General features: G+C 38.8%; 4 protein-coding genes across 4 annotated transcripts; 2 read left to right on the forward strand and 2 right to left on the reverse strand.

Annotated features, from left to right (window-relative positions):
- Positions 1 to 33,729: 33,729 nt before the first annotated feature.
- Positions 33,730 to 36,146, forward strand: LOC131609552 (E3 ubiquitin-protein ligase At1g63170-like). The gene is made up of 5 exons (XM_058881267.1): positions 33,730 to 34,346; positions 34,908 to 35,027; positions 35,148 to 35,280; positions 35,352 to 35,513; positions 35,642 to 36,146. The coding sequence occupies exons 1-5, from the start codon at positions 33,823 to 33,825 to the stop codon at positions 35,807 to 35,809; spliced, it is 1,107 nt and encodes a 368-aa protein (XP_058737250.1). The 5' UTR covers positions 33,730 to 33,822; the 3' UTR covers positions 35,810 to 36,146.
- Positions 36,147 to 36,222: 76 nt separating this feature from the next.
- On the reverse strand, positions 36,223 to 37,058 carry LOC131609553 (BON1-associated protein 1-like). The gene has a single exon (XM_058881268.1). The coding sequence runs from the start codon at positions 36,868 to 36,870 to the stop codon at positions 36,361 to 36,363; it is 510 nt and encodes a 169-aa protein (XP_058737251.1). The 5' UTR covers positions 36,871 to 37,058; the 3' UTR covers positions 36,223 to 36,360.
- A 1,512-nt stretch (positions 37,059 to 38,570) lies between these two features.
- LOC131609550 (pentatricopeptide repeat-containing protein At2g03880, mitochondrial-like) lies at positions 38,571 to 41,641 on the forward strand. Its single transcript, XM_058881265.1, has one exon. It carries the CDS (start codon positions 38,990 to 38,992, stop codon positions 41,423 to 41,425), a length of 2,436 nt encoding a protein of 811 aa, XP_058737248.1. The 5' UTR covers positions 38,571 to 38,989; the 3' UTR covers positions 41,426 to 41,641.
- A 542-nt stretch (positions 41,642 to 42,183) lies between these two features.
- Positions 42,184 to 46,173, reverse strand: LOC131609551 (shaggy-related protein kinase alpha-like). Its single transcript, XM_058881266.1, has 13 exons — positions 45,814 to 46,173; positions 44,665 to 44,922; positions 44,457 to 44,549; positions 44,308 to 44,367; positions 43,949 to 44,221; positions 43,769 to 43,843; positions 43,621 to 43,677; positions 43,402 to 43,542; positions 43,247 to 43,297; positions 43,053 to 43,148; positions 42,896 to 42,979; positions 42,701 to 42,803; positions 42,184 to 42,615 (listed from the first exon to the last, which is right to left on the reverse strand). The coding sequence occupies exons 1-13, from the start codon at positions 45,874 to 45,876 to the stop codon at positions 42,554 to 42,556; spliced, it is 1,416 nt and encodes a 471-aa protein (XP_058737249.1). The 5' UTR covers positions 45,877 to 46,173; the 3' UTR covers positions 42,184 to 42,553.
- Between the last annotated feature and the right edge of the window lie 19,822 nt (positions 46,174 to 65,995).

The following is a 65,995-nucleotide window of genomic DNA, read 5'->3' on the forward strand; positions in this document are numbered from 1 at the left end:
TTGTTGCTGATGACGTTTTTTCTCTTTTGAATTTCTTATATAAAATTAATTACAACATATCAATCTCACATAGATTTTTAGGCTTTTTAATTTATATCTTTTTAGTTTATAAAATTATTAAAATAATAAATACAAAATTATCTTTAGAATAATTAAATTTTTCCTTTTATTTATTGAAAATTCAAAAGTTATTTTATTGTTAGATTTATTAGTTTTATTTTATTTCTCATATAAAAATTCAAAAAAAATGTTTAATCACTTCTTATAATTTAATTGTTAGATTTCTTTTCGACAGTATTTGTTCATGCATCCGTACCTGCCCATTTTTCTTGTTTATTGCGAGGTACTACCATCATGAGCTCGAATATTCATAGCTTGCGCGTGTATGCATGGATTAATCAAGATACCTCCGACTGCCAACCATACCAGATCAAATTCGAAGCTAAGTATCTATTGTTTATATATTTATTTTTTAATTCTTTTATCTTTTTATTTTTTAGGGTTAATTTCGTTTGCCTCCGAACCGATAATGCACTCACCCATTTTTCTGTTTATTCTTCCTTTTTCAAATCTTCAGGGTTTGTCAATTGACAAAGCTACGAACATTGGTAACCCTAAACCCTGTCCTCAATTATTACTTGTGTCAAACCTTTTGCTTTATTTTATCCCGCTGGTTTCAATTCCCCTCTCCTCCGCTGGTTGCAATTTCCCTTTCCCATATTGCTTTACTTATACTGTTTATATTATTGTGTGGTTAGTAATCTTAGGGAGTGCAAGTCTTGTTAATTGAATTAGAATCACCTAATGACAAGATAATTTTCTGAATATAATCACATGATTGTTGCACCCACGCACACTTTTGGGGTAACCTCTTTGCTGCCTGTTGCCTGTTGCCTTGTGTTTTTGCAGAATAGCCATGTCCCTCGAATACGAGGATACCTCAGCCATGCTGCCTCGATACAAATAAAAGTCATAAGTCCCTATCCCTCGAATACGAGGATACCTCAGCCATGCTGCCTCGATACAAATAAAAGTCATAAGTCCCTAAAATGATGCTGCTGTCGGTACACGAATATGACTTCGACCCTCGAAAGTTGCCTACGGAAAAGGCTGAGGTATCTTCTGGCTGCCTACGAAAAGGCTATTCTGATCCTTCCCTTAGACTACCTGCCTCTCTATGGCATGGGTCAGTCTTATGGCGAACGATAATGCGATGACCCTTCAATCTCCAAATGAAAGGCTTCCTGCCCTCTTATGGCAAGGATAAACCCTTTCACCCTGAAAGGCTAAAAGAACCTCATTTTCAAAACTATAAGGTAATTGCCCCTAATTGCTTTGCCTTGCTCTAAAACCTTTTTCTATATTCTTTCTCATAATTCTTCAAAATGGCTACGCTCATTTACGAGCTAAATTCTACATCTTTTTTCTTCTACATTTCTGAAAACAAAGAGCAAAGCAATTAAGAGCCCATGGAAAACCATGGATGCAAAGGGTGCTTTACACCTTCCCTTTGCATAAATTACCCCCCGAACCCTGTTTTCTTTAAAAAGGTTTTTTCTGTTCTTTTAGCCTTTCTGATATTTGGATAAAATAAAAGTCGGTGGCGACTCATGCTTAACCGTACATTTCGATTATAAAAGTCAGTTCACCGTATTACAGACAGGATACACGTTTTTCATTAATTGACAGTCTAAAAATATTTTACACTATCGGTACAAAAAACAATTATATATATATAGGGAGCATATCAAGTGAGAGCATTTTATAATGAGAGATGAGAGGAACAAATATCAACCATTTGATTCATCAAGAGAGAGAAATTAATAATCATATATATATATATATATATACAGAGAGAGAGAGATGTTATAATGATTAAAAAATTCATAAGACCCCAAACCAAACAAAACACGGTGATATCTGATCTGAGGTAGTGTGGATGTATGCATCATGTGGTGTATAAACATATTTAAAAATAGAAAAACAGTATCATAAAGTATCGAACAAAAAACATGGCATCTAGAAAAAGTTTATTACCGCTACACCACTTGATATTATGGCTAGCATTTAGGTCATTTATAAATTATTTAAAAACTGAGGCCTAGTTTTTAGCATTTGAGGCCTAAATAAAGGCCCAAAATTATGAGGCCTAAAGCAGTTGCCTTACTGACCTTATGCTTGGGCCGGGCCTATGTTATAGTATTAGTTTGATCTCATGAACAACAATTATTCGATCATCAAAATTTATTTTAGGATAAAACTAAAATTAATAGATAAGAAGTTTCATCGTAAGTGGGTGGATAGACTGATGTCTCATCCCAAAAGAGATTTCTTTTTTGGAAAGACAAAAGGTATACAATATTGATCGTACCTGATCAGAAGGGTCGTCAAGGCCTGTTCGGATGCTGGGTCTTCGTGAAGTGAGAGGGGGGGTGTACCTGCAAGGTACTCCGATGCCAAAGTGACTAGAAGAGCAAAGGAGAGCAAGTACTAGCTAAGGTTAGAAGAGAATTGAATACCTGACCCTCTACTGAGAGAGGGTATTTATAGCCCCCAGCGCTGGGCCATGATCACGCTAGTGGACTGGATTTCCAGGCCCAACTAGGAGACTGCCAGGTTTCCTAGGCGGAAATATCGGAGGTGCGTGATGCCCTCTGTCCTGGTTAACCGCTCCGGAATCCAAGGGAGACGCGGTCTTTTAGGGGCCACGTGTACTCCGTAGTATTCGGAGGATTGAGTATGGAGGAGTCCCACGAGGAGCAGGGTCCTTGGCGAGGAGGGCGCTCGCGGGGAGCATGGCCCTCGATAGGGATGTCAGCGAGGAGCACCTTTGCCGAGCAAGGGGGTGACGAGCACCATTTCACGTGATGGAGGGTGCAACCTGGTTTGGGCCTCGAAGGTCCAGTGGGCCAAAATTGGATTGGGCCAAGTCTTGGCCCAGTCCAGAATAGGAGCCCCCCAAGTCGGAGTTCCGAGGAAGGAGCTTCGAGTTCTATTGTGGGTACTCGGCGCGGTGGTGGTCCTCGTCCGCCGTTGACTATCTGAGCGTCATCATCTCGAGGAGGGGTCGATAAGTCGCGCGTGGGTGACACTCGCTGACGTGGCAGGGTAATGATTGCCTAGGGGTAGGAGGCGGCGCCTAGGGAATCTGTGTCAGCCGAGGTGACGTTTCGTATTCCGGGCAAAACCCCCTATAAAAGGGAGTAAAATCCCTCATTTGGGAATTTTTCTGCTCCCCGTTGTATGCTCGGCATCTAGGTCAATCTGCAAACCCAGCTTCTGCCAGCGTTTCTTCAGCAATCGAGTTTCTCCGAGATCATGTCTCAATCAGGTGCGTTTGAGTTTTCTTTCTGGTTTAGAATGTCTTTTGTTTAATTTTATTGAGGATCTACGTAGTGATTCTACTGTTTTTGCCGTCTAAGTCGGCAAACAGATGCAAGAACCTGACTTTCTCCTCGGGTTATTCATGCGATGCCCGGGGGATGTCAACGTAGACGTTGTACTTTTACTGATTCTGTTCGACCTCTTTACGCCCTAGCCCGTCGAATTCATATACTGGCCGGTAACGTTGAGTTGTTGGTCGGCTTATTCATAACTATGCCCGATGTACTCTAGGGTTCTTCGTGCCTTGCCGGGCTAGGTCCGAGCATTCGTGTTTCATTCGATAAGTTAATCTTTTCTCGGGCGATGACCTTGGCCGAGGATCAACGAATTCTTCGAGGGGGTTTGGTCGGTGGCTTTATCGCTCGCCGTTTCACCCTTTCACTTGCATCGCGGTGGAAGGGTGGATTTGATGATCATCGAATTCACTATTTCCTTCTGCGTGCAGGTGAATCAGGCCCGGGGTCCAGCTCGGGGTCCAGTTCTAGTTCTAGCTCGTGGGGTGGTTTGCATACCACGACCGCGAGCAGCTCTGAAGTTGAGGTAGTGGAGGTTGAGAGCTCGCACCTCACCGGGATAGAAGAGGGCGACGAGGAAGGGGTGCCCTCGGGATCTGATGAGGAGAGTCATTTAACTCCGCTTTTTGAATATGACTTCGAGGTGGACCTAGATAGGGTGGCCGAGGAGCCTCAGCTCGAGGTGTCCCGATATACTGAATCACTGGTCGGTGCTTTCCGTGAGGTCGAAGATCGAGGGCCCAGTGACGAGTTGAATTTCCAGGTGATCTGCCCGAGGGCCGAGGAGCGTATTTGTTCCCACTTCCCTGGGGATAGCTTTGCTATGTACGAGTATGTTTTCAGGGAGCTAGGGTTTCGCTTGCCTTTCACCAGTTTCCAAATTTCGCTATTGGCCCGTCTTGCGTTGGCTCCGTCCCAATTGCATCCGAACGCCTTTGCTTTCATGCGGGCTTTCGAGATTGTCTGCGACTACCTGGGTATCGGAGCTACGACCGACTTGTTCTGGCGTTGCTTCCGGGTCCAACGGAAGATGGCGGACGGGCGCTTTAGCTGGGTTTCCTTTAGGAACGCTGATCGGAAGCTTTTCAAAATGTATGTCGATTCGGTCAAGGACTTCAAAGACCGTTATTACATTATCCGCTTGCATAGTCGGGCAGCGTATACTTCGCTGTCGAAGATGATGACAGTGTGCGGCGAGAATGGTATCCCGGAAAGGGACGAGGAAGGGAAAGTCAGGACTAGGCTTTGCAGTGTGTTCCCTTTTGTCTGGTGGAAAGGCCACTTCAACTTCCCCCCTAAGTACTATGCTCGGGATGACGGGGATCTAGACGAGCAAGACACGGCGTCGTATCTCCGTCTCTGTCAGTGGGTGGGCAGCTTTAGTCTTAGCCAGTGGGTGACGAGGACGGGGGAGCCCATTTATGACGAGGAGGGCGTGCCTAAGACTGAGGTCCGGGCCATTAACACTAAGGCTCTCCTGACATGTAGGACGCCGGCGGAAACCAAGGCGTTGTTAGGTGGATGTTTCGTCCTTTATTTTGATTTTTCAGTTAATGTTCTTCGCTAACTGTTTGTTTTGTATTTCAGATGCTATGCCAGTGAAGGAGGACAAGGTCCTGAAGGCGGCCCAGGATGGAAGGAGGATCCGGGCGTTGAAAAACAAGAATCGGGGGGTGGGTTCAGGTGAACATTCCGGCTCTGCTGGTTCTCCTCTGGTGATCCCGGAAGGGGGGACGCCGAAGAGGCAGCGTCGGTCGGAGATGTCCCGGGAAGATCCACCAGTCACGGGAGCTGAGCGCGGATTTGTACTCCCTCCTTGCTTCAAAGAGGGTCAGTTTTTCGAGAAGTTTCCTCTATCCTTCTCTCCGGATGAGACTCGCCGAGTTGAGGAGATGTCTTCCTCGGCCCGGCTAAAGCAGTTGGCCAGCGACAGCGCTGATGTAATGAGGGTTGTCGGAATGGCTCAAATGTTTGCCCAAGGGGGTGCTGCTTCTGCTGAGGTCCTGCAGAAGGCGGAGGACGACAAGAAGGCCGCCGAGGAGGAAGCTGCCCGGCAAAAATCTCTTCGGGAGAAGATAAAGAAAAAGATGGAGGATCTTTTGAAGCAGAAAAATGAGGAGGTAGAGGAAGAGAAGAAGAAGGTTGCTGAACTCGAACAGGCTTGGGAGCCGACTGCCGAAGAATCCTCGGATGTGGCGGCCTTGAGTTCGAGGGCCGAGTTTGTCGAGAAGATTGACGACTTGAAGATCGAGCTTGCCGACATGGCCGAGGAGGGGTTCAAATGTGCCGTTCAGCAGTTGAAACTTCTGAATCCGGGTCTGAAGACAAACAACGTTGGAATTTCGACTAGGATCGTGGACGGCCATCTGGTGCCCGGGACACCCGATGACGAGTAAGCTTGTTTGGGGCCTGCGTGCCTTCTGTCTTCTTGGCCTGCGCGCCGTTTTTTGATTTTTAAGATTTTTGGGGCTTATGCCCGGTATATTTGGGGCCTGCGTGCCCGACATTTTGCTGTAACATTTGGACATCACCGGCCAGTCTGGTCGGCTTTTATTAATATGCCTTTTATGTTTGATTATCGTCTTGTTCATTTAGTGTTTTACTTTGTTGCTTGTTTGTGGACCCGGGTTATGTTTGTCCCTGGGAGATATTTCAGTACTTAGGAATTTTCGTAATTATTTATTGCTTCTGCTCGGACCAAGGTTGATTGCCCGGGCGTGTGGTGTACGGACCGGGGTGCGCAGAGCGGGTGTGCGCCATTAGCGGGCACGAGACCGCGGTCGGGGCCAAGTGCTCGCGGCGTGAACGATCCCATCGCGAGCTGGGGTTCTGCCGTGCAGGTACTTCCGCGGAGAACCTAGGTGTAGAATCCGCCGTGTAGTCGGTTTTTCCATTTGACTGAGAAATCCGACCGTTGCTGTCGTGGAGCCTCGCGCTCGTACCAATGACGCGGGTCCGTGCCCGGCTACCGCCTGTGTTCGGTGTGGCTATCCGGGAAGTGTTAGGTCGTGTTCTAACTATAGTAGCGTCTGAGTTTTTCAGCGTTCCAAGGTCGAGCAAGTTTTTCTCCGAGGAGATTCTCGAGGTAATACGCGCCATTCTCGGTTTTATCATAAACTCTGTATGGGCCTTCCCAATTGGGGGCTAGTTTGCCCTCGCGCGAGTCTTTCATGTTTCTGCGGAGCACTAGGGCGCCGACTTCGAATTTGCGCTTGACAACTTTGGCGTTGTGGCGGAGAGCTATGTGTTGTTTTAATTTGGCTTCTCGGAGGGAAGACGCTGCTCGGATCTCTTCGACCAGGTCGAGTTCTTCCCTCATGGCTTCGTCGTTGAGCTCTTCCTCGAGGGGGAATTCCGTCCGCCGAGAGGGTTCGCGGACTTCTACGGGGATCACGGCTTCGGTGCCGTAAGTTAGCCTGAATGGAGTCTCGCCCGTGCTCGAGTGGGGCGTCGTCCTATATGCCCATAGTACACTGTGTAGTTCTTCGACCCAGGCTTTTTTAGCTTCGCCGAGTCTCCTCTTCAGTCCTCGGAGGATGACTCGGTTGGCCGCCTCGGCTTGCCCGTTCGTCTGTGGATGCTCGACTGAAGTGAAATGTTGCTTCGTGCCGAGCTTGGCCACAAACTCTTGGAACTTTTTGTCAGTGAACTGGGTGCCATTGTCGGTGACTATGGCCTGAGGCACCCCGAACCGGGCGAGTATGTTTCGCTTGTAGAAACGGAGCACGTTTTGAGATGTGATCTTGGCGAGCGCCTCGGCTTCTATCCATTTCGTGAAGTAATCGACGGCGACCACGAGATATTTATTTTGGTACGAGCCGACCGGGAATGGTCCGAGGAGGTCCATTCCCCAGGTGGAGAAAGGCCAAGGTGATGATAGAGATTTAAGTTCGTTGGGAGGAGCCAAGTGCATGTCGGCATGACGCTGGCATTTGTCGCATTTACGGACATGTTCTTTGGCGTCTTGTTGCATGGTCGGCCAATAGTAGCCGGCCCTGAGGGCCTTCCTCGCTAGTGATCGGCCGCCGAGGTGTTGACCGTTGATCCCTTCGTGAAGCTCTTGGAGTATTTCGAGCGCTTGGGAGGCGTCGACACATTTAAGGAGAGGAATGGAGAAGCCTCGTCGGTATAATTTGTTTTCGATGATAGTGTACGAGCAGGCTCGCCTTTTAATGGCTGAAGCTTCCTTTGGGTCGGCGGGAAGTTCGTCTTTCGTGAGGAAGTTGTATACTGGGGTCATCCAGCAGCGGTCGTCCCCGATAGCGAATACTTGTGGAGTTTGGGCGCTTTTGTCTATGCTCGGCTTGGATAGGATTTCCTGGATCACCGACTTGTTTCCACCCTTCTTCCTTGTGCTCGCGAGTTTGGATAATATGTCGGCGCGTGAGTTATGTTCCCGGGGAATATGCTCGACCTCCGCTTTGGCGAATCTTTTCATTTTTTCTTTGACGAGCATGAGGTATTCGACTAGTGTGTCGTTTTTGGCTTGGTAATCGCCGCTGACTTGGGATGCGACGAGCTGGGAGTCAGTGTAGATCATGACTTCGCGAGCACCTACGTCCTCGGCGAGGCGTAGGCCTGCCAGGAGAGCCTCGTATTCGGCCTGGTTGTTTGACGTGGTGAAAGATAGGACCAGGGATACTTCGACGACGAGCCCCTCGTCGTTTTCTAGGATTATTCCGGCTCCGCTTCCCGAGTTGCTCGAGGCTCCATCTACGTAGATGATCCATTTGTTTTTGGCGGGAGCCGGGCAGCTAGAAATTGAGGTCATCTCGGCAATGAAATCGGCGAGCGCCTGAGCTTTAAGCGCCTTTCTTCCCTCGTATTGGATATCGAATTCGGATAGTTCGAGGGACCATCTTAGCATCCTCCCGGCCATGTCTGGTCGGCTGAGGAGTTGCTTGATGGGTTGGTCTGTCCGGACGACAATGGTGTGGGCGAGGAAATAGTATCTCAGCCTCCTGGCGGCCGTTATTAGGGCCAACGCGACTTTCTCTATCTGCTGATATCGCACCTCGGGCCCTTGTAGGGCTTTGTTCGTGAAGTAGACGGGCCTCTGTCCGTCTTCCGTTTCTCGGATTAAGGCCGCGCTGGCCGCCTCGTTTGAGATAGCCAGGTAGAGATATAGGATCTCGTTGCCATCTGATCGGGATAGGACGGGCGGTTTGGAAAGTACCTGTTTGAGATGAGATAATGCCCGTTCGCACTCCTCGGACCATTCGAAGGTCGCTTCTTTCCGAAGCAACTTGAAAAATGGGAGGGCATGCTGGGCGGATTTTGCGACGAAGCGGGATAGTGCTGTGAGCATTCCGTTTAGTACTTGGATAGATTTTTTATTGTTAGGGGTAGGAAGTTCCGAGAATGCTTGGCATTTATCCGGGTTGGCTTCTATTCCTCGCTCGGTTAGGTAGAATCCGAGGAACTTGCCCGCCCGTACTCCGAAGGTGCACTTCTCTGGGTTAAAACGCATCTTGCAGGATCTGGCCTGCTCGAACACCCGTTCAAGATGTGCCGTGTGATCGGCATCTTCTCGAGATTTGACGATCATGTCGTCCATGTATACCTCGAGGGTGTCGCCGATCTCTCCTCGGAAAACCTTGTTCATCATTCGTTGGTATGTGGCTCCGGCGTTCTTGAGTCCGAAGGGCATTACGTTGTAGTAATAATTACCCGACTCGGTCATGAACACCGTGCACTGCTTGTCGCATCTCGCCATGGGGATTTGATTGTATCCTGAATAAGCATCCATAAACGACAATAATTTATAGCCGGCCGAGTTGTCGACCAGCCTATCAATATTAGGTAATGGGTATGCATCTTTGGGGCATGCCCGGTTAACATCAGTATAATCAACACACATTCTCCATTTTCCATTAGATTTTTTGACTAGTACAACGTTTGAGAGCCAAGTTGAATACTTGGCCTCGGAAATAAAATTTGCCTCTAGGAGGTCTTTTACAGCTTTCTCGGCAGCCTCCGCTTTCTCGGGAGACTGCCGACGCCTACGTTGAACTACTGCTTTTGTGGTCGGGTTGATGGAGAGCGTGTGGCAGGCGACCTCAGGGTCGAGTCCGGGCATCTCTGCAGCGCTCCAGGCGAACAAGTCGGCGTTGTTCCTCAGGCAAGCTATGAGCTGCTTCCTCGGTGTATCCGGGATGTTCTTGCCGATCTTCACAGCCTTGTCGGGGTTGTCACCCAGAGGAATGAGCTCGAAATCCCCGTCTGGAACGGGCCGGATAGGGTGAGCTGTCTTCGGCTGTGGCTCTTCGCCATTCTTTAGCTCTTCTTCTGTGAACCGAGCGTCGAGGTCGACTGAGCTGACGTCTGTGGTCGTCTGCCGATCTTCAGGAGGGGATTTATCTTCAGCTCTTGGTTTTTTGTTGGAGCTGGAGGGTGGGGAGATTAGCTCCAGTCCCTTTACTGATGCGTCGAATATCCTCCTAGCAGCTTCGATGTCGGCATTGACAGTGACTACTCGTCCCCTCTTTGTATAGAACTTCATCTTCAGATGAACGGTTGAGGGAACGGCAGTGAGTTCGGCCAAAGTGGGGCGCCCGATGATGCAGTTGTAGAGGGTCTTGCAGTTTATCACCAAGAACCGTGTCTTGACTTGCCTGGAAACTTCCCCCTCCCCGAAGGAGACGAGTAGTTCGACGTAACCCCACGGCTTTGTGGTTGTTCCGTTGAATCCTTGGAGGTCGGATCCCACGTAAGGAGTGAGATGTGAGTCGTCCAGCTGTAGGGTTTGGAAGAGGTGGGAGTACATGATGTCGACCGAGCTTCCCTCGTCGACCAGGACTCGTCGGACGTCGAAGTTCACCATCCTCGCTCGCACGAGCAGTGGGATTGTGGCGTTCGGGGCGCCGCCGGGTAGCTCCTCCAAGTAGAAAGTGATCGGTTCTGACCTCCCTTTGAACCTCCTCAGGGTCGGGGTCAGGTCCGTGGTGGCGCTGATCAACTCGTCGAACTTCCTTTTCACGGAGCCGATTGTGAGGGAGCCAGGGTCCCCGCCGTTGGATATCAGCATTGCTGTCGGGAACCCTTCCCAGACGCTGAGGGCAGATGTCACTCCGACCGAGGGTATGAAGTCTTCTGGTCGGGTGACGGATAACGCCACCTGCAGCGGCCTGGCATTCGGTGAGTTGCCCTCGTCGGAGCTCCGACGGTCATTCCTTCTGGGAGGGTCTCCTCTCTTTGTGTACTTAGAAAGGTGACCCTCTTTGATCAGTGTCTCGATGGCGTCCTTCAGGTGTATGCACTCGTCCGTCAGGTGCCCGTGGCTCTTGTGATACTTGCAGTATTTGGACTTGTCGGTCCCCGGCCGGGAGGGATTCGGCTTCGGGGGCCTGATGTTGGAGTTTCTGAACTCGGCGTTTATGCACTCAGCCAGGATCTTCTCCCGTGAAACTTTCAGGGGGGTATAGTCGTTGAAGCGCCCTGCTGGCCCTCTGCGCTCCTTTGTGTCGCGGGACCTGTCGTCCCTCTTTCTCTCATTTGCTCGGGGCGCGGCGGACGGGTCTTGGCTCGAGCTCCGAGTAACGCCATTTCCCCTTGATGCTTTGACTGCGGCTGCTTCGCCCTCCTCGAAGGAGATGAAAGCCTGTGCCCTTTTCAAGATGGCGTTCATAGATCGCATTTTTTCGATCTTTATCGCTTTCCTGAATTCGCTGCCAGGGAGGAGCCCTCGCTCGAGGAGATACCTTTTCATGTAGTCGGTCGTCTCCACTTGGACGGCCTCCTTGTTGAATCTGTCGAGGTAGTCTCGGAGAGGATCGTTGGTCCCTTGGACTACAGCTTCGAGGTTTGCCTCTGATTTCGGTTGACGGCGGGAAGCAGTGAAGTGACTCAGAAAGAGTTCCTTGAGCTCGGCCCAAGACGTGATGGAGTTAGGAGGGAGATTCCTGTACCAGGTCATTGCCCCCTTCCGGAGCGTGGTCGGGAAGATCCGACATTTGATGGAGCCGTCGACGACGTGATACTCCATGACGGCCTCCAGGTTCCTGATGTGATCGTCGGGATCTGTAGTCCCGTCGTACGCATCCAAAGTCGGGGGTTTTTCCATTCCTCGGGGAAGGCGGGCCCTTCTGATGCTTTCGGATAAGGGGCTGCGGAATTCCTCCTCGTCGCTGGCACTCGGAGAGATCGAGCGTGTGTTACGCCGGGCGGGTTCCTCCTTGCGAGGTTTCCTCCCTTTCCTGGCGAGCCTTCTTTCCTCTCTGTCGGGAGAAGGGCTCTCCTCCTCTGCGGGCTCAGGCCTCCGATTTTTCTTGCTCTTTCGCAGAGGGGAGCGCGAGTAAGACCTCTGGCGGCGGGATCTTTTCAGTGGAGATCGAGAGGAGGATGGTGAGCGTCGGCGAGTCCTCCTAGGCAGGGAGCGCGAAGAGGAGGAACGCGATCGACGGTGCCTCCGCGGGGGAGAGCGGTGGCGATGCCTCTTCTCCAGTTTCTCAATCCGTTCGCCCTGGAGTCAGATGAGGCAGTTGGTCCGCTGCAGCTCTTTGAGGATGACGAGGGTTGAGGGGTCGGTTTCCCCACGGGCATCTGTAGCATCCCGAGTTTGCCGATGGTGAGTTATCGGTCTCTCAAGGGAACGGGTGGAGGAGGAGGCAGTCTGCCCGTCCCTGTGGTCAGTCTCGTGTTGGACGCGAGTCAGCGGTTGTTCAGGCTGGGTTGGGATCAACTCGGCGTTCCGATCGTTCCGAGCTGTTTCCTCTCCGTTGTTCTGAGGTTGGAGCTGCTCGGCCTCGTCATTCTGAGCCTGCTCGACGTGCTGAGGCGGTGGTCTTCTGATGGATTGGGGGGTCTCATGACCTGACCTCCCCTTCCCTTCAGCAGAGCGCCGTCGTCCTCCCCGTCGATGCAGAGCCGGGTTGGATTCCTCGATCATTTCCGTGAGACGGAAAGGATCGGGGGTCGGGACGAGGACGGTGTTGTTGTTGTTGCCGGCCATGAGATCGAAGGATGGATTAGCTTTGATCTTTGTTTCTTTAAAGAAGGGGGGGCTTGTTTCCCACAGACGGCGCCACTGATCGTACCTGATCAGAAGGGTCGTCAAGGCATGTTCGGATGCTGGGTCTTCGTGAAGTGAGAGGGGGGGTGTACCTGCAAGGTACTCCGATGCCAAAGTGAGTAGAAGAGCAAAGGAGAGCAAGTACTAGCTAAGGTTAGAAGAGAATTGAATACCTGACCCTCTACTGAGAGAGGGTATTTATAGCCCCCAGCGCTGGGCCATGATCACGCTAGTGGACTGGATTTCCAGGCCCAACTAGGAGACTGCCAGGTTTCCTAGGCGGAAATATCGGAGGTGCGTGATGCCCTCTGTCCTGGTTAACCGCTCCGGAATCCAAGGGAGACGCGGTCTTTTAGGGGCCACGTGTACTCCGTAGTATTCGGAGGATTGACTATGGAGGAGTCCCACGAGGAGCAGGGTCCTTGGCGAGGAGGGCGCTCGCGGGGAGCATGGCCCTCGATAGGGATGTCAGCGAGGAGCACCTTTGCCGAGCAAGGGGGTGACGAGCACCATTTCACGTGATGGAGGGTGCAACCTGGTTTGGGCCTCGAAGGTCCAGTGGGCCGAAATTGGATTGGGCCAAGTCTTGGCCCAGTCCAGAACACATATAGTTTTTATAATGTTTTTGTTTTGTTTTTTTTTAAAAAGGAATAACTACAATAACTACATTTTTTTGTTATTTTACAAAGCAATTTTGTCAACTATTAAGTCGTGGCTAAATTAAAAATTTTAAATTAAAATCATAAAAGTTGATTAAGACGACACTTTACCAACTTAAAAGATACGGATAAAAATATGTTAAATCGTCTCTTATTAAGTCAAACATAGTCGACTTCAGAAATTATTTTTAACTAACTTACCAAATATTTAATGACTAATTGCATGGTGTCGTGATGGGATCATGATGAATTTCACAAATTAGTTAGTTAAGATACTAATAAATTTAGGGTAATGCTAACTTGTACTCCAAGGACACAAGTTAAGAGATAAATATAGTAAAAAAAATTAAAAATTATGTAATAAATTTAATACAAATTTATAATTAATGATTTTATCATTATTTTTAATATAAAATTTCTATTTATAGATTTATTAACCTTGCCATACATTTTAAAATGAACAACTTACATTAATGACGCGAGTCACATACATCAAGTGAATGTACAATAAAAATGTCATTGTGCATTTTGGCTATGTTGTCAATTATCAACATTATACAAGTTTTTAAAAAATGAAACTATGAAAGTGGTCCAGAAACTTTAATCAATAGACCTAAATAAAAGTGAAATGCTACAGAAATATAATAACAAAATAAATGCGTCTAAAAACTAAACTGGACTTATTATAGAGAAATTTCTTCTTGGGCGGCATACAGATCGTAAGAAAAAGAGAGTGAAGGCAAAAAAAAATGGACATTATGGTTTACTGCAATACGGGGCATTTGGAATGTGAAGAATTTACTTTATTTTTAATAGTGGAGTTTTTACCGTTTCATATCTCTTTTGGAATATCAAAAAATGAAGGTGTGTAAGTGTTTCTTCATTGAAGAAATTAATGCAATATCCGTGCGTCCGTATAAATTTGGTCCGCGTATTTATCACTAGTTTATTATGGAATTTCAAACAAATTATAAAATTTCAAAATATTAATTAATAAAAAAAAATAGAAATGGATGATGAATGTTTATGTTTTTAAAAACAAATATTCATAACAAAAACTATTAAACACAAATATTATAAAAAAGTTAAAAATCTAAAAGAATTAAGTTTGAGTAGTACATTTTTCCGTATATACAAATAATATTGTATATAAAAATATTTAGATTAAACATATATTATTTTCTCATATTTTGACATCGTTTATAAAAATATTTAAATTAATAATACGCTTTTTCCATAAAATAAGAAAATTTCTTTATCCACCTCCCTATGGGGTCACCTCCAGCGAAAACCTCAACTTACCCCTGCTTCGGAGATGCATCTCCGAAGTATTTTTTTTTCCTAAATTTTTCAAGACTTCGGAAGTGCATCTCCGAAAACACCAAATTGGGGGTGTTTTCGGAGATGCACTTCCGAAAACACCAAATTGGGGGTGTTTTCGGAGATGCACTTCCAAAAACACATTTTTTCACATTTTGGGGGTTTCGGAAATGCATTTCCGAATTATGCAGAAGTCTCTTTTTTTATATTTTTTTTAATAGTCCCGTACAAAATATATACAAAACGAGTAATATATACAAAACGAAAACGCCGAACAAAACAAACGACATATCAACGTAAAATACTAATATAATAAATAAAATCCAAATAATATATACAGACCGAGTCATAGTGTGCGAAATATACAATCCGAATACAAGAAAAATAAACTCGAACCTCTACTGGGTATGCCTAACCCTCTCTCCCTGGGACCTCCTCTGCCTCCTGTAGGCCGCCGTGTAACGCCCGTATAATTTTAATATTAATTTAATTTTATTATTGAATTAATAATTAGAATTATTAAAGAAATTGTGGAAATAATAAATAAATGAGGTTTTGGCTTTTGGGCCATATGTGGAAATAGAGGAAGAAGGGGGGGTGATTCTGTAAAACCTTTTTCTAATTTTATTATTTCATAAACATTGGATTTGGGAACCAAGAAAGAGCGTGAAAGAAAGAAGTCTGAAGAACGAGGAACGCGAAGGAGAACGATAGAGGGAGAGACCAAGAATCCAGAATTATCTAAGGTAAGGGGGGACTTGTCTTGATTACCATCTATTATCGGGTTAGGGGTTGATAATGCTGAATAGATGTAGAATTCGGATCAATTGAGTCATATGATAGGTTTAGGGATTGTGTCAATTGTGTGATATTTGTCCCTGTGTTTTGAATCTATGATGTATGTGTTGTTATAATCTCAATTGATGAATATTTGGTGCATTATGAGACGTAATTTGTGTTGTTTGTGCATTATAATTCTCCATGTTCGCACTGGTATGTGTTGGGGTGTTTGGGATACATGGAATGCTGTTTTTCTGCAGATTGGGGTTTCCAGAATCGCGGTTCGCGCCGCGTACAGAGGGGAGGCGCCGCGAACCTGAAGGCAAAAGGTCAGGAAGTTTTGTTGCGTTCAGTGCGCGCCGCGAACAGGTGTCCGCGCCGCGAAGGCGTTGTTCCAAATCGTTCCGCGCCGCGAACATGTGTACGCGCCGCGAAGGCGTTGTTTCGATTCGTTCCGCGCCGCGAACTTGTGATGGCGCCGCGTGCTGTTGATGTTTTGTGATATTTTTAAGAAAGTTCAAAGAGGCGTAACTTTCTAACCGTTGGTTCATTTGATGCGCCGTTTTGGGCTAAATGAACTTTATTAAACTATCTATGTGATGATGATTTGACTGGTTTTAGAATGATGATAATATATGTTGCTATTTCTTGATGATGACGATGATTGTAGCAAATATGTACATGTTTCGACATGATGATGATAGAATTGTGGTTGAATGATGTTAATATATATGAACATACTTGAATGATGATGATGATGATTTGAGGATGATGTTGATAATGATATAAGTATGTTATATATGTTGCATTCATTCATGTGCATTGTTGATACTGTATCCATAAGGGATGTGTTGGATCAGTGAAGGGCATGATTCCCATTGTGTGGAATCTGTGCTGGCAGGGCCGTATCTGGATGATGATAGATCGGTCATGGGTTATTCCCATTGGATGACGTTGGTACCACATGCATAGTGTCAGTTCATTCATATGCATGATTTATGACATGATTTGGAGGTATTCCAGTGTTGTAAATGCTGATGATGTGTTGGTTGTTACTTGTTTTGTTTTGATTGTCTGTTTATGAAACAATTGGGTGAATGATGCAACTGTGACGTGTTATTGCTTTATAACCTTATAACATTTGTTAATTATGACGAGACTCACCCTTACATGTTGTCATTTTCAGATTGAGGATAGCGGCTGATCGACTCGATGAGGATTAGCTCATGAGTCAGTGTCTTTAGTTAGCGTCAGGTGTCATGCTCTGGTAGTTGTAACACTGGGAACGTTTGTTTGTAGTTTGATTGTAACTCTATATTTATCTGTTTTGGTTGAAGTCTGATACATTTAGTAATAATGTAGACTTGATGATGTATTTTTCCGCTGCGTAGAACATGGTTTGGATAATGAGTTATGATTTTCAGGTGTTCCAATGATGCATGACCTATGAGACGTGTGTTTTTCGGTATTTATGAATTGTGATACCTCTCTACGTGTTACTCTGATTTAAATAATTTGTTTAATTGCCGCGGGTTATTTAGAGGGGTGTTACAAAAGTGGTATCAGAGCATAGTCGGTCGTTGTGACCAGAGTCTTAGTGTCAGTGTCAGTTTTCCTGTGTATACGACTAATACGAGTTGTTTGTCGATACTTGTTCTGACTGGATTGTTGTATTTAAGCAGAACAAATGGCTGGAAGAGGAGGAAGAAACGATGATGCTCTTGCTGAGGCTCTGGGCATGATTGCTGGTGTGCTTGGAGGAGGGACTGTAGGAACAGGGATTGGTGCTGATAGGCAACTGGGGAATTTTCAGAGGAACAATCCTCCATTGTTCAAAGGCACGCACGATCCTGAGGGTGCTCAGAAATGGCTCAAAGAGATCGAGAGGATTTTCCGAGTCATAGATTGTGCTGAGAATCTCAAGGTGAGGTTTGGTACCCACATGTTGTCTGAGGAGGCTGATGACTGGTGGTTAACAACAAAAACTGAACTGGATGCCGGCGGTACAGCGGTTACTTGGGCTATATTCAAAAGGGAGTTTCTGAGGAGGTATTTTCCTGAGGATGTCAGGGGCAGAAAAGAAGTGGAATTTTTGGAGTTGGTTCAAGGTAACATGACTGTACCAGAGTATGCTGCCAAGTTTGTGGAACTGGCAAAGTACTATGTGCACTACAACAACGACGAAGCCAGTGAATTCTCGAAATGTGTCAAGTTTGAGAATGGCCTCCGTGATGAGATTAAACAGGGTATCAGGTACCAGAGGATCCGGAGATTTGTTGATCTGGTGGATTATAGCAGGATTTTTGAGGAAGATAGCATCAAGCTGAAGTCATCTCACTCTCGCGAGTTGATTGACAGAAAGGGGAAGAAGCCTATGGACAGAGGTAAACCATATGGTAGAGGTAAACCTGTTGATTGGAAGAAACCCAGTGGGGGAGATTCCAGTGCTCGTATCAGATGCTACAATTGTGGTGAGATGGGACATCGTAGGAATGAGTGTAAGCTGAACCAGAAGAAGTGCTTCAAGTGTGAGGAAGTGGGTCATGTCGCGGCTGATTGTAAGAAGAGGGTTGTGACTTGTTACAACTGTGGTGAAGAGGGTCACATCAGTCCTAATTGTCCTAAGCCAAAGAAGAACCAATCGGGAGGAAAAGTTTTTGCTTTGACCGGGTCAGAGACTACTCCAGAGGACAGATTGATTAAAGGTACGTGTTTCATCCATGGCACACCTTTAGTTGCGATTATTGATACTGGAGCAACTCATTCTTTTATTTCTTTGGACTGTGCTACGAGGTTAAATCTTGAGATATCTGACATAAATGGGAGTATGATTATTGACACTCCTGCGTCGGGTTCAGTAACTACTTCGTCTGCATGCTTGAATTGTCCGGTTGACATTTTTGGTAGAGAATTCGGAATGGACTTAGTGTGCCTTCCGTTGAAAGAACTTGATGTAATCCTGGGAATGAACTGGTTGGAGTTCAACCGTGTTCATATCAACTGTTTTGAGAAGACGGTAACTTTTCCTGAAGAGGGTTGTGCTGATGATCTGGAAATGACAGCTAGGCAGGTGAATGAGGCTATCGGAGATGGTGCAACAGTATTTATGTTGTTCGCAATGATGAATGTGAAAGAAAAGGTGGCTAGTAGTGAATTACCTGTGGTGTGTGAATTTCCAGAAGTTTTTCCTGAAGATGTAAATGAATTACCACCGGAAAGAGAAGTGGAGTTTTCTATTGATTTGATTCCGGGAACCAGTCCAGTGTCGATGGCACCGTACCGTATGTCGCCGTCTGAGCTAGCCGAACTGAAGAAGCAGTTAGAAGAATTACTGGAGAAGAAATTTATTCGTCCTAGTGTTTCTCCATGGGGTGCGCCTGTGCTGCTAGTAAAGAAGAAAGAGGGTTCGATGAGGCTGTGCGTAGATTACAGACAATTGACCAAGGTTACTATCAAGAATCGGTATCCATTGCCGAGGATTGATGATTTGATGGATCAGTTGGTTGGAGCACGGGTATTTAGTAAAATTGATTTGAGGTCTGGGTATCACCAGATACGTGTGAAAGATGATGATATTCAGAAGACTGCTTTTAGAACGAGGTATGGACATTACGAGTATTCGGTAATGCCGTTTGGAGTTACTAATGCACCTGGTGTTTTTATGGAGTATATGAACAGAATATTTCATCCTTATCTCGACAAGTTTGTGGTGGTATTTATCGACGATATCCTGATATATTCTAAGAATGAGGAAGAACATGCCGAACACCTCAGAACTGTGCTAGAACTGTTGAAGGAGAAGCAACTTTATGCCAAACTGTCGAAGTGTGAATTCTGGTTAGAAGAAGTTAGTTTTCTTGGACATGTGATTTCTAAGAATGGTATTGCTGTTGATCCTACAAAGATAGAGGTCGTGTCCCAGTGGGAAGCTCCGAAGTCAGTATCAGAGATTCGTAGTTTTCTTGGCCTTGCAGGTTATTACAGGAAGTTTATTGAAGGATTTGCAAAGTTAGCGTTGCCGTTAACTAAACTAACCAGGAAGGGACAAGCTTTTATTTGGGATGCAAAGTGTGAAGAGGGATTCCAAGAGCTGAAGAGAAGGTTGACTAGTGCTCCTATCTTGATTTTGCCGAATCCGACAGAATCATTTGTGATTTACTGTGATGCGTCGCTAATGGGTTTAGGTGGTGTGTTAATGCAAAATCAGCAAGTAGTTGCTTATGCGTCGAGACAACTTAAAGTACATGAGAGGAATTATCCGACTCATGATTTGGAGTTGGCAGCTGTAGTGTTCGTTTTGAAGTTGTGGCGACACTATTTGTATGGTTCGAGATTTGAGGTATTCAGTGATCATAAGAGCCTGAAGTATCTCTTTGACCAGAAAGAGTTGAATATGAGGCAGAGAAGGTGGTTAGAATTCCTGAAAGATTATGATTTTGGTTTGAATTACCATCCGGGTAAGGCAAACGTTGTTGCTGATGCATTGAGTAGGAAAACCTTGCATATGTCTATGTTAATGGTGAAGGAATTGGATTTGATTGAACAATTCAGAGACTTGAGTTTGGTATGTGAAGGTACTCCTACTAGTGTCAAATTGGGTATGTTGAAGTTGACTAGTGGCATTCTTGAAGAGATCAGAGAGGGTCAGAAAGATGATGTTGAGTTAATAGATAAGTTGACTTTGATTAATCAAGGCAAGGGTGGTGAATTCAGAATTGATGAAAATGGTATACTGATGTTTGGTGATCGAGTGTGTGTCCCTGATATTGTTGAACTCCGGAAACGTATTTTAGAAGAAGGACACCGTAGTGGGTTGAGTATTCATCCTGGTGCTACCAAGATGTATCATGATTTGAAAAAGTTGTTTTGGTGGCCGAGAATGAAGAAAGAAATTGCCGAGTTTGTGTACTCTTGTTTAATTTGCCAGAAGTCAAAGATTGAGCATCAGAAACCGTCTGGGTTTATGCAACCGATGTTTATTCCTGAGTGGAAGTGGGATAGCATATCAATGGATTTTGTGTCGGGTTTGCCGAGGACTGGCAAGAATTGTGAAGCTATCTGGGTCGTGGTAGACAGGTTGACGAAATCTGCACATTTTATACCGGTGAGGATGGATTATCCGATGGAGAAGCTAGCTCAGTTGTATATCGAGAAGATAGTTAGTCTTCACGGTATTCCTTCAAGTATCGTGTCAGACAGAGATCCGAGGTTTACGTCTAAGTTCTGGGAAGGTTTGCAGAAGGCTTTAGGTATTAACTGAGGTTGAGTTCTGCTTATCATCCGCAGACGGATGGACAGACGGAGAGGACAATACAGTCGTTAGAAGATTTGTTACGTGCTTGTGTGCTGGAAAAAGGAGGTACTTGGGATAGTTATCTGCCTTTGATCGAGTTTACTTACAACAATAGTTATCATTCGAGTATTGGTATGGCTCCGTTTGAGGCTTTGTATGGTAGGAGATGTAGGACGCCGTTGTGTTGGTATGAATCTGGTGAGAGTGCTGTGATTGGGCCAGAAATTGTACAACAGACTACGGAGAAGATTAAGATGATTCAAGAGAAGATGAGAGCTTCTCAGAGTCGTCAGAAGAGTTACTATGATAAAAGAAGGAAGACACTTGAGTTTCAAGAGGGAGATCATGTGTTTATGAGAGTTACTCCTATGACAGGAATTGGTCGGGCATTGAAGTCAAGGAAGTTGACTCCGCGTTTTATTGGACCGTTCCAAATTTCTGAAAAAGTGGGAGAATTGGCATATCGTGTCGCTTTGCCGCCGATGCTTGCAAACTTGCACGACGTGTTTCATGTGTCTCAATTGAGGAAGTACATTCCAGATCCGTCCCATGTGATCCAAGTAGACGATGTACAGGTAAAAGACAACTTAACGGTTGAAACATTGCCTGTGAGGATTGAAGATAGAAGACTGAAGCAATTGCGTGGCAAGGAAATAGCTTTAGTCAGAGTAGCTTGGGGAGGACCAGCTGAAGGAAATGTTACCTGGGAGCTAGAAAGCCAGATGAAAGATTCCTATCCGGAACTCTTTGCTTGAGGTATGTTTTCGAGGACGAAAACTCTTTTAGTGGGGGAGGGTTGTAACGCCCGTATAATTTTAATATTAATTTAATTTTATTATTGAATTAATAATTAGAATTATTAAAGAAATTGTGGAAATAATAAATAAATGAGGTTTTGGCTTTTGGGCCATATGTGGAAATAGAGGAAGAAGGGGGGGTGATTCTGTAAAACCTTTTTCTAATTTTATTATTTCATAAACATTGGATTTGGGAACCAAGAAAGAGCGTGAAAGAAAGAAGTCTGAAGAACGAGGAACGCGAAGGAGAACGATAGAGGGAGAGACCAAGAATCCAGAATTATCTAAGGTAAGGGGGGACTTGTCTTGATTACCATCTATTATCGGGTTAGGGGTTGATAATGCTGAATAGATGTAGAATTCGGATCAATTGAGTCATATGATAGGTTTAGGGATTGTGTCAATTGTGTGATATTTGTCCCTGTGTTTTGAATCTATGATGTATGTGTTGTTATAATCTCAATTGATGAATATTTGGTGCATTATGAGACGTAATTTGTGTTGTTTGTGCATTATAATTCTCCATGTTCGCACTGGTATGTGTTGGGGTGTTTGGGATACATGGAATGCTGTTTTTCTGCAGATTGGGGTTTCCAGAATCGCGGTTCGCGCCGCGTATAGAGGGGAGGCGCCGCGAACCTGAAGGCAAAAGGTCAGGAAGTTTTGTTGCGTTCAGTGCGCGCCGCGAACAGGTGTCCGCGCCGCGAAGGCGTTGTTCCAAATCGTTCCGCGCCGCGAACATGTGTACGCGCCGCGAAGGCGTTGTTTCGATTCGTTCCGCGCCGCGAACTTGTGATGGCGCCGCGTGCTGTTGATGTTTTGTGATATTTTTAAGAAAGTTCAAAGAGGCGTAACTTTCTAACCGTTGGTTCATTTGATGCGCCGTTTTGGGCTAAATGAACTTTATTAAACTATCTATGTGATGATGATTTGACTGGTTTTAGAATGATGATAATATATGTTGCTATTTCTTGATGATGACGATGATTGTAGCAAATATGTACATGTTTCGACATGATGATGATAGAATTGTGGTTGAATGATGTTAATATATATGAACATACTTGAATGATGATGATGATGATTTGAGGATGATGTTGATAATGATATAAGTATGTTATATATGTTGCATTCATTCATGTGCATTGTTGATACTGTATCCATAAGGGATGTGTTGGATCAGTGAAGGGCATGATTCCCATTGTGTGGAATCTGTGCTGGCAGGGCCGTATCTGGATGATGATAGATCGGTCATGGGTTATTCCCATTGGATGACGTTGGTACCACATGCATAGTGTCAGTTCATTCATATGCATGATTTATGACATGATTTGGAGGTATTCCAGTGTTGTAAATGCTGATGATGTGTTGGTTGTTACTTGTTTTGTTTTGATTGTCTGTTTATGAAACAATTGGGTGAATGATGCAACTGTGACGTGTTATTGCTTTATAACCTTATAACATTTGTTAATTATGACGAGACTCACCCTTACATGTTGTCATTTTCAGATTGAGGATAGCGGCTGATCGACTCGATGAGGATTAGCTCATGAGTCAGTGTCTTTAGTTAGCGTCAGGTGTCATGCTCTGGTAGTTGTAACACTGGGAACGTTTGTTTGTAGTTTGATTGTAACTCTATATTTATCTGTTTTGGTTGAAGTCTGATACATTTAGTAATAATGTAGACTAGATGATGTATTTTTCCGCTGCGTAGAACATGGTTTGGATAATGAGTTATGATTTTCAGGTGTTCCAATGATGCATGACCTATGAGACGTGTGTTTTTCGGTATTTATGAATTGTGATACCTCTCTACGTGTTACTCTGATTTAAATAATTTGTTTAATTGCCGCGGGTTATTTAGAGGGGTGTTACACGCCGCACTGCCCGCATCACCGACGATCCTCTCCACCACGGCGACTGCCTCTGGACCGCCCTGATCAATGATACCTCGATCCAACGCGTCCCGTCCAAGCAGCTCTATCCGCTGGTAGCTCGGCAGGAGATCAATGACATGGTCATCCTCGGCCTGCTGGTTCTCTAGGATCTCCTCGTATGCTGGCCTAGGAGCGCCGGGAGCGTCGGATGTCATCAGAGAATGTGACACCCGATAGAACCATGTGACATACCCCTCCACACTGTGCCAGTCCTGGGTGACTTGCATGCGACGATACTCCTCCGGGACCACATGACACTCCCATTCCGCAAATATGCCAGTGAGTTGCACTCGGGTAACTGTGTCGGGAACAGCCTCAAAAGGTGACCTGGATATCATCTGCACAAATCCAAATTGTGTAGAGACTTTCTAATTATTGAGGAGTATGTAGAGACTAGAAATTGTGTAGAAGAACTAATTAGTGTTCTTCGTAAGTAGCTATATCTTTCACTAAACATTTAGTACCTATCTATTATGTTTCTAGCCACCTATAATAACAATTCAGTAGTGAAACAGTGGGTGTTTTAAACTTGCAAGGATGTATAAGTTATCTAGATGTACTTTATCTATACTACATGATGCTGCTAGACAATGATCCGTAGAATTGTTAGTTGGCTTTCAATATTATTCAATTATTTGTATTTTATTCTTTAGAACTGGGTAGAAAGTTCATGTTCTATTATTAAAAGCTTACTATGATAAATGTGAGAGCTTTTATTTCATTAAGACTATTTGAACTTATATCTAAAATCCAGCACTGAGTGAGTCAATCTTATGTAATAAGTTCAGTTTGAGTAGTTATCTCAAGTTATGGCTTATATTTTTTCTGTTATATAGTTTCTATTTCAACTTATATTCATACTTTCTTTCAATTTTATTGTATCTGAAAAATGTTTTGTTTTCTTTCACTGTGAAGCGTGCTTTCTGAAGCGACGTTCATATTTTGATATCAAAGGTGTCAAAATGGCAAAAACGTGTGTATCGATTTATATCTTGTGGAGTCATTGTTATGCCGAAGAGGTAGTGATTGAAGTTATGACCAAGTGTGACTTGGAGACGACAGATTTGGAATACGAGGTTGGGTTTGGGATGGTGTTGTCGAATAGATTTTCGAGGACGAAAATATTCTAAGTGGGGGAGAGTTGCAACACCCTGATTATTTAATTATTTATTTAATTAAATATTCTTATTTTATTTTTGGAAATTATCGATTGAGAAGTATATTTTGATGAATAAGTGGCTATGTCGAAAAATGGATTATTATATCGACGGATTATTATTAAGTGATGTATTGGTTATTTCGGGTTATTTATGTTATTAGGCCTAATTTGGTTTATGAAAATTGTGCTAAAGACTAAGCCCATTGGAAAATGATAAATTAGGGTTTTAGAGATAGAAGAGTAGTGTTGTTATTTTTGGGGAAACAAGAGTAGAAGAGAAGGAGGCTATATCTTGAAGGGGAGATTAGAAGCTTGGAGATTTCCATCCATGGTGTCAAATTGGAGATGAAATTGGAGACTCATTGAGTTGCTTCAATTGACAAGGTAAGGGTGGGATTCTCTTCCTATAATGGGGCTCATGAACAATTGTATGTGGGGAATTGGGTGTGTAGATTTATTGCTCTTGTTGTATTAAAGTGTTGCTGGAAATTGGAAATCTATCAATGTTGTTTCTGTAAGTTGTTGTTGTTGTGGTTGTTTGATTGAAGAAAATTAGGGGTTAGGTTTTGCTTGTGTTGTGTTAAGAAGTTACCGAAACTTAAAATTCAGTGTATCTCCATTGTTATTGTTGTTGTTTGTTGTTTTTGCTATATTGTATTTGAAAAGAAAAATAAATAAGAAAGCGGGGACGGTCGGCATTATCCTTAGGCATTCATGCTTGCCTTTTTGACGGACGCCTGATTTACCAGCCCCCATGACGGGCCTCCCCCATCACGTTACATTTTGAAGAATTTTTTCTATATTGTGTGCTGTTCCATTCACTTGTTTTAATTTTCTTTTATATATTATACTTTAGATATGGATAACAGTGACTTTTGGATATGGATAACAGTAGCTTGTAGTTTGGTAAAATTATTGTAGCCTAGTAGTAATTAAATAGGAAATAGAAGCAAAGTTATAATAAAATGCAAAATAGTCCTATTTGATCGAAATAGCCGAATTAAGCGGTATATTTAGTTGTCCGGAATTTGATGGAAATTGACGTGGTAGCTAAGTTTAATTAGTACATTAATGTGGTGGTGTTATTTTGTCGAAGTTGTGACATTAATCGGTCGATTAAATTAATGGTTGAACTACTTTTCAATAAGTCTATTTAATTGGAATGGACTTGAACATAGATTAATTATTCGGTTGGTCGGTAAATAACGGTATCTCGAGAATTTGATTGTAATCTTTGGGATTTAATAAATAAATTAGGAACTATGGTGTGATAGTAAGTAGTGAATTTAACTGAATGAATTGGATAATTGGTGAAGTAATTAAATTGTGTCCAATTAACAGGTATTAAATTGTGATCACACCTTATGAATTGTTGTGGATATCTTTGTGATTATTTTGCTAATGATATCGAGCGTTGGTTGGTGAATTGTTGGAATTGTTCCGTTGTCATATGAAGTTGTTGTATTATGTGTGAAGTGTTAATATCTTTTATGAATTGATGATTGTGATATGGGCGTGTGCCTTGTGACGAATATGTTATGAGGTAAATGATGATGATGATGATGATGATGATTGTGATGATTTGGTTAATATGTGAATTTATATGTTTGCCGTGATATGTCGAAACATGATGATCGTTGAAATGATTTTTTTAATATGTGAAGTTATATGTTTGCCGTAATATACCGAAACATGATGATGACGATGTCGTGATGAGTTTATTTCTATGTGAAGATGAATGATTATTGTGACATTGAATTACCTCTAATAATTGGTAATTATCGGTGACGTAGGTGTATGCCTAGTGATGATGTGTGATTGTGATAAGTATGTTGTGTATGTCTTGTTTGTCGAGTCACATTTCATATGCATACTCAGTGACGACCTGAATTGGAAAAATTAGTGACGAAGGCTTATTCCTTGTGCCTCTGAATTGGGCAATTGGTGACGGGGGTTGAAGCTCCGATTGGTACCACATGCATATACATGAGTCAAGTCCCATGTGTCTTATGTGATTCATAGTTGTGACGTTTTGTGACTATATCGTGATTGTATATCGTGACTTGTTAAATGATGGTAGTATGTGAAAATATGAATTGATGATTTTGTGAATGGTATGAAGATATCAATACTTGTGAATGTGATTGACTGAATATGTCTGATGTGACTTATATGTGATGTTTTATGACTAGATGTATGACTTATATGTGGTGATGTTTTTGGGACTAGAACTGTGATTTATACTTGTGATTTATGCTTGTGATGTATCATGACTTGGCTTGTAAAGTAAATGAAGTATATGTATAATTGATGTGAATATGAAGTGTTGTGACTTGTTATGCGATGAAAAGTATGTGAGAATCGTGAGTTGGCGAAAGTATGAAGTGTATGGCGATGTTAATACTTGTGATGTGATAGTTATATATGTCTGATTCCTAATATATAATTTATCATACGCTCACTTATATGAATTGATATCTCACCCTTTCCTCTTGTTCGTCGTTGCCTTTATATTGGTAACGTGCAGGTATTCAAGTATGAAGATTTAGTTGTCGTTAATCGAGTCGGTTGTCGCTCTGATACGTAGCACTCGGGGGGATGATTTATGATGTTTATGATGTTGTTGTTTATTGTTTTATCTTAGGTGAATAAGATGTTATTGATTCAAAGATTGAGAACTATGATTCCGCCATGTTCTAATAAAAGAAGTTATTTTGTTTTGAAAAGTATTATATGATGAGTATTTGCTTGATTGATTAAAGAAAGTGCTATGTATCTGCTAAATGCGATGAAGTGATTTATTGTTATATGAATATGTGACGCCTCATTTGTTTGTCGAGAAATTTTTAAATACTCTGATATTTTCCAATTATAATTTCCGGGTAGAAATGGGGTGTTACATTGAGTACATGCAAGAAGGTAATGAGGATAGAAGGAACGATGACCATTCTTAGACTTGGAAAATATAAAAAAAACAAACATTTTAAGTAGGATATCAGAAATAGTGATCGCTATGAGCACATGCAAGATGGTAGGAATTTAGAAGCTTATAAGCAAAACAAAATGAATGACGCTTCTATACTAACCCAACAAATCATGTTGGACAAAAATAAAATTACTTGCCAAGCTCAATCCTAATGTAACTAAAGGTTTTGCTAACATTTATCAATAAACTTCTTTTTCTTGATAAAAAAATTACTTTTGTTTATTTTATCAACTTGAGATCATGTCTCAAGAAGTGCAACATATCATGTTAATTTCCTAATTCATTTACTTTGTTATTTATTGATAATGTTGGCATTTGTTGTAAAGGTATTAATTAACAATCAAATATCAAAAATTATGAAATTGTACATATTGACTATATTAAATATTTACAGTTTATTTTTTTATTGTTTTCTCAAAACAATTTTTTTATATGGTTTTTTTAACAAAGCAAAACTAACTTTTTTTTTTATTATGAATCAAAAATCAATACAAAAAGTAGCATTATAAATACGACTACGTCTAGCTCAATAATTGTCGGATTTTGCTAACGAATGAGCAACCATATTCGCTTGACGCTTTACAAAACCAACCTCAAAGTTTGAAAATTTTACTAATACAAACTGAATAGATTTAATAATAGTAGAAAACTCTGACACTCCTGTGGTTTTGGCCTGAACAGCTTGTACCACTCGAAGAGAATCGCTTTCAAAAATTACTTTATCAAGGTTCATATTTATTGCTTGATGAATAGCCTCTTTAAGGGCTAGAGCTTCCGCTTCAATGATCGATAGCTTCCCAGGATCCCACGCCACTCCTGCTACAAGAAAGTTTCCCAAGTTATATTGAATGCACCAACCACGATTTGAGGTTCCACAAATATTGTTAAATCTTGCGTCAACATTGCACTTATTCCACCCCGAAGACGGTGGAAGCTGCCAATAAATGTCGTGTCGCTTCCCAGACTCTACTCCTACCTTCTTTTGTGCTTCAAACCATTCCTGGCACTTATGGAAACCCAACCAACCAAGCTTCGACGCAACCTCCTTCTCATCATTCCAAGTAAAATCATTTCTATTTTTCCACAAAATATCCATCATCACAGAACCCCTACCAGCAATATTCCTATCCTCTTTTTTCGCAAATGTCAACAAAAATCGACTTTACATCTAGAAAAGATAGTAAACAATGATCAATGATATTTTTTAATCCCGTTGCCTGCTAACACTGATTGGTAAAAAAAACAACCAAAGAAAACATGCCAAGAATCTTCCAAATTAATTTCACAAAAAGGATACTCATCCGGACATTAAACACGATGTTGCCAAAGTCGAGCTCTAGTTGGAAGAAAATCATGACAAATTCTCCATAAAAGATGCTTAACTCGAGATGGAGCTCTAATACCCTAAATGCTACTCCAATTTATTGATACATCTGTATTAAGCCTTTTTTTCGTGCATTCCTCCACATACGATACCCAGATCTCACACTATAGCAACCATTCTCCTCCTCTTTCCAAACCAATCTATCTTCTGTTACCTCTTCCACTAACGGAACCTGAATAATTTCTTCAATCGTTGTATGATAAAAAAATATCACGTAATAATCTCATATTCCATTGTTTAACATTTTCTAGCATGAGATTATTAACGGTAATATTATACGCCCCTTACTTTTGAAGTCTTATCAGACACTTCCTTTCTCCATCTCAAAGTCAAGGTTCATTCATCACTTTGATACTACTACCATCTCCAATACTCCACCTGCATCCTAAAATTAAGACTTCTCTAGCTTTCCAAATACCCCTCCAAACAAAGCTTGAATTATATCCAAGAGAAGCATCAAAGAAAGATGTTTTAGGAAAATATCTTGCTTTGAAAATTTTGGACATTAGAGTGTGCGGTTTGGACAAAAGAAACCACCCATATTTAGCTACCATTGCCATGTTAAAAGCTCTTAACTCACAGAACCCCAATTCACCCTCCTTCTTAGTACAAGTAAGCTTCTCCCTCGCCATCCACCTTATTCCCCGGTTATTACTACCTCCCCCACACCAAAAAGAATTCAACATTTTCTCAATATATTCGATCACTCTGTCGGGAATAATATACATACTCATAACATAAGTCGAAATTTCCTATAAGACCGATTAGATCATTACTTCTTTCCCTGCTTTGGATAAGGAATGTCCCTTCCAAGAATTTATCTTTTTCCAAATATGGTCTTTAATATAAGAAAAAGGAGCTTTTTTACTCCTTCCAATCATCTATGGCAACCCTAAATAAGTACCAGTGCCCAGAACATGAAGGACTCTCATAATACGTGCAAGGTCTTCTTTTGCCGAATTACTCAAATTATTGCTGAAGAAAACTTCTGACTTCATCATATTAATTTCTTGGCCCGACGCTTCCGTGTAAATATTTAGAAGACCCATAAGGGTTTTCACCTCCGATACATTGGCCCTGCAAAATAAAAAACAATTGTCTGCGAAAAGTAGATGGGACACACTAGGTGCTCCTCTACATATTTGAATCCCATGGATGTTACCCCTACCCACCGATCCCTGAATAAGGGCCGATAAGCCTTCTAAGATAAGAATAAAGAGATAAGGCGAGAGTGGGTCCCCTTGCCTCAATCCTCTTTCCGGTTCTATAGGACCAAAACTTTTCGAATTTACTAGTACATTATAGTCCATCGAAGTGACCCACATCATCATCCAATGATTCCATCTATCCGTAAAACCCAACTTCGTAAGCATCTCCTTAAGAAATCCCCAATTCACTCGATCATATATTTTGCTAATATCAATATTTAATTCCAATTGAGCTTTATTTCCTTTCGTTCTTCGTTTCAGAGTATGAATAATCTCACTCGCTATCGTAGCATTATTGAGAAGAGATCTACCTTCCACGAAAGCTGATTTCTCTTCCGAAACACACTGATCCAATACAAATTTCATCCTATTAGTCAGAACTTTTGAGATAACTTTGTACACCACATTACACAAGGAGATGGGATGGAAATCGTTAATATTAATCGGCTGATTACATTTCAATATCAAGCAAATATTAGTATCTGAAGGGAAACTAAAAAGTAACCCCGATCTAACCAATCTTTGGCTGCCAAGAAGATGTCGTCACAGCAAATATCCCAGAACTTTTGATAAAATGTCAGGTTAAAGCCATCTGGACCGATGATTTATCTGGATTCATTTCCATTAACGCTGCATGGAATTCCTCCTTCGTAAATCCCGCCATCAACCTATAATTATCCGCCTCTGTGACTATAGTCTGAACCTAACTCAAAATCGGTTCATAACTACCCTCCGTAGCTTTAAAAAGACTGTCAAAATACGCTTTCGCTACCTCCTACGGACTTTATTATAATACTTATTTTATTCAGTTGCAATTCAATTTATAAGTATTTATGTGGGTTTTTTAATATATGTATTTAGAGCACAAAATTATTATAATACTTATTTTATTCAGTTACAAAGCATTTAGTTAAATAGGTGTATGTGTCGAGTGGCAAACGTTTATGTCGGTTCTGTTTAAATCTGTCTTTTTAGAGTATAAAAAAAAACACGGAGTTAGCATAGTTGGAAATGTGTTCGCCTTGTAAAAAAGTTACATGTTTAAAAGTTATAAATTAAAAAAAAAAAATTTATCAATATTTTGTTTGCAAAAGTCTGAAAAAAATAAACGATATAAACATATTAGAGAATGTGAAATTAAAACCTTATTTCGTCTAAAAAAAAGAAAAAAAATGCATAACAAATCATATCAATTTTGTGGAATTGGATCCTCTCCATTTTTTTCTCTCATGCCCTCTCTCATGTGCAATTATGAACCATTAGATTAATCTAATGGTTAACAACAATTGGAAAAAAGTCATTTAAAGAAGAGAGAGAAATATATTTCAGTTTTAATTTTTTTTCTTTTTCTTTTTTCTATTTTCGTTTTTTATTTACTATATAACTTTCTTTTTCATTGTATAACTTTTTTTAAAAAAATGATTCCCTAAAAATAGGGGTTAAGGTGTACAATTTATATATGAGAAAATTATCTATCACTAATTTAATTAGCTAATTTTATTTTTTTTTATCTATTTATTAAATAAAAATAAGAATAATTTTAATATATTATACAAAGAAAACGTATTTGTGGCTAAAGAAGACAAATTAATGTCTTTTTTTCCTTCATATTGTTAACATAAAAATGAAAAAAAAAATATATATCAACTACTACTTTTTCAATTTTTAATTTTAAAGCTTTTTTATTTAAAAATGAGTCATTCAGAATTTGTAAACATATAACTTATACATTAAATTTTTTTATTTATTATAAATCATAAGTTATTAGTTAATTTACTATTATAATTAATTCATAGTTACAACATTTGCTACGTGTGTGTATTTTTATATACATACATATTATAACAATTCTTGTTTTTAATTAGAAAATATATTCATAGTTACAACATTTGCTACGTGTGTGTATTTTATATACATACATATTATAACAATCCTCGTTTTTAATTAGAAAATGTATAATAATAAATTAACTAATAACTTATGATTTATAATAAATAAAAAATTTTAATGTATAAGTTATATGTTTACAAATTCTGAATGACTCATTTTTAAATAAAAAAGCTTTAAAATTTTAAAAATTGAAAATAATAGTAGTTGATTTTTTTTTTCATTTTTATGTTGACAATATGAAAAAAAAAAGACATTAATTTGTCTTCTTTGGCCACAAATACGTTTTCTTTGTATAATTTCTATAATATATTAAAATTATTCTTATTTTTATTTAATAAATAGATAAAAAATTAAAATTAGCTAATAAAATTAGTGATAGATAATTTTCTCATATATAAATTGTACACCTTAACCCCTATTTTTAGGGAATATTTTTATAAAAAAAGTTATACAATGAAAAAGAAAGTTATATAGTAAATAAAAAACGAAAAATAGAAAAAAGAAAATAAAAAAAAAAAGAAAATTAAAACGGAAATATATTTCTCTCTCCTCTTTAAATGATTTTTTTTTTCAATTGTTGTTAATCATTAGATTAATCTAATGGTTCATAATTGCACATGAGAGTGGGCATGAGAGAAACAATTGGAGATGATCCAATTCCCAATTTTGTTAGACCATCTCCAATGGTACTTTTTTTTATTGGGTTCTCCACATATACCATTAATTTAATAATTAAATATTTAAAAAATTTGTCATGTCATAATAGAGTTGCATTGCAATGCAACAACTAAAAGATTGTAGTACCCAATCAAATCAAGTTATGAGGTAAAGTTGTGGGACCCATATCATATTTTTATTAAAGTTAAAATTAAATAATTTTTTTTAATATGATGTGGCTTAGTGAGTCCCATAAAGAACTCAATGTAAGACCATCTCCAATGGTGCAACCCATTTTTGAGTTCTTTATGGGTCCCACCAGCTATATCATCTCAAAATAATTTATTTAATATTTATTTTATTAGTGTAATTCAAATGAGTCCCACAACTTTACCTCATAAATTAATTTGATTGAGTACCACAATTTTTTACTAGTTACATTGCAATGCAACTCTACTATGACATGACATTTTGATTCAATATTTAATTATTATATTGATGTCTAGTTGAAAAACTCATTGAAAAATACCACCATTAGAGATGCTCTAAATTGCACCATTGGAGATGCTCTTAGTTCAAGTTAGTATAAAGAAAATATTTGTAGATTTACTTTCAAAAAGTTTGTATAAAGATTAAAATTTTATTTATTTTAAATGTAAAAAATGACTTACATTGATTAAATAAAAGTGTTTAATTTTTACATATGTTTAATTTGCGAAGTACTACTACCTTAACATTAAATTATAAACGTTAATTTGTGAGTTTTTTTTCTTTCTAATTTGTAACTAATACTACCTTAGCACACTACTATTTTTTTTTATTATGCACTTTATTATTCTTTCTTTTCATTTCTTTTAACATTTCATCATATTTTATTATATTTTCAAACAATATCACATTATTATTACTATTAAAAGATTTAATATTTATGTTGATATTATAATTATTTCTTATTTTTTAATTAATAATTATTTTAATAATGAAAGTCATTGAATCTTTTCAAATCTTAAAAATTTTAAACATCTATATTATAAATCTTTTCGAAAAGTCTAAAAAATTAATATAATACTACAAAACTAAAAAAAATAATCCCTTAAAATCTCAATAAATACATTATACACCCCCTTAATAATTAAATATTCATATATTTGACCATTTATTAATTATATTAATGTTTTTTATTACTAACTTTCCAAACACACTTTAAAGAAGATACTATAATTAATTGTCAAGTTTTTTCAAAAGAAAACATTTGGTCAACACGGACATTCTTCAACAAAAACAATGTTTCTTCTCTTCATTCCAAACTCCCAAAATTCAATCCTTCAAAATTTGCACTAAAAAATGAACACATCAAACCCAACAGCTTCTCCTCCGCCGTATTCCACCTCCGGCGACACCGAACCCTTCCTTCTCCGCACTCGCCGCTCCCTCAGCCGCACACCACCTCCGCCACTCCGCACCGCCGCTCGTTTCTTCCGTCGAGCTAGCTCAGAGCGCATGATGCTCCGTGAGCCGTCGTTGCGTGTCCGGGAGAGGGCGGCGGCGGAGGTGGAAGAGCGGCAGAGTGAGTGGGCTTACTCGAAGCCGGTGGTGACACTTGACGTGGGGTGGAACTTGTCGTTTTTGGTGGTTAGTGCTGTTGTTTTGTGGGGTAGTAGGAAGGAGGAGGCGTGTGTGCCTCTTAGGGTGTGGATTTTGGGGTACTTGTTGCAGGGATTGGTTCATTCTTTATTTGTTGTTTTGGAATTTAGAAGGAGGAGAAGGAGGAATAACCGTTTTGAAGATGATTCTTCTTCTTGGAGTTTTAGTTCTGAGAGTGGTTCTGATGTTGTTTCTGAGCAGTTTTTGGAGAATCAGGAAAATAGGTACAAACAAACAGCTTTCTCAATTTCAATTTTCTTGTCCTTTTTGTTTTTTTTCATGTATAATTAGTTAGTTTTTATATAAAATTAATTTAATTTATAGAATCTTGTTTTCCTAGGGCAGTTAGAGAATATATGGTAATGTAGGAGGATATTGCTTGACTTCGGTCCTCGGAATGCGCTCCTCTCAAGGTCTCATGATCGAATCTCGTTAGATATTATTCATTCTTGTATTGGGTCAGACCATACCGAGTTTTGCTATGTGGCTTTAAATGAGCCTTCACAGCTAGTGGATAGTGGGATTGGTCCCCTTAGATTAGTCGGTCGCAAGGCTTGATATCAAGATTTCAAAAAAAAGAATTCATTCAATATGTGCATTGCGTTATACTATGATGCAGTTCAAAGTTCATTGCCTACTAAGTTATGTAACTTATGTTTATGATTCAAGTATCTTGTTGTGATTGTGGTTAAGGCTTTGCTATATTTAGCGTTGCTGAAGTATATAGCTCTTTGTTTTTGGCCTTATACAAGTTTATATGAAGTGTATTGTTCATTTAATTTCAGGATTATGAAGTACATAGAGTCAGCAAATACCGTTCTATCATTCGTATGGTGGATTCTTGGGTTCTACTGGGTAACTGCTGGTGGTCAGAGTTTGACAAGGGATTCGCCTCAGCTTTATTGGTTAGTTACAACTTGGAACAATATATATTATCGATAAAATTGTTTGTTTTATGCATTTGTCCCATGTTTCTAACTTGCAATTGTGTAACCACTAACCATCATGCGTGTTGTATTTTGCAGGCTTTGTATCATATTTCTTGCTTTTGACGTTGCGATTGTTGTGATTTGTGTTACTGCTGCATGTCTCATTGGAATCGCTGTTTGCTGTTTTCTTCCATGCATACTTGCTATTTTGTATGCAGTGACTGATCAGGTAACGGTAACACAGATCACAACAATTTTTCAACTTTATCTGACTTAATTTTATATTTAATGTGGAAACAGGAAGGCGCAACCAAGGAAGAGATTGACCTGTTGCCAAAATTTAAGTTCAGAATAGTAAAGGAATTTAAGAAAGAGTGTAATGCCCAAGAATCATCCAGAGGAGTGATGACGGAATGCGACAGTGATTCAGCTTCTGAGCATATTATTGCCTTAGAAGATGCAGTAAGTTCCTATTTATTGATTATGGATTTTCTTTTTATAACATATTTGAACCCGCGCCCCTGCAGTCGGATGTCTATGCATAACTACCAAGTGAACTGGCTTTATGGGACTATCCTTTTATATTGCAGGAATGCTGTATTTGTCTTTCGGCCTATGATGATGGAGCTGAACTTAGAGAACTTCCTTGCAACCACCATTTTCATTGCACATGCATTGACAAATGGCTGCTCATCAATTCTACCTGTCCTCTCTGCAAGTTTAACATTTTGAGCACTGATAACCTCCAAGAAGTTTGAACTACTTACTCGGAGCATTGACAAGGACGACGGCACAGCCCTTTTCCATAACAATTGCAGATGATATACTGATAAAAATTAGAGAAAGAAAAAATAATTTTCATCTCTAACTTGATTAGATAAGGATCACCTTCAATAGTAATCAAATTTCTTGCTCATGATCTCACTTATTGTTTATTACTGTTTCTCCTAAATGACAAAGTTATAAAGTAGAATGAAAATATTAAAATCCCTGTGTATTATTAATGTTAGTCTTGTAAATTCACATGATTGTGTGGTGGTCTATAGAAATGTTTGTATTAGTACAAAAATGTTATGAGGAGTGAAGATTCAAGTATCTGTTTTGTTAAAACAACTGTGGTTCAAAAGTACGCAAATACTGAAAACACAAATAGAGAATACTAGATATCTGACTAAAAAAGTTTGACTAGTATTTCTATTATTCAAAGGTAGGGTTTATAGATTGCATTTTGTGTTTAAATACTGATGTCTTATAACAAACAAAACATCAATCAACATCTGTCTAATAACAAAAAAAATAAAACAACACATTAACAATTTCTTTGATGATTGCTCAACCAAACTGGAAACCCAGTTACAATCTCAGTGGAACCATTGCAATCCACCGGAATTCCGGTCACCGGAAAAGAATATTCCATTGTTTTTACCCTCACTGAAATATTGATAACACCATTTCTCCTAACATTACTGTCCCATAACCTATAACTCAAAAACTGAACTTGATGATCATGCACGTACAAATCAGAAACAGGTATTCTTGCTATTCCAACACTCTTAATATTCCCCCATGATGTTTTGTATTTGACATCAGCTATTATAAACCTTGATTTCAATGGCACTTCTATTACGAGCTTCTCATTCCATGAAACACAGTTTCCACCATCACATTCTTCTGAGTTTTCTTTGGCGGAGTAACAGTTTTCATTGGTTGAACTTGAATCAGACCAAAGAGAAACAAATGCATTTTTCTTTATGGAGTTTTCATTATTCACATGGAGGTTTTCAGCATTTAAAATTGTGATTTCTAGAGTGTGAGACATTGGGATAGTTAGCTCCAAAAAAGTTGAAAACAATTCAAAGTATTTGGGAAATGGAATGGGAAGAAGTGGGGGATATAAATTTGGGTTTGTGAAGGAAATGTGAGGGAAAGAAGAGAGAAAGAAAGAGGTTGTTTCTTTATGTTGATTTAGTTTGTGTTATGGAAAAGTTTGAGAAGAATGAATTAAAGGTAATGGGGCATGGTCCAATTTGTGAAGGAGTATGGAAAATGCATGTGTACATTTTGAAACTGTGGTTAGGGGTTAGAAAAATGAGCTGCAATATCAGTGGCTGTTTGGACTTGTTGGTGGCTGAAGTTACATGGAAATTTCATTTCTGTTGAGACTTTCCAAAGCTTTGTTGGGAAATGGTTGTAAATCTGTTCTGCTGAGTAATTTCCAATTAGAAAGAACTTTAAATCATAAATTTGAAAAATCAAATTAACCGGCAGTTTTTGGGACTCTCAAAATATAGCTGCCACATGATTAATTGGATGATTCTAACTTAAAAGGCTTGTCATAGATGAGGAAAGAGAAAAGAAAACCAAAAGTCTAGCACTCAAAGCTGAAACAATCCGACTGTGGTAGTAACATGTTTCTCATAACAAAGAACTTCAAAAAATTCCTAAGGCATGAGAAGAAACAAAGAGAGGAACAAGAAAATAATGGAGAGAAATCCCCATTCATTTTAACATGTTATTTATGTGGAAAGAAATGATGTGGCCAAATTATCCTTTAGTTAAAAAAGTCAAATCAAAAGAAATCTAAAAAATCTCAAAGGGCAAGAAAGTTTATGTTGCATGGGAAGATAGTGATATGGAATCCTCAAATAAAGAGGAAGAAGCCAATATCTTATGACAAATCATCAAGATGATGAGGTAACATTTTATTTTTCTTATCATGATCTTTTTCGCACTTGTAAGAAACTAACAAAAGAAACAAGCGAACTGGAATAAATTGTCTCTATATTCATGAATACCTCTCTTAAACTTAAAAATAATAACCTTGAGAAAGAAACAGTAGAGATGAGATATCACTACTTGAATGAGCTTGTGAGTGAAGAAAAATTAAAGTTGGGATATTGCAAAAGTGAAGATCAAGTGCCCGATTTTCTAACCACAGAAGTAATAATTGAAGTATTCAAGAGGTTGAAGAAACACTTGTATATAGAAGACTTGAATTAAGGTGGTGTGTTATGAAAAGTGTAATTCAAGTTAGTGTAACCGATTACAGAATGAAATGTATAATTGTTTACCACCCCTTCAGTAGCAGTTAAAAGCAAACGGAAGCATCATGTAATCGATTACCACCCATTCTGTAGCAATTAGAAGTGAACAGAAACATCATGTAATCGATTATCACCCCTTCAATTTTCAATTAATTACATCAAATATGTAATTGATTTCGAAAAGTTTATTTTTTCATTAGTTGGTTAGCTACATTGATGTATTGATGTGTTGTTGTATATAAACCCAATGTTGGATTATTAATAAATAAGAACAATTATGTTCACCATAATTCTCTCTAATTTTCTCACTCTCTCTATTATTCATTGGTTTATCATTTTCATCTTCTGATTGGATTTTCCCCTAATAGATGCTTTACAATGTCTTTCCCATGAAATTTTTATTTTCTCTCTTTCCTTTACTTTACATTGACTCAACTTACCTTAACAAAGATTATTAAAAAAAAACTTACCTTAACAAACCACATTGATGTGAAGCTAAGCCTTAGAGCTTCTAATAAGTATCCAAACACTATTAAAATGACATTACATTCATTGCTAAGATGACTTGGATATCAATAAATAACGCATACTACACGCAGCTAAACTCCCCTTACGAAAGCAACAACACGAGTATGAAATACTTGATGCAGAAACTGAGGTTTTTTCAGCACATGGTATTGCCTTGAAGCTCAACGTTTGTTTATCGCAGCAACGTAGCATTATTATAACCTTGTCCTCATTGTAATAAAACAATAAAGATAGTGTGAGGAAGCAGAACTGATTTTATGTGTTTCTTAAACCGAGGCATAAATATTTGTTCAATGCTTCTACTGATGCACTTTTTTGCCGTCTCTGAATGCAAGCACCAATGAAAGAACGGTGCTGTGAGTCGTTATGCATAAGCTGGGCTCCAAAGTTCTGGTCTTTTCTCACGACCGATGCAACCCATTCAACCTTAGGTCGTTTCTCCATTGTATACACACAGCCGTTGCGGCCTCTTATCAATCTATCTACCATTCCAACCAGCTCCTTAATGGGCTGTCAAAATCCGGTCAAGTTGACGATGCACGGAAACTGTTTGACAAAATGCCTCAAAAGGATGAATATTCTTGGAACACCATGGTATCTGGCTATGTTAATGTGGGAAGATTAGTTGAAGCTAGAGAGCTTTTTGATGGGTTTTCATATAGGAGTTCCATCACATGGTCCTCTCTTATATCCGGGCATTGTAAGTTCGGGTGTAAAGCTGAGGTTTTTAATTTGTTTAGGTCAATGAGGTTGGAAGGTCATAAACCTACTCAGTTCACTTTAGGAAGTGTTCTCAGGGTGTGTTCATCGTTGGGTTTGATCCAAACGGGGGAAATGATTCATGGGTATGTTGTAAAGAATGGATTTGAATCTAATGTGTTTGTTGTTACTGGACTTGTTGACATGTATGCGAAATGCAAGTGTATTTTAGAAGCTGAGTTTCTTTTCAAGGGGTTGGGATTTGATAGGAAAAATCATGTCCTGTGGACTGCTATGGTTACTGGATATGCTCAAAATGGTGATGGCCGTAAGGCGGTTGAGTTTTTTCGTTACATGCACGCGCAAGGGGTTGAGTGCAATCAGTATACCTTTCCTACTATATTGACAGCATGTTCTTCTGTTTCGGCTCTTTGTTTTGGTGAACAGGTGCATGTTTGCATTATAAGAAGTGGTTTTGGATGCAATGTTTATGTTCAAAGTGCATTGGTTGATATGTATGCGAAATGTGGAGATTTAAACGGTGCAAGGACAGTGTTAGAAACTATGGAAGATGACGACATTGTTTCGTGGAACTCCTTGATTGTTGGGTGTGTAAGACATGGGTTTGAACAGGAAGCTCTACTCTTGTTCAAAAATATGCATGGAAGAAATATGAAGATTGATGATTATACATTCCCGTCAATCCTGAATTGTTGCGTAGTAGGTAGTATAGATCCGAGATCTGTTCACGATTTGATAATCAAAACTGGATTTGAGAATTATAAACTTGTTAGCAATGCTCTTGTTGACATGTATGCCAAAACTAGGGACATGATTTGTGCGTACACAGTGTTCGAAAACATGTTTGAGAAAGATGTCATCTCATGGACCTCCCTTGTCACTGGTTATGCACAAAATGGCTCCCATGAAGAATCATTGAAGATTTTTTGTGACATGAGAGTCGCAGGGGTAAATCCAGACCAATTTATTGTTGCAAGTATTTTGAGTGCATGTGCAGAACTTACTCTTCTAGAATTCGGTAAACAAGTGCATTCAGATTTCATTAAATCAGGCCTTTGGTCATCACGGTCAGTGGATAATTCTCTCGTAGCCATGTATGCAAAATGTGGATGCCTAGATGACGCCGATACCATTTTTGTTTCAATGGAAGTTAAAGATGTAATTACATGGACAGCTCTTATAGTTGGTTATGCACAAAATGGTAAGGGAAGAGACTCCTTAAGATTTTACGATGCCATGGTTTCAAGTGACACGAAACCAGATTTTATCACATTTATAGGATTATTGTTTGCTTGTAGCCATGCTGGTCTTGTGGATGAAGGTCGCAGATACTTTCAACAGATGAACAAGGTTTATGGAATAAAACCTGGTCCTGAACACTATGCCTGCATGATTGACCTTTTCGGACGGTCAGGAAAACTAGATGAGGCAAAAGAATTACTTGATCAAATGGATGTGAAACCAGATGCAACTGTATGGAAATCACTCCTTGCTGCATGTAGAGTGCATGGAAATTTAGAGCTGGGAGAAAGGGCAGCTACAAATCTTTTCGAGCTGGAACCTGACAATGCTATGCCTTATGTTATGCTGTCCAACATGTATTCTGCTGCTCATAAATGGGACAATGCAGCGAAAATTCGAAAATTAATGAAATCAAAAGGAATAGTAAAGGAGCCTGGATGCAGTTGGTTAGAGATAAACAGCAGGGTGCATAACTTCATTTCTGATGATAGAGGACATCCAAGGGAGGCTGAAATTTATTCCAAGATCGACGAAATTATGGTAAGAATTAAGGAAGCCGGTTCTGTACCAGATATGAATTTTTCTTTGCATGACATGGATAAAGAGGGAAAGGAAGTTGGTCTTGCTTATCACAGTGAGAAACTGGCTGTTGCTTTTGGATTATTAGCTGCTCCACCAAGTGCACCAATCAGGATATTTAAGAATCTTCGAGTTTGTGGAGATTGTCATTCTGCTATGAAATATATATCAAAAGTTTTCACTAGGCATATAATCTTGAGGGATTCCAATTGTTTTCATCATTTTAGAGAAGGAGAATGTTCTTGTGGGGATTATTGGTAGGAATTTTTTTCTTAAAAACTTCCATACCAGCAGTGTCCTCTAGTTTCATGACGAATTAATCCACGTGACATTTCAAGCTTTAGGGACTTGAATATACAAAATTTGATGTTTCTGTTGTACTATCAAGGATAAATTATTTTTTTTAATGTCATTTATACATAGAGAGATTCACATTTTTCTAGAAAACTATGAACTTGTGTTTGATGCATAAATTGTTTAGGGATGTAGGAGGATGCAAGACTACATTTTTTTTAATTGAAATTGTACATTATGAGCTGCAAATTGGTAACTTTCGAGTTTAGATCAATAATAGTTTGTTTCTTAAAATACTGCATTAGTGAGAGATTTAGCCGAAAAATTTGAGGGGGGTGCCCAAGAATGTTTCTTTATACTGAGTAGCTTGCTGATGCTATTGACAGAGAATGTCATCTTAACTATGAAAACGACATTCTGGTTACCAAAAACTGTGATTTTCATTCTTACAATAGAATGTATTATCTGAACAATTATGTAACGGTCGCCATTTATGGTATGAAGTGGTGGTTGAAAATTACTTGCAAATCACTCTATTATTCTCGGGTGGCTCAAGAATTACTGGAAAATGATCCATTCTCAATAAGTAATATCCACTGAGAGTGTTACGAAAAGACACACTTACAAGTCATCAAATTTATATAGATTTAGTTCTTCTAGAACTGTAATTTAACATGATTTAGAAGTTAGCAGAACCAAGAGAGAAGCTTGTGGAAAACTTTAAAAAAAAAAAAAAAAGACTAATTTGATTGATGATTCCACATAGTCCACTTTGAGGAACAAACAAGCTGGAACTATATGAAGCATGATTAAAAGAATTGTATGAACTCATTATCTTATAAAAAAATTGAGGCATACATCAATCATAAACTACTTAAAAAATGGAAGTAATACTTTTAGCAGGCACTCTCCTACATCATCCATGTGATTGTCATCTGCAGGTCCTTGATAAAGAGGTTGCGCGTGTTTTGAGGTTCAAATGAGTTGTATAGTCACGATTTGCGGGTTGGACAGCAGAGACCTAGCGAAGCTAGCATTGCTGGCCTGGTTATCTATTCATCCAAAAACCAATTTACAATGCCGGAGCAAAAAAAATCAACTCCTTGCATGCTCAGGAATGAGACGCCGACGCAACTCATCGGGTGCGCCTGCCAACTCTGCGACATTTTTTATTTATATATGTTTAGTTTATCACGCAAAATTTCAATGGATCAATCATGTTTAGTTTATCACCATGTTTACCTTGAGCTGTGAAATCAAACAAAGGGGGAAGTTCTTGCCCATTCGGTAAGCGTACATTTGGGTCCCGAAGATCGTCAAAGAAGGAATGTGCACATGCATCCAACTGTAAACAAAATATAATCATCACTTCTGTGACTGAATAAACAATAGAGCTACAAAAGGTGTCATTTTATTAAACTAAAATAAATTTCTTACAGCAGTGCAACGTAGATTTGGCGAATACTGAAGCATCCTCGATACAAGATCCACTGCTTCAGATGGCATACTTTTGTGAAAGATCTGCATATTACACAAGTATTAATATTTTATCAATTATAAATCAGAGGAAATTAGGGAGTAAAGAGCTACTAACCTTGTGCCATGGGTGAGCTTTAATCTGAGGAAATTTGAATTCAGTGTAATTTGGATTCATGCACTTTATTTCTTCTCTGGTTGGTGTCCCCAAAATCTGTAGAACATAATTATGATTGACGATCAAAAAACAAACAGAAAGCAATTTTCAAGAAGAAGCCAATAAAGCAAAGAGACAAAGACAGAAAAATTTACCTTAATGATCTCTACCAACTGATCAACCCCACTCTCTCCAGGAAACAATGGCTGCAAATAACATAACTTAGTCAATATAAGAATCAATCTAACGTGTCATATTCTAAAGTTGATTGCTTACAAATGATATTAACACAGGCTCGACAAATTCTCACCTGTCCTAGAAGAAGCTCAGCCAAAACACAGCCAGCAGACCAAACATCAATAGCAGTTGTGTATTCGGTTGCGCCAAATATAAGCTCAGGAGCTCTATAATACCGCGAGCATATGTATGATATGTTGGGTTCACCAGGCATCTAAAAGATCAATAATATCAGGAGGTCATGCACATACAATTTTCAAATTGATAAAGAGGAAAGAAAAATGAAACTTACCAACATTTTCGCACTCCCAAAATCACATATCTTTAACTGATGACTCGTAGGATTAACCTGTGTAGCAATCACAACACAATTAGCATTTCGTAATATATAAAATATAATTCCAAACAAGAAAACTTGAAAGATAAAAAGGAATTCATACCAATAGATTTTGAGGTTTGATGTCACGATGACAGACTCCAACGACGTGGTGCATATAATTTAAACCACGGCATATCTGCAAAAGAGTTTTTACCATGATCAATCAATAACAGCACAAAAGTAACAAGGCCAGAGAAAATGACTGGAACCCTAATAATTATCGACTAAATTTCAAGATTACCTGATAAGTATATAGTTGGACATAGAGTATAGGCATGTGTTGGTGCATCCTGACATAGTGCTTTGAAACTCTGTAGACAGTTTCGGGTACATACTCCAACACTAAGTTAAGGTACACCTCTTCTTTTTCAGCCGTTGAGTAGAAACAATGCTTTAGTTTAAGAACATTAGTATGTTCAAGCATTCGCATAACTTGGAGTTCCCTATTTTTATATCTCTTGTCTTGTAAGACTTTCTTAATCGCAACGGCTTCTCCAGTTTCAACGCACTTAGCCTACAGTTTTTTCAAGGCACCGGGGATAAGCAAAGAGAGTAATTACACAATTCCAAAAGAAGCACTGTTAAAGGGAATAGAAATACCTGATAAACAACACCAAAAGAGCCGGTACCAACTACGCGTTCTGCCATGTATGAGATTGTCTGAGCGAAGCAAAAATGGAGTTATTAAATGTACAATAATGCAAGAGTATAGAGTGGAATAGAAATTAAGGAAATGATCAGAAAAATACCCGCTTTGGCTGTCCATCTCGACCACCGATAGACGTTGTAATAATTTGACCGGTTTCTGTTCCATTTCCGTTCACAATAGTTGCCTCCATGTCCTGTAAGCAGAAAATCAATTACCAAGCTCAATGATCGATTGCTTTCCAAAAGAGCCTCGAATCATGAATATAGAAACATCACAAGAACATAGAAAAAATGAATGACAATAAATACCTTTTCTTTGTTGGTTTTACTTTTGTCATCTTTAATTTTCATTTCATGTAATTCTTTTGGTAGCTGATCAACACCCGACTTCTCGGTTTTTGAGGCAGCAGAAACAGTAGTATTACATTTACTAGATGCATCTTCTTGTGTCGCATCTACATACTTATCCTGATTATTTCCACCTCCCTCAACACGATTTGTTTCCTCGTTTTCTTTTCCTTCGAACCCTTGATCAAACTTGGCTCTTTTTGTGGTAGAATCTCCACCCTGAAAACAAACAATTAGAACTTAACTAACACACATCTAGTAAATTCAGGCATGCGAGATAAGAAAACCATGTCTCAAGTACATAAAATTTCCTATCTTTTCCACTTAATTCAGTTAACCATATTTAGTTCTAGTCATAATTAAACTAGGTGCGCAATCACAAATCATGTTAAGAGTCCAAAATTGGAAAATATATGGCCTAAACAAGTGCTTAATAGTGGGAGCAATCCTTCAAGTCGGTCTTATACATAGGCTCAACCACATTTCTTAAGAAGATATCAAAAGTCTGGTTAAAGATATGTTGGGCCACCTGCTATCAGATTTCCGCTCATGTCCAATCCATCAGAAAAATTTATGACTCGGACAATCCTCACCCTACAAGCCGGTTTTGTAGGGTTGACTTAGGCCCAACAATGTTTCTTAACAAATCACAACCAACATATTAACAAAAAACAAACAAGCAAAAGCTAACATACATTATCCAATCACATGTTTCTTGATCTTTCTTATCTTATTTTGGCAAGGCTACACTTTCAACAACACAATCATGTAAATCACACAAAAACACATTAGCTTAGAAAATCAGAAAATGAGTCAATCTATATGGCACAGAACATAGATTTGTGAGATCATAAAATGTTTTGAATAAAAAGCATCCACATCTCAAAAACAAAACAACAAAAAGAGGTCACAAAAACACAAGCATCAAGACCAAAGGAAAAATCACTTAAGAAACATCAACAAATAGATGCAAAAGCAGAAAAGAAAAACCCAAGATCCAAATTAAGTAATTATTTAAATAAATAATAACAACCATAACAACAAAAATGTAACATCTTTGAAAAATGATAAAAACAAAAACTTTTTGAGAGGATGAGATGTTAAACTTACAGGATCTGATGAAATAGAGGTTCTGCCAGAAGCAATGCTCTTCAACCTTCTCATCATATTCATAGTTCTTAATTCCAACCCAAACAACCCAACTCAAATCAACCCACTCAAAACACCCACAAATCAAACCCCAATTTTTTCTCAACAAAAGAGAGAAACACAAATAAAAAGAGAGAGAGAAAAAAGCTTTTTCTCTCTCTCTCTTCCTCTTCCTTCTACCTGATTCAGTTCCTGCAAACAACAACAACAAAAAATGGAACAGAAGAAGAGAAGAAGAGAAGAGAAAAATGGAAATGAAATGAAAACAAACAGCAACAGAAAACACAAATCTAATGAACCCTTTTTTTCTCTCTCTATCTAAAAAATGTGTGACAGGTGTTTGTTGGAATTTGAACGGTCAAACATAAATCCATCAATTCCAATCATTCTAAGCTTCAAAGTTTGTACCTCAGTCAAAGGAAAGATATTGACCGTTGATTAGAATGGACGGTCAAGATGTTATACTAGTTTTCAAAGCTTGTTGTTAAGATAGAGATGTGAGATATAAACGGAATATTCGAGGGTGTTAAATTAATGTTATTAAGATTAAGAGGATGAATCATATTCATATGCGATATTTTAGGATAATGGATAACGTAGAAACGTTTAATACTTTACGTGAAAATGAAACAATAACCAATGGTGCTAGATAGAGTTTAGGTTAATCTTCAAGGTTTCAATTTTCATTTCATTCTAATTATATTTAATGTCGTCCACAATTGAAATTTGAATAGAATCGTAGCTTTAATAATCTTGACCGTATTAAATATTCCAACATTGATTAACTTTTTTTTAAATTTCGGATTCAAACATAAATTCAACACAATTACAGGTGGAAAACGATGGGCAAGAGAAAATTTTCATTTTGTCAGATTATTTTGATACGACTTAAGATTTTAAACTTGCAATATGTAATCGGTTCGTCCCCTATTTTCTTTAGGCACAAACATTTGATAAATTTTTACTCTCTCCATTCTCTTCTATAAATAAATTTTGACTTATAGGTTCACTTAATAAATAATATATTTAGACTGTATATAGATCAGATACATCAAATATTCAATGAACTTAAAAGTCAAAATTTACTTATAAAAGAAAACAGATGGAGTATATTTTTAGACTTAATAGGTGTAGTAGGGTCTGCAGGCTCGCCTTGTCCCGACCTCATTTTTGTTGCGGGACAAACAAAGATTTTAGGTGTGCAATCTCAATTATGTATGTCCTACTCCGTCCTATTTCTTTACGAGTTTTTGTGTGACATGACTAAAAAGGGATGACATGTTTGTTTTGTCACCGCTTATTTTACTCAAAAAAGAAAGATATTCATTGAATCATTTTCGCAAAAATAGTAGTCACCCTAGAGTTAGGTTTGGAAAGTCTTATACTAGTTTTGTGATGGATAGCTAGTTGGGTCAATCTATGGGCCAAAATATGTTGGTCTCTACTAACAAACCCCCCTTGTCAAAGTAAGCTAGGGTTTTTCTAATGTAATGAATTCGATAACATATGTGCGTTCAATCTTTTTCCTCAACATTGTCGTCTTCCTTTGTTTCAACTCTATCAATAATAGTCTTGCAATCAGTGTGAACCATTATCCTCTTCAAGCCCATAATTCGAGCCACCTGGAGAGCGTCGATTATCGTCTGATTCTCAGCCGCAAGAGGGTTATTATACCATTTTTTATTCCAAGTTATTTATGTGAAAATCTCCCTTTTGTTACTAAAAATGAACGCTAGTAAATTCCAATCCCCATTGATGGTGGTATTAGCATTAATGTGAATGATAAAGCTATATTTTTCCTCTCTCGACCACTTCTTCCACTCTAGCGCCTTGTGCTGGTGCTTTTCATTACGTAGATGCATTTGCTCTGGCTCTGCTTAGCATTGTGATTCTGCTTAATGTTCTTGTTGTTTGTTTTACAAGTATTACTACTATTTTCACCACTTCCTTGCTTAAGGTCACCCCTAACCTTACCTCCATGGCTGAGCTTTGAGGGTTTGCTCTTGCCACTATTCCAATTAGCTTGCTTAGTACTGATACAATTTCTGAGCCAGGAGATTCGGTATTATATCTACCTTTATTGTTACTTTTATCAACCTTATGAGCTTTAATCTTTTTAGTGGTATTATTGTTATTCTGCATGTTACAAGTTTTGACGATGTATTCTTTATCAGATTTGGTGCATATTCCCATTGTCCTGCTTACTATTAAAGTGAATCATATCCTCAATCTTATATTTTTGCCAAGAGACCTGAAAAACAGAAAGCCCTTTGTAGAGCATTTTATCATTATCCGCAATTTTAGGCTCCATTATGATCAAATGGGAATTGAGAATACAAAAATAGTTGTTACTCGTCTGCAGATTCCATAACGTATTCTCTCGGGGAAGATTGCTTCTCAGGTTATTGTTAGAACAAGATTTGGTTCTGCACTCTATCTCTAAGTTTTGATGATAACAACATATATATTTTATATGTAAACAATTTTGTTTCTAATTGTTTCTTGAGTGTGCAGATCAGAAGCTCTTTGTGATTCAGGACGGTTGTCTAAAGAATCATCAAATATGATTGGCACGTCAAAAAGACTATTCTCTTCCACTCTTGAAAAAACAGTAGTAGTTCTGAAGAATGTTGAATATTAACCAGAAAGAGAATCTCCTGTGTACTTCTCAATAAGTTGCAGCTTCAGAAGTCTTAAGTGTCTCAAGAAGAATAAAGTCTATTGAAGTTGTAACTTCAAGATCAGTTATCTATCTTCAAATAGAGATTTAATCTCAAATAGGAAGTTTTGCGTCGTATTTCAAATAAGTTGTTGCTATTATTTCTGAAAGACAAGGTTTTGTTCTTAATGGCTTTGATGTTTTCATGTTATCATAACAAAATAGTTTCTGAACTACTCATCAGATAAATCATCAGTAGAGCGGAGATAAGAAGTTGATCTCTTCCAAGCTTATTACTTTAGATCAGAAGCACATCATTTGAAGATAATATCAAGAAACTTCCTCAAGAAGATTTCAGTACAACGATATGCTTAAACATATCCACTTCTATAAAGACGTTTGTACTATTCAGAAGCTTTTCCATGCTATCATGATAAAGCTGTAAGCTACATGCTAAGGAAGTAACGTGTTGTCCAACATCAACACTGATACTATCAGTTGGAAAGTAACTGTTGGCTTTGGAAAGGACTCTTCTATGATCACAATGTCTCTTTTGAAGGCTATAAAAGAAGATCAAGATTCTAGAAGAAAGGTTGCGAACACTGAAATAGAGAATGCCAAAAGTCCATGTAGAAGCCGCCAATGATGCTAAAGAAGTCAAAATACTCAAGCAAAGCTGAAAGCTGGAGCTAAACAGGTAAGAGGATAAAGAATGAAGAGAAAGAAAAGAAAGAAGATTACTACAAGATGCTACCCAAACACTTATCAAATACATCTTTGTAAAATCAAGGAGTTGTTGCTCATATCTTTCTTAACACTTTTATGTTAATTTCTTTTGTACTTAAACATTTGTGTAATCAGCTTGATAAAACCAATCATGCAAACACAAACATTAAGCAACTGTATGTTGTTTGTTCCTTGAGTGACTAGTCTTAGTCTGTATACTCAAAAAGACTTTGGCAGTTTGTCATTATGGAGAAATCTCCTTCAAGGTGTTAGAACATGAAATGTCCTAATCATACTTTCTAGTTTTGATGATAACATTAGAAATGAATTTTGTATAACACAATGTTGTACTCTAATAAGTTACTTTTTCCATTTTAGGAAAAGTGTAAAAGAGTAGGAAATATCCAACTTTCAGATGCTCTGACCCAGATGTTTTGGATGGCTACATCAGAACATGGTCCTGAAGACATCAGAACATGGTCTTGAAGTTATCAGATCATGACTATTAGAAGCAAGCTCTGAAGATCTAAAGGTATCACGCTCTAAGGAACTTCCACAGTCTGAAGCGCTGAAGTTCTAACTTGCACCAAATGCTGGAAACTCTGATGAACAAAGCAAATCACAAAGTCTGATTCCAGAAGAAAGAAAATGATGAAAAGCTAGAAAGGCTAGTCTGTGTGTCTGACAAAAGGAACGTTAGAAGTATGGCTACAAAAGGCAAAGTCAAAAAAAGCAGTTGAAGCAAGGCTCGAGGTAGTTGACAAAAGCATGTAACATTAAATGCAGCATTGTACTGTACACGCAAAGCATTAAATGCAGAACTGTTCAACGGTCACATTCTCACGCCTATAAAAGGAACTCGTCAGCCAAAGAAAAAGGCTAGAGCTTACGTTACAAACTTACAACACACTCTGAATCTTTCTTGTTAGAACAAGATTTGTTCTTATCAATTATCTTAGTTTTGATGATAACAATAATATGAATTTTGCTTAAGATAATATGGTACTCTAATCCAATGCAATTTCCCTTTCAGGAAATATATATAAAGAGTACGCATAATTCAGCGCTCAGAAGATGTGTCTCAAATGGTTCAGCATGCAACATCAGAACATGGTCTGGCAAGACATCAGAAGATGGTCGAAGCAGAATCAGAACATGGGTCTATGGAAGCATCAGAAGAACATGAGATCAGAAGCACTGAAGATCAGAAGATGGTATCACGCTCAGAAGCACTTCAAGGTCAGAAGATCAGAAGATGCTGTGCACCAAGCTGTTTGACTCTGATGATATTCAAACGTCATATTCACAAACATCAGATCAGAAGGAAGTACACGTGGCAGACTACGCTGACTGACAAAAGGAACGTTAAAGCTACTAAAGGCTACGTCAGTAGACACAGCGTGAACAAGGCTCGAGGTAGTTGACAAAAGCGTATAAACATTAAATGCAAAGCTGTACGGAACACGCAAAGCATTAAATGCATTCAACGGTCATCTTCTCAACGCCTATAAATATGAAGTTCTGATGAGAAGCAAGGTTAACGATTTCGCACCAATACAATTCAAATTAACTTGCTGAAACGCTGTTCAAATCTAAACTCAGAATCTTCATCTTCATCAAAGCTCACTACATTGCTGTTGTAATATCTTAGTGAGATTAAGCTTAAATTGTAAGAGAAATATCACAGTTGTGATTATCGCTTTTAAGAAGCATTTGTAAACTCTTGAATAGATTACATTAAGTTGTAAGGAACTAGAGTGATCAGTTGATCAGTATACTCTAGGAAGTCTTGGCAGTTGGCTGAGCAGGAAGTCTTGGCAGTTGGCTGAGCAGAAAGTCTTAGGAGTGAACTAAGCCTAGAGTGATCGTGTTGATCAGTAGACTCTAGAAAAGTCTTAGGAGTGAACTAAGCAGTTGTTCCTGGAGTGATCAGGTTGTGATCAGAAGACTCTGGAAGACTTAGTTGCGGCTAAGTGGAAAACCATTGTAATCCGTGCGATTAGTGGATTAAATCCTCAGTTGAGGTAAATCATCTCTGCGGGGGTGGACTGGAGTAGCTTCGTTAACAGCGAACCAGGATAAAAATAATTGTGCATTTTATTTTTATCGCTAAAGATTTTAAGTCACACTTATTCAATCCCCCCCTTTCTAAGTGTTTTTCTATCCTTCAATTGGTATCAGAGCGCCGGTTCTAAGGTGCAAGCACTTAACCGTGTTTAGAAAAGATTCAGGAAGAGAAAAACGCTTCATTTAAAAGATGGTTGATGAAAGTGAAAGGACTATACCTACACCTGCATCCACATCTGGCTCTGCTGAGCAATACAACGGTAACAATGGTTATACTAGACCGCCGGTATTTGATGGTGAAAACTTTGAATACTGGAAAGATAAACTGGAGAGTTACTTTCTGGGTCTAGATGGTGATCTATGGGATCTTCTGATGGATGGTTACAAACATCCAGTAAATGCCAGAGGCGTGAAGCTGTCAAGGCAAGAAATGAATGATGACCAAAAGAAGCTTTTCAGAAATCATCATAAATGTAGAACTGTTTTGCTGAATGCTATCTCTCATGCTGAGTATGAGAAGATATCTAACAGGGAAACGGCCTATGACATATATGAGTCCTTGAAAATGACTCATGAAGGAAATGCTCAAGTCAAGGAGACAAAAGCTCTTGCCTTAATCCAGAAGTATGAAGCCTTCAAGATGGAGGATGATGAAGACATTGAAAAGATGTTTTCGAGATTTCAAACTCTGACTGCTGGATTGAGAGTTCTTGACAAGGGATACACCAAGGCTGATCATGTAAAGAAGATCATCAGAAGCTTACCCAGAAGATGGGGTCCGATGGTGACTGCATTCAAGATTGCGAAGAATCTGAATGAAGTTTCTCTGGAAGAGCTTATCAGTGCCTTGAGAAGCCATGAGATTGAGCTGGACGCAAATGAGCCTCAAAAGAAAGGTAAGTCTATTGCATTAAAATCTAATATCAAGAAATGCACTAACGCTTTTCAGGCTAGAGAAGAAGATCCTGAAGAATCAGAATCTGAAGAAGAAGATGAACTGTCCATGATTTCCAGAAGGCTAAACCAACTCTGGAAGACCAAGCAAAGGAAGTTCAGAGGCTTCAGAAGTTCAAGGAAATTTGAACGTGGAGAATCTTCTGATGAAAGAAGATTTGACAAGAAGAAGGTCATGTGCTATGAATGCAATGAGCCTGGACACTACAAGAATGAATGTCCAAATCTTCAGAAGGAAAGTCCCAAGAAAAAGTTTCATAAGAAGAAAGGTCTTATGGCAACCTGGGATGAGTCAGAAGATGATTCAGAAGATGAGCAGGCCAACTGTGCGCTGATGGCGACAGAAGATGACGGATCAGAATCTACATCAGAATCAGATTCTGAAGAGGTATTTTCTGAACTTACTAGAGATGAGTTAGTTTCCGGTCTAACTGAACTTCTGGAACTCAAGTCTCAGATCAGTCTCAAATACAAAAAGCTGAAAAAGCAATTTGAATTTGAAACAAAGAAGCTTGAGTTGGAGAATTCTGAATTAAAGGAAAAACTTTTAAAATTATCCAATAATGTTGGATCTCCTTCTGATTCAGAAAAATCCACTCCCAGTCTGAACCATATTCTGAAAGAATATGATTTAAGTTTCAGGAAGTTCCTATCTAGAAGTATTGGCAGAAGTCAGCTAGCTTCTATGATATATGCTGTGTCTGGAAACAAAAGAGTTGGCATTGGTTATGAGGGTGAAACCCCATACAAACTTGAACCTGTTGATGAAATGAAAATTACATACAAGCCATTGTATGATCAGTTCAAGTATGGCCACTCACATGATATTAGGCACACCTCACATGCACAAAGTTTTCACAGTACACACACTAAGAAGCATGTGACACAACCTAGGAAATATCATGAAACTCACATTAAGAATTATCATGCTGTTCCTCCTATTGCTTACAATGTTAAACCCAAGTTCAATCAGAACTTGAGAAAATCTAACAAGAAAGGACCCAAAAAGATGTGGGTACCTAAGGATAAGATTATTCCTATTGCAGATATCCTTGGCTGCAAGAAGGACAAAGCACAACATGTCATGGTACCTGGACTCTGGATGCTCGCGACACATGACAGGAAGAAGGTCTATGTTCCAAGACCTGGTGCTTAAGTCTGGAGGAGAAGTCAAGTTCGGAGGAGATCAGAAGGGCAAGATAATTGGCTCTGGAACTATAAAATCTGGTAACTCTCCTTCCATCTCTAATGTACTTCTTGTAGAAGGATTAACACATAACCTTTTATCTATCAGTCAATTAAGTGACAATGGTTATGATATAATCTTTAATCAAGAGTCTTGCAAGGCTGTAAATCAGAAGGATGGCTCAATCCTATTTACAGGCAAGAGGAAGAACAACATTTATAAGACAGATCTGCAAGATCTTATGAGTCAGAAGGTGACTTGTCTTATGTCTGTTTCTGAAGAGCAGTGGGTCTGGCACAGGAGATTAGGTCATGCTAGTTTGAGAAAGATCTCTCAAATTAACAAACTGAATCTTGTCAGAGGACTCCCTAATCTGAAATTCCAATCAGATGCTCTTTGTGAAGCATGTCAGAAGGGCAAGTTCTCCAAACCTGCATTCAAGTCTAAGAATGTTGTTTCTACCTCAAGGCCATTAGAACTCTTGCACATTGATCTGTTTGGACCAGTCAAAACAGCATCTGTCAGAGGAAAGAAATATGGATTAGTCATCGTAGATGATTATAGCCGCTGGACATGGGTAAAATTCTTAAAACACAAGGATGAGACTCATTCAGTGTTCCTTGATTTCTGCATTCAGATTCAATCTGAAAAAGAGTGTAAAATCATAAAGGTCAGAAGTGATCATGGTGGTGGAAGATCTGCTGCAGGACCAAGTCTCCCTGATCCCTCGCCTGAAAGCCCTAGAAGCAGTCAATGAGGCGTTTCACTCCTTCATGGCATGCTGTCACAGACGTGGTCTTAGCTAGGGTCCTAGGATTTGGTCTCAGTAGTTTTATTTTTCTTTGTTGCACATCTTTTGTAATCCTTCTTTGATTATTCAATGAAAAAGCTTCCTTGTGTCTTACATTCCAGTAAATGTTTTCTTTTGTCGTTTTATACATCTGAATCTTTTTATATTCTTTTTGATGTTATGACAAAAAGGGGGAGAAAGATAAATGATAAATGATTTGATTAAATCTATCAGTTGCTGGGTAAAGGCTCCCACACATTCACTAACAAGAACTGCAAGTTCTATATGGTTTAAGTGTTTTGCAGGTACAAAGAAGTGAAGTGAATCTTCAAAGCAAACACTAGAAGCAAAACCATTGAAACTGAAGCAAGCTGAGTGCTGTCAAGCTTCAGAGATCAGAAGCAAGAAAGAAGAATGAATCAGAAGCACTGATAATAGAATTTGAATATCATTGTCTATCCTGTTCTGACAAAATTCTATTTGCCTTGATACACATAATGTTATGGCTCTGATACATTATTTGCTCTGATACATGTTTTTAGCCTAAAATGCTCTGATACATTTGGCTCTGATACATATCATGTATTTGAATATACATTTTATGTTCTAACTCGTTCATGCTGACTTTTGTCGTTTAGTTTTTGTTCTGTAACATTTCAGGATGTAGAGATGCTCAGATGATGCTCTGGTACATTCAACAATGTTCTGATACAAATCTAGCATGAAGTGATGTTAGTAGACATTCAAAGTTCTGAAGCTATCCGAGGGAAGCAGAAATCAGAAGATGTGAATGTTCTAAAAGATACAGGAATTCAAGTTCTGAAGCTGTCCTGAATGGAAGCAGAAGTCAGAAGCTGTGAATGTTCTGAAGATCAAAGAATTTCAAGTTCTGAAGCTGTCCAATGGAAGCAGAAGTCAGAAGCTATGGATTCTCTGAAGGCAGAAGCTCATATGATCGTCTCTACCGAAATAATCAGGGAAGTCTTTTATTAAAGTTCTTCGAGTATTTATTTCAGGGGGAGATTATTTATCTCAGGGGGAGATTGTTAATCTCAGGGGGAGACATATTCATATGCTTATGCTATAGCTGTGTAATTTGTCTTTTGCCGTCTACTCTTTCTGATCGCAAATTCATATCATTTATATATGTTTTTGTCATCATCAAAAAGGGGGAGATTGTTAGAACAAGATTTGTTCTTATCAATTATCTTAGTTTTGATGATAACAATAATATGAATTTTGCTTAAGATAATATGGTACTCTAATCCAATGCAATTTCCCTTTCAGGAAATATATATAAAGAGTACGCATAATTCAGCGCTCAGAAGATGTGTCTCAAATGGTTCAGCATGCAACATCAGAACATGGTCTGGCAAGACATCAGAAGATGGTCGAAGCAGAATCAGAACATGGGTCTATGGAAGCATCAGAAGAACATGAGATCAGAAGCACTGAAGATCAGAAGATGGTATCACGCTCAGAAGCACTTCAAGGTCAGAAGATCAGAAGATGCTGTGCACCAAGCTGTTTGACTCTGATGATATTCAAACGTCATATTCACAAACATCAGATCAGAAGGAAGTACACGTGGCAGACTACGCTGACTGACAAAAGGAACGTTAAAGCTACTAAAGGCTACGTCAGTAGACACAGCGTGAACAAGGCTCGAGGTAGTTGACAAAAGCGTATAAACATTAAATGCAAAGCTGTACGGAACACGCAAAGCATTAAATGCATTCAACGGTCATCTTCTCAACGCCTATAAATATGAAGTTCTGATGAGAAGCAAGGTTAACGATTTCGCACCAATACAATTCAAATTAACTTGCTGAAACGCTGTTCAAATCTAAACTCAGAATCTTCATCTTCATCAAAGCTCACTACATTGCTGTTGTAATATCTTAGTGAGATTAAGCTTAAATTGTAAGAGAAATATCACAGTTGTGATTATCGCTTTTAAGAAGCATTTGTAAACTCTTGAATAGATTACATTAAGTTGTAAGGAACTAGAGTGATCAGTTGATCAGTATACTCTAGGAAGTCTTGGCAGTTGGCTGAGCAGGAAGTCTTGGCAGTTGGCTGAGCAGGAAGTCTTGGCAGTTGGCTGAGCAGAAAGTCTTAGGAGTGAACTAAGCCTAGAGTGATCGTGTTGATCAGTAGACTCTAGAAAAGTCTTAGGAGTGAACTAAGCAGTTGTTCCTGGAGTGATCAGGTTGTGATCAGAAGACTCTGGAAGACTTAGTTGCGGCTAAGTGGAAAACCATTGTAATCCGTGCGATTAGTGGATTAAATCCTCAGTTGAGGTAAATCATCTCTGCGGGGGTGGACTGGAGTAGCTTCGTTAACAGCGAACCAGGATAAAAATAATTGTGCATTTTATTTTTATCGCTAAAGATTTTAAGTCACACTTATTCAATCCCCCCCTTTCTAAGTGTTTTTCTATCCTTCATTTCTCACGCAAATAGCTCTTGAACAAAGCAAGCAATCTTCATCTTCAAGCTCACATACTTTTGTATATTTAGTGAGTTCTAGATCATAATCTTAAGAGAACAATCACTTAGTGATTACAGCTTTTTAGAAGCATCATTAATCTCTGTATTTGATTATATCTTTGTAAACCAAAATTCCTTGAGTGATCAAGTTGTGATCTGTAGACTCAAGAAGACTTAGAGGTTGATCTAAGTGGATAACCATTGTAATCAGTTTTTGATTAGTGGATTAAATCCTCAATGGAGGTAAATCACCTGTGAGGGTGGACTGGAGGTAGTTTGAGTTCAAACGAACCAGGGTAAAAATAATTGTGTTCATTATTTTTATTTGCCACAAAGAAACAACCCTTATTCAATCCCCCCTTTCTAAGTGTTTTTCACTCCTTCAATTTGCATCAGAGCGCCTTGGTTCTAGGTGCAAACACTTAACAGTGTTAGACAAAAGATTCAGGAGAAAAACACGCAAATGACAGCTCCAGTACCAACCACTACTGAACAAAACAATAATGGTAACAATGGTAGTAATAGCTTCAATGGATACAACAGACCACCAGTCTTTGATGGTGAAAATTTTGAATATTGGAAAGATAGGCTAGAGAGCTACTTTCTATGTCAAGATGGTGACCTATGGGACTTGGTGTTGGATGGTTACAAACATTCAGAAACTGGTGGAGTCAAAATCAGTAGACAAGCTATGAGTGATGCCCAAAAGAAAGATTTCAAAAATCATCATAAAGCAAGAACCATATTGTTAAATGTTATATCTCATGCTGAGTATGAGAAGATAACTAACAGGGAAACAACCCATGATATTTTTTAATCTTTAAAAATGACCCATGAAGGGAACGCTCAAGTCAAGGAGACCAGAGCTCTGGCTCTCATCCAGAAATATGAGGCTTTCAAGATGGAAGATGATGAAAACATTGAAGCAATGTTCTCTAGGTTCCAGACTCTGACAGCTGGACTGGGAGTTCTAGACAAAGGTTATACTAAAGTTGACCATGTCAAGAAAATAATCAGAAGTTTTCCCAGAAGATGGGGACCAATGGTTACAGCTTTCAAGATAGCTAAGAATCTGAACGAAGTATCCCTTGAAGAGCTCATAAGCGCCCTAAGAAGTCATGAAATTGAACTTGATGCAAATGAAACCCAAAGGAAAGGTAAATCTATTGCTTTAAAATCTAACAACAAAAATTGTACTAACGCTTTTCAGGCTAAAGAAGAAAGATCTGACGACTCAGAGTTTGAAGAAGAAGAAGATGAGTTATCTCTTCTTTCTAGAAGAGTAAATCAACTATGGAAAAGCAAGCAAAGAGGATTTAAAAGTTTCAAGAAACTTGAAAAGGGAGAATCTTCTGGACCCAGAAGATCTGGAAATAAAAGCATAGTCTGTTATGAATGCGAAGAACCAGGACACTTCAAGAATGAATGTCCTAAGCTTCAGAGAGAAAAGCCCAGAAAAAGATTTGAGAAGAAGAAAGGTATGATGGCTACTTGGGATGACTCAGATTCCTCTAATCAAGAGTCAGACTCTAAAGATGAGCAAGAAAATATAGCATTCATGGCAACTGTAGATGGTGAAGAAGAATCTGCCTCTGACTCACATTCTGAAGAGGTATTTTCTGATCTAACTAGAGAAGAACTTGTCTCTAGTCTTTCAGAACTTCTTGAAATGAAAAGTAAACTTAGTATCAAATACAAAAGTCTCAAAAAGGATTTTGCATCTGAAGCTAAGAAACTTGAGATAGAAAATTCTGGACTCAAAGAAAATTTTTTAAAACTAACAAAAGATGTTAAAACTCTAAAAACATCTTCTAGTCCAGATACTTATATTCCAAGCACTAACAATATTCTCAAAGAATATGATTTGAGTTTCAGGAAGTTTCTATCTAGAAGTATAGGTACAAGTTAGATGGCCTCTATGATATATGGTGTTAGTGGAAATAAAAGAATAGGTATAGGATATGAGGGCAATGTTCCACATAAACTGGAACCTGTTGACCAGATGGTTATTGAATACAAACCTTTGTATAAACAATTTCAGTATGGACATTCACATGATATTAAATACACATCACATCCTAGGAATTTCCATGTCACACACACCAGGAAATATTCTGTTGCATATTCTGATACTTCTTATGCTAAACCTCAATTCAATCAGAATGTGAGAAAAACTAACCTCAAAGGACCCAAGAGAATGTGAGTACCTAAGGATAAAATAATTCATGTTGCAGATCTCCTTAACAGCACAAAGGATAAACATGTCATGGTACCTGGACTCTGGGTGCTCACGACACATGACGGGAAAAAGGTCTATGTTCCAAAGTCTGGAAGTTATATATGGAGGAGACGTAAAGTTTGGAGGGAACCAGAAGGGCAAAATCATAGGCTCTGGAACCATTGGTACTGGTAACTCTCCCTCTATAACTAATGTTCTGCTAGTTGATGGATTATCTCATAATTTATTGTCCATAAGTCAATTAAGTGACAATGGTTATGACATAATCTTTAATCAAAAGTCTTGTAGAGCTGTTAGTCAAAAGAATGGCTCAATCCTATTTACAGGTAAAAGAAAGAACAACATTTATAAGATTGATCTTTCAGATCTTAAAAACCAGCAGGTTACTTGCATTCTTTCTGTTAACAAAGAACAGTGGGTCTGGCATAGAAGATTGGGTCATGTTAGCATGAGAAAAATTTCTCAGATTAACAAACTCAATCTGGTCAGAGGACTCCCTAATTTAAAATATAAATAAGATGCTTTTTGTGAAGCATGTCAGAAAGGGATGTTTTCAAAATTTGCTTTTAAATCTAAAATTGTTGTTTCTTCTTCAAGGCCTTTAGAACTTCTGCATATTGATCTGTTTGGTCCAGTCAAAACAGCATCAATCAGAGGCAAGAAATATGGATTGGTCATTATAGATGATTACAGCAGATGGACATGGGTAAAATTCTTAAAACACAAGGATGAGTCACATTCCGTGTTCTTTGATTTCTACAAACAGATTCAATCCGAGAAAGGGTGTAAAATCATAAAAGTCAGAAGTGATCATGGTAGTGAATTTGAGAACAGATTCTTTGAAATTTATTTCAAAGAAAATGGTATTGCCCATGATTTCTCTTGTCCTAGAACTCCACAACAAAATGGAGTTGTAAAACGAAAGAATAGGACTCTTCAAGAAATGGCCAGAACCATGATCAATGAGACTAATATGGCTAAACATTTCTGGGCAGAAGCAATTAATACAGCATGTTATATTCAGAATAGAATCTCCATAAGACCTATTCTAAATAAGACTCCTTATGAATTGTGGAAGAACAGAAAACCCAACATTTCATATTTCCATCCTTTTGGATGTATTTGTTATATTCTGAATACTAAGGATCATCTGAACAAGTTTGATTCCAAAGCTCATAAGTGTTTTCTTCTTGGATATTCTGAACGCTCTAAGGTTTACAGAGTATACAATACTGAAACTCTGATAGTTGAGGAATCAATCAATGTCAGATTTGATGATAAGCTTGGAATTGAAAAGCCAAAGCAGAATGAGAATTTTGCAGATATAGACATCTCTGATCCAGATCATGAAGAACCCAGAGGAAAGGATGATTCTGAAGATAAAGTTGCTGCTTCTTTAGAGAATCTCAGAATATCTGAAGAACCAACAGTCAGAAGATCTTCAAGAATCAACTCAGCTCATCTAGAGGATGTCATTATAGGAAAGAAAGATGATCCCATCAGAACAAGATCATTCCTAAAGAACAACGCAGAGTCTCTATTTGGATTAGTGTCTCTGATTGAGCCAACATCTGTTGATGAAGCTCTGGAAGATACTGATTGGATTATTGCTATGCAAGAAGAGTTAAATCAGTTTACAAGAAATGATGTGTAGGATCTGGTTCCAAGACCTAAAGGATTTAATATTATTGGAATAAAGTGGGTTTTCAGAAATAAGCTAAATGAAAACGGTGAAGTTATCAGAAACAAGGTCAGACTGGTTGCTCAAGGTTATAGTCAACAAGAAGGTATTGATTATAATGAAACTTTTGCACCAGTTTCCAAGTTAGAGTCTATAAGATTATTAATTTCATTTGCCACTCAGAATAACATCACTCTGTATCAGATGGGTGTTGAGAGTGCATTTTTAAATGGTTATATAGATGAAGAAGTTTATATTCACCAACCTCCTGGTTTTTAAGACTCTAAGTCTCCAGAACATGTTTTTAAACTTAAGAAATCATTATACGGTCTGAAACAAGCTCCCAGAGTTTGGTATGAAAGATTAAGTTATTTCCTTCTAGATAATGGTTTCACAAGAGGACAAGTAGACACAATTCTCTTCTGTAAAACATTTAAAAAGGATATTTTAATTTGCCAAATTTATGTTAATGATATTATATTTGGAACATCTAATGCCTCTCTTGGAAAGGATTTTGCTAAGTTTATGCAGGCAGAGTTTGAAATGAGCATGATGGGAGAGCTAAAATACTTTCTAGGCATTCAAATAAACCAAACCTCTGAAGGGACTTACATACATCAGACGAAGTATGTTAAGGAACTTCTGAAGAAGTTTAAATTATCAGACTGTAAGGAAGCTAAAACTCCAAGCATCCAACTAGCATTTTAGGTAAGGATGAGGTAAGTAAGAAGGTAGATCAGAAGATCTACATAGGTATGATAGGATCTCTTCTCTATCTGACTGCTTCTAGGCCTGACATCTTATTTAGTGTCTGTTTGTGTGCTAGATTCCAATCAGATCCTAGAGAATCTCACTTAACTGTTGTTAAGATAATTCTTAGGTATCTGAAAGGTACTATTAACGTTGGTTTGTCTTACAGAAGATCTGAAGAATTCAACTTAGTAGGTTATCGTGATGCTGATTACGCTGGAGATAGAGTTGAAAGGAAAAGTACTTCTGGAAGCTGTTAGTTTCTGGGAAGAAATATGATCTCTTGGTATACCATGAAACAAGCCACAATTGCATTGTCTACAAACGAAGCAGAATATCTAGCTGTTGTTGGATGTAGTACACAGATGCTCTAGATGAAAAGTCAGCTAAAAGAATATCCGATATATGAGAGTAACATTCCTATATTTTGTGATAATACTTCTGCTATTTGTCTTTCTAAAAATCCTATGTTACATTCTAAAGCTAAGCATATAGAGATTAAACATCATTTTATTAGGGACTATATTCAAAAGGGTGTTCTCTCTTTAAACTTTGTAGATACAGACCATCAATGGGCTGATATCTTTACAAAACCCTTGCTGAAGATAGGTTTAAGTTCATTCTGAAGAATATTGGTATGGATTTATGCCCAGAATGAAGTGCTTGTGAAGCTCTGATATGTTTTAGTCTGAAGAATATGTTTTTATTTATTTCTTCTATGATCAGATGTTCTGATTGTGTTTGTTCATAAGGACACTCTGATATGTTCTGATTGTGTTTACTTCTTTTAAAGCAAAACAACTGTCACCAGTTACCCCAAGATGATGACCACATGTTCATCTAATCTGAAGGGACAAGCATGCGTGCAGTGGACGAGAAGCCGCCCTAGGTAACTGTGCAAAATCTTTTCAAATCTTACGTTACTCCCCATTAACATCATTCATCATTAATGCATATTTTGTAACCGTTTCTCATTCATAATTCTATTGCATTTTCTTTCAAATTTGTCTCTTTATATTCTTGTTTCAATTTCATTTTCCCTCTTTTCATTCTCTCCTTCTTCGTTTTATGCATTTTTCTTCTCTCTTTCGTCTCTACCAAAATCCTAAACCTAAAACCAAAAAACTCAATCTCTCTTCAATGGCTTCCTCATCATCAGTGCAACCAACTCCTTCTCAGCAACAACAACAACAACCACCAAAGTTCACTCCTCCTGTAAGAACATATCCCATTCCATCTGCAGAATTGGAAGTTCTATGTGAACTTATGGTAGATTTTGACAACCTCAGAGAACATGATTTCAATTTGAAAGCAAACATGATGCTTCAAGGCTGGGATAACTTCTTTGACCGTCTCATTTGGCCTGTCTACCCAGATTTGGTGAAAGAATTTTGGATTCATGCAACTCTCATTCCTATAGCCATTATCTCTTTCGTTTTAGGTCAAGAAATCCCCATCACAGAAAACCTAATAAAGTAGTTGCTAAATCTTAAAGATTTGGGTGGTGTGACTGGAGAAGTTGCTGGTAGAACTGATTGGGATGCAGTGTACTCTGAAGTGTTTACAACAGGGTAAGGTTCAACCAACACCAAGGATCTGAAGCCCCCTACAGAATCTGGGCTAAGATTCTTCTGGGGTGTATTCATCACAGAAAGGCTACAGTCTCTCCCACCTACATCAACCAGGATCAACAGTATCTTCTGTACTGCATAGGCAAAGGTCAGAGGATTAATCTACCTCATCTTCTGTTCATGCATATGCGGAATCATGTGAAGGATTCTCGAGAACAAGGGAAGTTGAAAAATCAGAAGATCAAGAGGAACATCATCCCTCTAGGAAGGCTCATATTAGATATTCTGACAGAATATGGGTTGATAGATTCTCTGAGAGAAGCTGGAGCAGTTCAGGATCTGGCAGCTATGTGTGGGAGTACTCTGACTGCTCACACTCTGAAGAAGATGAAGCTAATTAACAGTGTTACCTCTCCGCCCAAAGTGGTAAACGAAATTCTGACTAGAAGAATTCCTGTTGATGACTTCCATATGTTCTTCAAAGAGGAGCATCCCAAAGTCATTCTCTTCTATCTAGAGTCCTGCTTGAAGGATAACTCAGAGTTTGATCCAGCATGGCTGCACAACAGAAATCTTCCTTCTCTGGAAGTTCAGAAAGCCCCCAAGAAGATAAAAACTACAGGAGAAGGTCCTTCCACGAAGACTAAGAAGAAGAATAAAACTTCAGGTATTTCTATTTCTAGTTCTGTACCTGTGAATGTTTCTGAAACTGTATCAACAGATAACCCAGACTCCCTAAAACAACATAGATCATCTGAATCCATTAGGAAACTGGTAGATGATATAGATTCAATAGATGACTCTATTTTAGAATCTGAAGTTGAACCAGAATAACCAGAACTTCCCCCTAAACAAAAACAATCTTCTAAATTTCCATCATCTATCTCCACCTCCTCCAAAGGAAAACAACCTGCTCAACCCTCTGAACCCATCATTCTGAATCCTCCACCTCTAACTGTCATATTCCCAACCTTACCCTCTGAAAACATTTTCTCCACTAAACAACCTCCATCCTCTGAACCTCAATCTTCTGCACCCCAACCACAACCAACATCTCAAACACCTGAAACCCAACCAGCAGTAAACATTCCTGTCTTCTGTGATTTTTCTGACCCATCCTCTCCATCATCCTCTGATTCTCTCTTTCAAAAACCTCGCAACCCAGCACCTTCATCTGATCCAACAGTCGTTGTTTTAGACTATAATCATGTAGAAGAATCCTCACCCACTCCACTTCTTCTTTCTGACAGACCTTCCGCCCCTTACCTTATTTACAAACCCAAAGAGCCCATTACCATCATCAGACCCAACTCAACCCTACCCTCTATTGATACACGTTTTCAGTTGCTTAACTACATGGTACAGAATTGGGTGGAAAATCTGAAGGTTTCCTATGATCATAAGCTAGATCATGTGGCTGTTGGAAAGCTCTGGAACGCTTTCTCCAAGGATCTGCAAGCTGATGTTCTGGATCTTCAAAATATCTGTGTTTCTGAAGCTCCTGCTCCTGCTGGTCTGGCTCTGGATTTTGGGAATTGGAAGGCTCTTAAGAATGTCAGAAATTGGAAGCCTGTCCAGGCAGAATCCTCTTAAACTGATGAGATGAATTTTGGTTCTAATAAGATGGAGATTGATCAGCCTCTGCCTATGGTGGTGTGGAGACCAAAACAATATCCTTTTGCTCCTAATGATTTTTTTCTTCTGACATGAGACATGGAAACTCTCTTCTCTTGGTTTGAGTCTAATCCTGTTGCTCCACCAGATGTTGTATCAGCCTCAGCCCCTTCATCATCTGAAGACCCCTCAAGTTCTGAAGTGTAGAATACTCTGAAGGAACTCTAGAGGAATCAGGAAGTTGTGTTTGATCGTCTGGCTAAACAAGAAGACACAAATCAAGAGATCATAACTTGGATGCAGAAGTCTGAAGAGACTTCTAAGAAGCAAGCCGAAGATACCTCTGACGTCAAGAAAATGCTAGCCCTTTTAGCCTCCATGCTTTCCTAGTCTTTCTGTCTTTAGGACTTGTCATTTTTTTTTTCTTGCATATGTTTTGTTCTTTTCCTGCATCTTAATATTAATGAAATATTTCTTTTTTCCCTTTCATTATTTGTTTTTTCATCTGAATCTTTATTATTCTTTTTGATGTTTGACAAAAAGGGGGAGAAATGTATTACTGAATTGATTTTATTATATCAGTTGCCAGGCTTAAGTCTCAAACATTTTTTTCTAACAAAAATTGCAAAGTTCTGCATCTGATCGTTTTTGCAGGAATGTAATGCTCTGAAGATCTCAATTAGAGGAGAAACGTATTTTGATGCTTTGAAGATTTTAAAATCTGAATGAAATTCCAAAGATCTGAAGCAAACAAAATTTGATGCTCTGATATGCTAGTTCTCTAAAGAAAATTCAAAGCCTTAATGTTGTCCAAAGGAAGCTCTGAAAGGAAACTCGGAATCTTCTTCAGATAAAGCTCAACTTTAAAGTCTCTCCTGAAATGGAAAATACTCAGGGAAGTCCTTTTATATTAAATTCATCTGCTATTAATTTCAGGGGGAGATTGTTAATCTCAGAAGGAGATTATTCAATACATTCTGATTAGTTTGCTTTGCTATATCTATCTGCTCTCTCTTCATCTTTATTCTGGATACAAATTCATATCAATTCTATATGTTTTTGTCATCATAAAAAAGGGGGAGATTGTTAGAATTGGAAATTTTCTGATCATACTTTATAGTTTTGATGATAACATTAGAAATGAATTTTGTATAAGACAATGTGGTACTCTAATAAGTTACTTTTTCCATTTCAGGAAAAGTGTAAAAGAGTAGGCAATATCCTATCTTTCAGATGCTTTGAGCCAGATGTTCTGGATGGCTACATCATAACATGATCCTGAAGACATCAGAACATGGTCTTGAAGATATCAGATCATGACTATTAGAAGCAAGCTCTGAAGATCTGAAGGTATCACGCTCTAAGGAACTTCCATAGTCTGAAGCGCTGAAGTTCTAACTTGCACCAAACGCTG

This window comes from Vicia villosa, linkage group LG6, assembly GCF_029867415.1.
Source record: "Vicia villosa cultivar HV-30 ecotype Madison, WI linkage group LG6, Vvil1.0, whole genome shotgun sequence".
In the NCBI taxonomy this organism is placed as follows: Eukaryota; Viridiplantae; Streptophyta; class Magnoliopsida; order Fabales; family Fabaceae; genus Vicia; species Vicia villosa.

Excerpts from the sequence above, each read along its gene's own strand:
- LOC131609552 (XM_058881267.1), top strand. The coding sequence starts at position 33,823 with ATGAACACATCAAACCCAACAGCTTCTCCTCCGCCGTATTCCACCTCC. Across the intron at positions 35,028-35,147 it reads GATTCGCCTCAGCTTTATTG|GCTTTGTATCATATTTCTTG; the intron begins GTTAGTTACAAC and ends TGTATTTTGCAG. Across the intron at positions 35,281-35,351 it reads TGTATGCAGTGACTGATCAG|GAAGGCGCAACCAAGGAAGA; the intron begins GTAACGGTAACA and ends ATGTGGAAACAG.
- LOC131609553 (XM_058881268.1), bottom strand. The coding sequence starts at position 36,870 with ATGTCTCACACTCTAGAAATCACAATTTTAAATGCTGAAAACCTCCAT.
- LOC131609550 (XM_058881265.1), top strand. The coding sequence starts at position 38,990 with ATGCATAAGCTGGGCTCCAAAGTTCTGGTCTTTTCTCACGACCGATGC.
- LOC131609551 (XM_058881266.1), bottom strand. The coding sequence starts at position 45,876 with ATGAATATGATGAGAAGGTTGAAGAGCATTGCTTCTGGCAGAACCTCT. Across the intron at positions 44,923-45,813 it reads CCTCTATTTCATCAGATCCT|GGTGGAGATTCTACCACAAA; the intron begins GTAAGTTTAACA and ends GTTTGTTTTCAG. Across the intron at positions 44,222-44,307 it reads CTTTTGGTGTTGTTTATCAG|GCTAAGTGCGTTGAAACTGG; the intron begins GTATTTCTATTC and ends AAAAAACTGTAG.